Raw genomic sequence first — 71,421 nt, 5'->3', positions numbered from 1 at the left:
TTTTGCTGTAAACCTTAAACTGCTCCAAAAAAAGATAATCTTGTAAAAAACAAAAAGTACAGAAACATTAAGGACAATAACACCTAAGTCTTGATGACACAAAGCCTCTACAGTGCCCCCATGGAAGTAGTTCTGTAGGTCAGTCATAACAACATACCTCAAACCTGGTGACTTCAACAGAAATTTTCACATAGCTCTGGAGGCTACCCGTTCTGGATCAAGATTTGACAGGGTTCATACCTCTCTCCTAGCTCTGGTGGTTGGCTGGTAATCTTTGGTGTTCCTTAGCTTGCAGATGTATCTCCTGTTTCTGCCTTCACAATCACATGCTGTTCTCCGTGTGTCCGTTCAAATTTCCCCTTTTTCTAAACACGCCAGTCATATTGGATTAGGTAGGACCCATCCTAATGATTTCATTTTAATTTACCTCTGTAAAGACCCTATCATTGAATATGGTCACTTTCTGAGGTACTACAAGTTAGGACTGCAACATATCTTTTTTTTCGGAGCCACAGTGCAACCCATAATGCCTGCTGAGGACACAGCCTTGCTCCAACATGTGGCAGCTGGTTGAGTGCTACGTTGCTATGGAGCCATTCAGACAGTGTTTATAACTAGCCCCGGCCAAGCGGATTTTATTCCATCTCAGAGTCTCACAGGTAATTTCACAAGCAGACTGCCACTCACACCTGCTCTCCCATCAGAGCAGCCTGTCAACCTGCAGTGTGGTGAGATGCATTTTCCAGGTGTCACTGGACAGTTCTACACGTGGCAGGTCAGCCTGCATTCAACAAGCACAGACAATTCTCCACCAGAGGGTCTCAGGGAACCTGGGCACTCTCAGAGCTTTTCTCTTTCCCATCTGTCTCTCTTGCACAGAAGCCATGCCAGACATTCCACCAGTGAGAATTTTCTCAAGATCTATTGCCCAAAACACACTTACTGTCTGACACAGTCGTTTTTATATCTTTTAGAGTCCCTTTTCGCACTGCTGACTCCAAGAAAGCTAATTAATTATTTTAGACACCACTATTAAATTGACACAGTGATTAATCTGATTATCCTCTTTATGAAATTACCTCTGAAATGCTAACTTCTCGTCTTCTGAAACTCACTGTGTAAATTACTCTGAAGATTACATTGTACCAGCTTTTGGCTCTGTAAATCTTAATAGCAGTTTTTTGTTTTTTGCCGAAAGCAATAAAAGCTGTCCCGAATTTATCAGGTCAATCAGGAAAGAGGTGGGCAGCAGGAAATTGAAGGTGACTCACGCCACAAGTGGGAGTTTGACTGATGGATTGTTAGAACCTTCTGTTGCTGGTTACCATCAGGGGACTTGGCATCAGTGAGTCAGTGAGCAGTACACAGGCAGCCTCATGAACCAGAGGGACATGTGGAACCCACAGTTGCAGGTGTCAGGGCTCCAGCAGGAGAGAAGAACTAGTGTTCTAAGAGTGGTCGCTCCCCCCACTCTCCTCACCCCCTCCACCGCCTTTCTTGCATTTTCTCTCCGTGCACCCACTGAGTCTCTTGGTGTCCCATTTGGGCTCAAAGCCCACAGAGAGCTGCCTCATGGCTTCCCACCGTGAGCAATCCCCAAAACTCCTAGGCCTGGGGAGGGAGCAGAGAGCACACCTTAGCTACTGGCCTCCACCATGCTTTACTCCACCCAGTGGGCAGGCTCCTGGACTCCAGGCTCCATCAACGCTGCCCCACAGAAGGAATTTTAAAGCCTGCAGAGGCTCTCAGGCCTGGTAAAAATAGCAGTGTCAATCTTCATTTTTCTTAAAAGCTAGTTTTCCTTCTTTTTTGTAGTAAACCCTGAGCATCCCATGTGTGCCTTACCAGGAGAGTGTTAGATGTCACATTGCCAGTCCCTTCTCAGGCTGCATGTAAAACAACTTTTACTTGTTTTGAGAACAGCTGAAAGACAAAACACACTGAACCTGTATCAGGCTTCCCACTTCTTTACCAGTGGCAAAAAATCCACCTGCCAATGCAGGAGACACAAGAGACGCAGGTTCGATCCCTGGGTTGAGAATCCCCTGGAGAAGGGAATGGCAACCCACTCCAGTATTCTTGCCTGGAGAATCCCATGGACAGAGGAGCTTGGCAGGCTACAGTCCATGGGGTCTCAAAAGAGTTGGACACGACTGAGCACGCTGAACCTGTGGCCTCATTTATCCATCCATCAGCCCATCCATCCATCCATCAGTGTATATTGAGCAACCTACTGCATGTAAGGCTCTGCTCTAGGCTGTTGGGGAAAACAGAATGAGAACATGGCAGAGATGATTCCTGCCAGTATCCGTATCCAGAGATGATACCGTTAATAGAGAAGTTGGACAATAAATAAGATAAATACTAAGTAAGATGGTGTTCCATGCTTTCGGAAGAGGATAGGGACTACTAGTGTGGGTGGCAGTCTACAGTTTTAATTAGAAGAGTCAGGGAAGGCTGAGTTGCCTCACTAACCTCACCCTAGCCCTGGTTCTGCCTCATGGAGAAGATGACATTTGAATAAAGAACCGAAGGAGGTGAGAGGCTGAGCCATGTGGAAACTGGAAGGAAGAGCCTTCCAAGCAGAGGGGAACCTTCCAGTGCCAAGGCCCTGACACAGGAGCATGCCTGACTGGTCGAGGAACAGCAAGGAGGTGCTGTGGCTGTAAGAGGGTGGCAGGAGTTGAGTCAGAGAAGTCTGGAATCCACGGGCCATGGAAAGAGCTGAGTAAACTTGCCACTCGGGTGCTTAAAGGAAGAAAGCATCTCTGTCTTGTTCCCGTGGTCCCCTGGGGTTCTGGCCTGCCCTGAAGGTGTCTATCAGCAGGCAGACCAGAGCCCAGGCTAAGAGAAGGGTTTGGGCTGGAGAGCATGGAGGCGGGGGGGGGGGGGGGGGTGGCGGGGGGAAGGGGCAGCGTTTCCTGGGCTCTGAAGCCCCGCTGCCAGGATTCTCCATGTGCCTGAGGAAACTGAGGTTAGAGGGCCTCTCCCTGCGGCTCCCCCTGTAGTGTCACTAGGGCAGGCCTCGCCTCTGAGCAGGTTCCTTCTGCTTCACTGGGGCAGGCAGTTTACCACCTACAAGCTCCCTCTGTCGGGGATTTTTCTCCCATCCCTGCGCACGCAGGTGCGAGATAAGAAAGTCCGTTCCCAGGAGCTGCTGGGCCGACTCCTCTGGTGAAGGCGAAGCGGTTAAGGATGCCCTCACGTTGCTCCTGAGGGCGGAACACTGTGAGGGCGGACTCCGGTCAGCAGCTGGAGCGAGGCACGGTGAAGGCAGTCCCCGTCCTCTGGAGGCCTGAGGGGAGAGGGAGGCACTCCTCTGTGACCCCCACACCCGAAGTCCTGTGTGGAAGTTAGCCTGTTATTTCATTACTCTCACCCCTTCAACAAAAGGATGACTTTTCCAGTCATGACGCCACATTGAGGCATTAAAGCCTTCCCGGGGTCTGAAGGAGGGACAGGAAGAGCCCAGGAAAGCTGAGGGGAGCAGGGCAGGGAACGCAGTGTCCCCCTAGCTCTCCCGCGCAGGCTGTTCGTTTCAGACAAACTCTTGTCTTTGGGCCTGCGATCGCATCTGTGACTGCCCCTCTGCTGAGCTGCCCCACGAAAGGATCTTTCTGGAAAGGGATAGCGAAGTGTGAATCCGGGGAGGCTAGGAGAGCTCTGGCAGCTGTTTCCTGTTCAGCTCTGGGTGTGAGGATGCGTGACAGCGCCATAGCTGTGTGTGTGCCCTGCCCTCTGGCTTATCTGCCTCTTCCCCCCCTAGAGGGCCCAACTCCTGCCTCTTCTCCTCCCCTCCTCCAGGCCCACACCACGTTCCAGAACAATCCCCCCCACCCCAACCGGGTGCGTGGTGGAGCCGGCCTTCCTCCCCTTGGCTTTTCTAGTGAGCCTTTCCTTCCCCCAGAAGTCACGCTCACATACCCGAGAGCGCCATTATCGACGGCCCTCACGGTTGCCATGGAAACAGAGCATTCCTCCCGCCTCCCCTCCTCTCTGTTTACCTTGGTAAGGGACTGCGGCAAAAACCAGCCTGCGGCGGAAGGGGAGGGAGGGCGGAGGGAGGAGAGAAAGCCAGCCTGCTCTAAACCAGATCATTCCGGTTCAGAGTGGTCCCCACCCCCTCTCCCCCGCCCTGTCCAATCCCGGGAGCCGCTCGGCCAGGCCTGGTGGGCTGCATTGGTAAACTCTGGGCCTTCCGGTAGCGTTAGAGGAGAGGGTCCGAGGCTCCTCTCCCCGGCCTCTGATCAGAGCTAGACAGGTGTTCACTACACAGGGGCGCCCTGCTGAGGGTGGGAAGGGAGGAGAATTGAAATCCAGCCCTGACCGGTGTGCCCTGGCCGCCAGAAGCGTCCTCACCCTGCCTGGACCACTGCCGTGACCTCCCAACAAGAGTCCTGCTTCCTTTCGCGCCCTCCCTGGGGCAGCCAGAAGCATCCCCCTGGCTTAAAAGCGTCTCACTTGCTCTTAAATAAAAGCCAAACTATTTGCCCAGCTCTTCTTGATTTGCCTCACCTGGCTCTCCTTTCTCGCATTCCGCACCTCTGCTTCCAGGTTCCCCTTGTTCCTTCCTTCTAGAAGACTCCAGAAGGTGGGTTTTGTCCGTGTCAGGTTCGTTATAACATTTGATACGCTCTGGTCCGTTATAATAACATTCGTCCTCACTGGCGCTTTCTAGCTTCCTGAACATTCAGTAGGTTCCTAGGTTTTATCTAGCTTTTCTATGTAAAAAGTAAAATAGTTCGTATTTACATCAGCCCTATTCCACCCACCCCAGATGGGAAGCTCCCTGAAGGCAGGGCCATAATCCCTGCTGCATGGCTCACCAGGAGGCGATTGCCTCCTCTAGGGGAGCTCCGTTGGCTTCGTTTCTGCTGAGGGGAAGAGGGGGTAATTGGCAGGGGAGCCACCCAGACAGCTCTTCAGGATGCCCGAGTTGAGCACCAGGCCACCTTTAATTTTTTTTGGCAGCAGCATTGGGTTGCAGCGTCTCAATTCCCCAACTTGGGACTGAATCTGTACCCCCTGCATTGGAAGCTCAGAGTCTTAACCATTGGACCACCAGGGAAGTCCCCACCAGGCCATCTTACTGCTGACAGAGTAACACTGCCCAGTGTGTGTGCAGCGGGCATCCCCAACCCTGCCCAATGGGGAAAAGCCAGGATGGCAGGGCGGCTGGAATCTCAGTCCTGGAGTGGAGGGGGCATGTGGGTTATCCTGCATCCTGAGGTGTAACTCCAGTGCCAGGGCTTCACCGCCCCAAACGGCCCACCCCCAGGAGGTGGGGGTGGGGGGAAATGGTTCTCCAGATGCCCTTCCACTAGGATTTTCTTGGTCATGACCTGCTGTCTGCAGCCAGGCCCTGCCTGGTGGATAACAGTTCTTACAGAAAACCTCTCGGAACTGTAGGCAGGGCGCCCTTTTTCTGGGCTTTGCAGGTCTGGGTAACTCTTGTGGCAAATCACAGTAAGTTGGCTTGTCTTGGTTTCACAGTCTGTGAAAGGGGGGTAAGACTTCTCCATCCTTTCAATCATCCAGTCATTTACAAACAGACTTGGCCAGAAGGGACCCAGAGTTACAGTATCTTGAAGAACTAAATTGAAAGAGCTGCACAGGGTTCTGCATTATAAAGAATAAAAAAAACAACACACCACCAAAAACCAAGAACACACACTTAAGGAAACAGCAGCTCCCTCTGCAGCCCATCTTATCTCCCAAACTCTCTTACAGTTGCTAGCTCGTTCGTCTGTTTTTTCCCTCCGTTTCTTCTTTTTTAAAATTTATTTATTTAGGCTGTGCTGGGTCTTGGTTGCTGCACAGCATTTTCTCTAGGTGTGGGGCATAGGGCTTCTCACTGTAGTGGCTTTCTTCTGTGGAGCATGAACTCTAGAGTTCAAGGACTTCAGCAGTTGTGGCTCCCCAGCTCTAGAGCACAGGCTTAGGAGTTGGACATGGGCTTAGTTGCTTTGCAGCATGTAGGATCTTCCCGTGGGATCGAACCCGTGTCTCCTGCATTGGCAGGCATATTCTTTACCACTGAGCCACCAGGGAAGCCCCGTTTCTTCTTTACATTTCTAATATGCTTCCCTGATTATTTTTAGCTTTTCTATGTATTTCCTTCCTGACATGGAAAATGAGGATTTATCTCTCTTCCAACACTCACTCTCTCTACTACCTCAGCTTCCTCTATTTAGTTTCTTTACTGGGTTATCTTTATAATTTTAATAAGTAAAGGGACTTCACCTTTACTTCTTATTCCATCATCTCTAGAGAGTAACCTAATAATGCTTATTATGTGCCGAACATCATTCTGAGCACTTTACACATATGTTTAAGCCACACGGTAATATCAAGAGATGGGTTATAGTTATTAGCCCCATCTTAGGGAAAAGAAAACTAGGACCATTTTACTATTATCACTAGTGGTTTACCAAGAGGGAGAGGAGATAAACGTGGGTGGCCAATCTGCCACCTGTGCACTCAGTTCTGCCAGGGAAAGTTTTCGGAAGCGTTCATTCTGGTCTTTGCTCTAGTTCCTTGTTGGGCAAATAAGTGTGACGGTGGCAAGTAAGGTACAGCAGTCTCCTGGTCATCTCAGCCAGCACCAGGCAGTTAGCTCAGCTGTGGGACAGGGATCCCCAAATGTCACTGATCAGCTAAAATGCAATCAACTAAGGAGTTTGTTAAAGTAACTCACCTACAAAAACAATCTTTGGGATTTGGACCTAGGAATCTCTGTTTTTAACAGTCATGCCTCCTGCTTAGAAACCAGTGGTTTTTCCCTTGAATCATACAGACACTTGTGACTGTACGTAAAGATGCACATTTTTCCTCTGAATTCCCTGTAGCTTCTCCAACCCTTCAAAAGTCTTGGTACATCCATATAAACTTGTCTAGCAGTGATCTGGGGAATATATGGGATGAGACAGTAAAAGGGAATATGATTTGCCCCGCAGTCACTCCCTTGCTGATGTCCTGGAGGGAGCCGAGTCGTGTTGAAGGGACTATGTGTGTCCAGGAGTTCCAGAACAGGAGCAGAGAGAAGGCACACACAGTGCCTGTGGGCATGAAAGGTGGAAGACACACAGATATTACAGAGAAAAGCTGTCCCTGTGGGTGGTAAAGGACGTGGTGGCGGCAGGTGGGACTGATGCTTAGGTCATACAGGTGAGCTCACATTACCATCAGACAATCATATTACCATCAGAGCATCACATTACCATCAGACAATCAAGGTGGCCTTGAACCAAATAGATCTGGATAAGATTTATTGATCAGATTGTTTTAGAAAACCAACAGCAAAACACTGACAAGATACATAAATACAGATTGGACATTTTAGGGTAAATTCACTATATTTCCTACCTGCTCTTAGGAAACCAGGTAAGGTGGAAAAGCTGTCCTGATCACATGGCATGCACACCAGACTGCAAAAGGACTTCCACACTATTTAACAGGACTGTGGCAAATAGCTTTAAGGTAAGGCGAGCATCGTGTGTGGCCTAAGCATACCCTGTACCAAGAGCCAAGCCCAGGCTCGTTCTCAGAGACTGCTGAGTGGGGGGTTCCCTTTTGTCCCACGTCCTTCCACTGAAAGCCTCACTGGCAGGTGCCACTAGAGGGAGATGCCTGGTGCTGTCCCTGCTCAGACTCTGTGTACAAGGAAGTGGCTTTAGAGAAAGTCAGTGTGTTTCTGATGCCTCCTTTGTATTCTAAATGTGCAACTTTACAGCAATTACTACAGCTTGGTGAAACTGCCTCTGACTCACCCTGTACAGTGACTAAGCAGGTCCTTTTCAAAACTTATAAAAAGTAAAGAAGAAAAAAAGATAAAAACATTTAAATTATACTAAAAAGATGGTACCACTTTTTGAAGCACAATTCAAAGCTTTTTTTCTTAACACCAGATGAGGGAAGAAGTCACTTTCCAACGAATCTAATGACCTTAGAAGGGAAACACCACTGCTGGGCATGAGCTGGTGGCGACGCACAGAGGTCACGGAACTCTACCAAACCTACCTCAGGCCCTGCCAAGGCCCTGGAGCCCCAAGGCATTTGGGGAACTTAAGCAATTGAAGCCAGTGGTGACTGGTTTTGGAAGCTTATGATCTTAGGACCATAAACCCTCATCCATCCTGGAGCTCAATGCTAGAACAATGAAGAAGAAGGAAAATGGCTTATTGTGCTACATCAGAGTGCTGGCAGGTAGACAATTCAATAACCTATACCGCCTTCTAAAAACATCTGTAAGACACATAAAAACAAACTGGTTTTAGAGAATTAAGACCAACATAGTCTTAAAGGATAATTTAACCTTCCCTACAAGCCAAGCTGAATGGCTGGAAAAGGTATCTCCTAAGGAAAATGAAGTTTCCTTCAAGAACAGTGGAAAAGCAAGTGTTTGCAAAGAGAGCCAAAGAAATGTATTCAAATGATGGGATTTCTTGTGCATCATACACAGCTTTTTCTTCTAATATGTGCTAAGAGTTCTTTGGTGGTTACAGGAGAGACAGCCTAGAACTCAGGGCAGGAGACTATGCCAAAGCAGAAGAGCAAAGAGTGATATCTAAACTCAGTATTAACAGCTGTCATCTTGTTGACCAATTACAGCTAATCAAGCTGTTTTCATGTTCGCTGGTTTCTAGCCCCTCCGGAATTCCTGCTTTTCCATTTCTAACTACACATTAGCCCCACTCCACTGAAAATGAGGTACTTATGGGAAAGGGGTAGGGAGAAGGAAGAACTATAAATGAATCAATTGTTTGATAGGAAAGTTGAAACACTGATTATCTATGGATTTCAATTATCTGTGCTTTAATCTGGTTACTCTGGGTAACCAAAGGTCACTGTTAATATACCTTTTGCTTAGAAATGTTAATGTTTATTATTATATTTTTAAATTAGTTATGTATTGGACATGAATAGTTTAGAGCAAATTTTTATATCATGTTCCAAGGCCCTGAAAAAAGAAGATTCTGCCAGTAGAAAGGGTTTCAGTTTGGCTCCTGAAAAACAGTTAAAATTTCAATCTATTCTATATTGGTTTATAGATTTTCCAGAATATGGAAAATACTTTATTAAATGAAGAAAGTCATCATTTTCTTCATGTAATAAAGTATTACATTCACAGATAAATTAGTATATACATGGGAGAACTGATGGTATTAAATATTAGGTTTTAATTCTCCATTTAAAAAACTTATTACAGGTAGACTCCCTTGTTCCTGGGCAAGGAAATTTAAGAAGATATGCAAACATGAGATTGAGTACAAAGATGACTGGGGAAAAGTCTCAGTGCTAATAAGACCAAGAAACAATAAATCTCTAATAGTTGGAGTAAGGAGACACTGGACTTGAAATCCAGGTTTGCCAAGAGTTGGCCTAAGTCAGCCAATCACATCTCAAATTTCTGGTATAATTTTAACTCTAATGTAGTAAGCTGGCTTCCCCAAGACAGATACAAAAAAGTAGTCTACCTGCTTTACAGTCACACCCTATATATAATCTGTATATATCCATATGTGTTTCTATATATTGCACTTAAACTCATAGGACTGCAGTAAGATGGCTGGGAGTACCTCAAAGAGGCAGAGAAGCAGCAGGCATAAACTTTCCTAAATCAAGTAACAGTGTCAGGCATTCAGAGTGCTGGTTATGGATATACTAAATGCCTGGTGATCCCCTATATAAAACTCTAGTCATCTACATTTAAGTCATCATACACACAGTCTCATTTGGCATCCAGAACATGTGCACCTGTGTGGTCCTATAGCACTCAGAGCTGATCATACTACATCATTTTCACTAGTGTTATATTAAAAGAAGACACTTTAGACCAAGGGTATGTACTTTTATGAAAATGTCACACACAAGGTCTTGGCTGTCAGGCCCCCGAAGTCCACAACAAAGAAGACTGCCTTCAGAATGCTTTAAAAAGGAGGCTAGCAAGTGTGGATTGAACCAGTCTCTCTTTTAGCTCTCTGGTGTCGCAGAAGTAGAGACCTGCTTATATCCCAAGACTATGGAAGGATAAGCACAGAGGCTGAGCATTCAGTCTTTGGTCCCTATGAATCCATGACAAAGATCTTTCTGCCACCCTGAGTAGTGTGACTTATTTATGGATAGTCTCCCCCCAGCCAAATATCCAGAGACTAGACTGGAATCATGCAACAAAGCTTTGTTTTGAACTAACAGAGCTGCTCAGACTGACTTGGTCTGGAGAGAGCTCCTCACAGGAACAAGCCTACCAGTGGGTGGTAAGAGGTTAAAAGGCCAGACCGGTCATGGCAATGTGGGGGTGAGGCCTCCAGAGGAATCGCTCCTTTCCTCCTCTCCCCTACCCCTTCAACCCTGCAAAGGACCCAAACTCACAGATGAAAGATGATAAGGCCCTTCAGAACACAGGCTCCATGAACTCAATCCCACATGGTTGGGAGATTATAATAAGGCCTAGAAGTTAGGAGTCCAAGTCCAGAGGCCACATTTTTCTCTTTCCCAGAACCAAACAATAGATAGTAACTTTTCAGCTACAACTCAAAGGTGATTTTAAATCCACAGATGAGCCTAAGAGATTCCCTTCTGAGATGAAGGAAAAACAAGAATAATCTTAAAAGCTAAGTGAAAAAGAGGCACTTAAAGGAAAAATATGTCCCCAGTCTGTCTGAGTCTCCTGTTGTGATGTAACCAACGGGATGATCAGCACTGTGCCCGCCTGCACACCTTTAGCACCTTTCATACACATAAGGACCTCCAACTGCTCGTGTCTCAGTAGGTCACTGATGGCAAAGCAAGTGAAAATTTAAGTCATTTCTGTTTTAAAATTAAAATACAATATAAAACAAACCAGAACTAAAACTTCACACCAAAGAAGTGAATGATTCTCAGTTCCTTTTCTTCCGCATGCTAATTTTTAAAATGATACTTAGGTCTTCAGGAAGAATGACTTGTGGCTTTTCCCCAAGACCTTTTATCCAATTAATAGGCAATTACAGCACCATGCACATTAAAGCAGACAGAAAACGAGGCAAAAAGCTAAGAGAAAAATCAAGGGCCGATTGGTTTTCTAGAGATAGAACCCATTGCCTGAGAATATGGTAAGTGCATGGCCCAGAGTGAGAAAAGAAACATTCTAAAAGGAAATGGCCAGCATAACAGCCAAAGCTCACAGCCCAAGAGCAGAAGCCCTCCCTGCCCTGCTCTTTTCTGGCCTCTCATGAACTTTATATGTTTAGGGTCTGCAGTTCCCCATGATGGAGTCAAAAAGATATCTGAAACCATTAACAGGCAGAGGAGAATTTAAAAACTGCCCAGAATGAAGAACTTTGACCACAAGTTTCTTGATTTGAAATGTTCTCATGCCATAATTTCTAAGAGCAACAACAAACAGCACAACCACCACACGCGATGAAGTCTTTAGACAAGTCAACTCTAACCACTGCTGGCACCAGAAGGATGAGAAAAGAAATCACTGATTGAGAGTTGTTGAGCTGCTTAACTTTCCTCTAAAGCAAGTTAAAAGATGGGTTATGAGCTGCTTAACTATCCTCTAAAGTAAGTTAAAGGATATGTTTGGGTATCTAGGCTGCAAGATACCAACCACTGCTGCCATTAGATCCAGCTACTCAATTAGATGTACCTTTGAAAACAGCAGGTTAAACACTGAGCTTTCCCTATAATCTGCAGGATTCTCAAGGTTAGCCTTCTTGTTCTATCCCCAATGCTGCTTCTCATTGTTGCTGGATTTACTTTTTTTTATTTTTGTTTTTATTGACGATGTTGATTTAATTTATAGGGCAATGCCTGACATGGTCATATGCTGAGAGTTCCTTTAACATTTTTTTTATCTTATCTTGATTCATAACGTTATGAAGGTACTTTCAGACTCTCCCTCAACTTCCATCAGGGAAGAGGGAGTATGTGAGTATGCGTGTGTACTGGGGCAGAAGGGAGAAAAGCAAAGAAAAAAGCACAAGGGAAAGTGAGATTCCATAAACTTAAAACAATTTACAGAAAGGCATCTGATGTATTTTCTGAATAAGGCCTTGATCAGGGTAACCAATTCTCTCTGTAGCACATTCTACACTGCCCATAAATAAAGGAGTCTCTTTAAATTAACATTTCCAGTATCAATGAACAGTCCAGTAATCCTCATTTCAAGCGCTCGATGAGTCCCTGTGTGAGTCCAAGGTGCAGAAGCTGTGTTCGGGAGAGGTTTGCTAGGTTGGGGAAGGCCGCAAGCAGCTTCTCCCATGCCAGTTCCAGCAGGCTAGGAACCACCAGCCAGATCTTAAACAATGACCCAGTCCGTTTATTTTCGTGGATGTTCACCACTCCTCCATGAATGTACATGCAACCAGCCTATGAACAAATGGCAGTCAAAAGAGGATAAATGACAGATACTTAAGCTGAAAATTCGGCAAAAAAATTTCATAGCAGGCTGAGCTGAATGAAGTGAAATCAAAAATTTCTCACTGATACCAACACAGTGCAGAGATCAAGAAAGATTTATATAATGAATGAGTTACTAAGGGAAAAACTAGAGATTACTTTTACTTCAACAACTTTGACATCGTTAAACTAAGATTATATTAAGTACCCATCATGCCAAAGATAAAAATACAGAGATTAAAATAAAGCTCTTAGCATTCAAGAAGCTAGGAGAATCTTCAATAACACAGCATTTTGGGGGTAAAATTATTCTGCCCTCCCAGGAAACATCTTTGATACTACTGTCAGGGCCTGAATACCACATGCAGCATTTCTTTTACATTTTATGCAGCTCTTTTAAGCTTGTACACGATGGATTTTCTCCCTTTTTCTCAGAGGAAGAACTAGCTTTGGAAGAAAGGTTTTAAAAGCACATTCTTAATCCAAGCTTTGCTAATATCAGACATCTTTTTTTCTTGCTCTATCCCTAAAAGTATTTCCTTATCATCTGCAACTACATAAAGAAAATAAGAAAATGAAAACTTACTGGTGTAACAGCTGCACAGTGAAAATAAACTGGCTCCGGCATGGTAGCTGGGAGCTTAACCCATTGAAAAGTCTGCAGATTCAGCTTCCAGATATCTCCCAGGATCACTTCTCCATTATAGCCCCCACAAATAAACACATCTATCAGTGGAAGAGAAAACCAAAGTCAGGCAAAGGAAAAGAGCCACGGTGATAGCATGTCCTATCGTAGCTCTCATGGCTAGCTGACATGGGGCCAGTCCAGTTCCCATACCATAGGGGACTTCAGCTGGTGGGCTGCTCATTCTGCTGCCTTGTCCCTCACTAGAATCTGAACTCAGTGTTTGGATTTTTTCTAGGGCTAAGGATGCAAGCCTCTGAGGATGCTTCATGTCCAGGTTCTTAAATTCAAACACCTTCAGGTGCCAGGCATAGGAAGTGAATGAGCAAGAAGGTTCAGGGAAAATAGATAAGCCAGGTAACAAACAGGAGTGTACTTGCTCTAACGGGGAAGATGGTGATGCAGCTCCAGCTGATGGAGCTACACAGGACTTAAGGTCAGTCATGGCCAGACCTTCCAATTTTGTAAGAGAAGTTGGAAATTCAGATTTTTTTTGAAAAACGATACTTCTTGATTTTTAAGTATTGGCCATTAATTCAAAAACTGTAATATACACATGAGCCAAACAAAACACAATTGCAGGCTACCAGTTTGCAAACCCTTCTTTTAAATAATGTCCCTAAAAGGACGGACATTTATCTGCCCATAGAGACAAACATTCTCTATGTAGACAACTAGCCTGCAATGTTCAGTTTGGGGCACAGAGGTTTTTCCAAGCTTTCTTCAGCCCAAAGAGAACAGTCTGAAGCCCATGTTGATCTGTGCTAGTTATTAACGTCAGGAAAAAAACCTTCCCAAAATCAAAAATTTTTTTTTTTAATCGCTGTTTATTTTTCTGTTTGTTTTTGTAAAATCAGTTATAACCAAGTATACAACATGTAACAAAGGCTACGTGAAACTTCAAACTAAATGCTCAGAACTATAGCTGAGTTCAGCTTCTATGGTGCCTGGATTCAAAGAACCAAATGAACCCTTGTCTTAACTCAGGTCTAGATCAAGTTTAAGCCAATACCTAATTAAACTATAAAATACACTAGAAACATTTTTGGCTAGGATTCAAAAAAAAGTATGGTTCCATTTTTAGAGAGGCAAAGCTGAACAATGCCACTATCTATAAATCTTGCCCAAAGAGCAAAAGCATAATAAAAAGCACCTCTGTACTAGAGATGGCAGCATAATCCTAGTAAAATCTGAACTAAGTTGCTAAAAGGATATAGGCTATCAAACTCGTTTATACACACCTTCTTCCTCTCCAAAACTTTAAGGCAGTATAACCAACTATAAAATAAACTGTAAATTAAAAGACAGGAAGGTTGTCCAAAGAGGAGTCATTTATCACACTTAGATAAAGTAGCTGCAGCTGCTTTCTGAAGCCATACAATGCCTGTGTTGTAATATGGCCAAAGAATGAGCTAAGAGTTCTATTTGGCATCAGACAGAGAACAGAATAAACTTTAAGAAATAACACTCTGAAGGAGTTATTACAATGTTAATACAATGTCTACCAAGGTCTCTATTGTATGTCAGGATTATTAGTGTTACTCATAATAACCACAGACATCTGTTAAGGTACAGTGCTGAAAGATTAGGTGGTATAGAAAAGCTTACTTATCGCTTATTTTGGAGTTCTCTGATAAGAAGGAACCTAAGCACATTAGTTTACTTTATGAAAATTCCTAAGAGAAGCATAACTTTATGAATTTCCCTTTAAGTATAAACTACAAGAAATAGACTCTCCCCAAAGGTATGCTATGACTCTTTTAGGGTTATCATTAAGAAATAAGATATTCTCAGAATATACAATTACAAAAATGGAACCAGCATGCTATTTGAAATCCTTACCATTTTTTATTTGAACACAACTGTGACATCTCCGGGCTGCAGGAAAACCTGCCAAACACATAAACATGGAAATTCCATTATTCATAAGATACAGCAAAAGACAAACTATGAATAAGTTATTTAAAACAATCCCTTTGTTGCATTAAGCAAACACTGACTAGTCTTTCCAACCCTCCCTTATTTCACACTCAAATAAAGCCATCAGAAGTTCCATCATAATGATATAATGTTAAGACATCAGCAAAATAAAGTGAGGTGGCAGTGGGCAACGGTTACTAGTGGGTCTCAAGCCCTTTTACCCAAAAAGAGACAGGTACATCTTGATTTAAGTGCCTACTTCTTATCCTACCCAGATTTCCCTCTGCCACAGAATTCAGCAATCCCCATTAAAAGTCTTTGCTCAGCTGCTGAGGAAGAATAATTGGGCTAAGGAATACAAGTAATTTCTTTCTTTCTTTTTCTTAGTTCCCCAACCAGGGATCAAACTCATGTCCCCTGCAGTGAAAACACGAGTCTTAACCACTGAACTGCCAGGGAAGTCCCATAAGTAATCTCTAATACCAGTTCAACAGATATTTTTCTTGTCATATAATGCAATAAAATCACTATTTCACTTTCAGAACCAACTGTAAAGTACATTTATTAAAGATAAATGAATCAATATTTTAAATTTACCTATTTTTTCATGGGGTTTTGTTGCAATTTCCTCCCATGCATTCGTTTCAAGGTTGTATGCATGAATCTTGGAGACAGAAAATAAGAAGACACACAAATAACTTTAGCCCGAAAACTGGATTTTTCACAACAGCCTGTACAAACATATTCCTGGTTGAAAATGCTGCTTCTCCTTTGCTATTCTCTGATCTCTCCTAATTCTAATATAAAGCAAAACATTAGGTGAAGCAGTTGAAAGTTAAGCACACACATAATTTTATTATTTTTAAGTCATAGAAAAAAATGAGGAAGAAAGTTGGAATTCCGCTGCTTCCACATTTTCTGTGATAAACATATATCATTTTTATAACAGGAAAAAGCAACTGTTTGTAAATAAATATGAGAACACAGTTTTGACAAAACTTGGAAAGGACCATTAAGATTCCAAAGCAGACCAGGAGCTCTGAGGCCTATAGACTTCCTCTGGGACATGTGGATTTAGAAATGCCACAGGGATGGATGAACAGAAGCCCTTCAGAGCTCAGCTTTCTAAGGTTAGTGATGTGTCATCCTAAACATGCCTGTTCTTTTTAGATACACAGTACTGACAATGAGAGCAATGTGACATTCTGAGAATCCTGGTTCCAATTCTAATTAGTTGCTCCATTTGAGCTACTGTATCTTTCTTTTAGTATCTTTTCTCATCTAGCGCAAAGGGATAATTCTAATAAAGGATTTTCAGTGTGTGGTTACACAACTGTCAATGGGAAAGCATATTAGGGGCACAGAGTTCAACCTTATATTATAAAGAGCATCCAACACAAATAGGTCTTCATAAACAACCTGCTTGAAAATTAAAATGTCTACCATAACAGGACTGTTACTTATTATGCTCAGTATAACAATGCCTTTCCTCTGGCCCTCTTCCTCTCTCTCTCCTTTTTAATGTACCTTGTTTAAGGAATAAGCTGTCCAAGAAGTACCACCTCCCAAGATGTAAATCCTCTGCCCATCATGTGCAATTTCATGTCTGTACCTGAAAATATACAATAAATACATTTATAATTAAGGGGGAAATGACCTACATAAGAGTTGGCTGCAAGACTTTTACTGCATCATTATTTATAATAATAAATTACTGTAAATGACTCAAGTGTCTAATAATAATGAATTGGTTAAATAAATTATACAATATAAAAAATGGATTAGTATGCAACCAATAAGAATGTAGACACAGAGAATGTTAATATACTGACAACTTCTTTTCATGTCATTGACTGAAAAAAATCAGTTAGATAAGAGCAGATAGGTTATAAGCCTACTAAAAATTTACAGATATACAAATAATGCTCAGAAAAATGACTATAAGGATACATGTAAAATGTTAACCCTAGTTATCCCTGAGTTTAGATTTTATTTTTTTATTTTCTTCATTTTGCTTATTTGTATCTTCTAGATTTTCTATAATCTTTGTGTGGTAACTCTATAAGGGGGGAAAATATTACGGAGTTTTAAAAAGTGATCTGCCTACATTTAATCAGAAAGTCTAGACTATGGGTTTTCAAATTAAGTTGCTTATTTAACAGATACACAGATTATCAGGAAAAATCATGCTACATAAAGCTGTGAATATAATATGAAACATCTACCAGAACTTTTATCCAAATAGTTTAGCTAAAAGCTGAAACAATTTATAATATATCCATAAAATTACTCAAAGAAGGCAACTATGTGAAAATACTTTGAAAACTTAATCTAGTTTCTCCTTTCCTGAAGGCCTTGGTGCTGATAAAATATATTACATCAAAATTATTCCCTGTACCAAGCCACCTCCCACGTCCTCCTGTGGTAGTTCTGCAATGATCAGAGCACTAAGATACTACAACAGAGATAAATCTTCCTTAGCACCCATATGCCATTTTTAAAAAGCCAACAAATAGTCTAACAGTAAATAAAAAATTGTTTACTGTCTTTGCTTTTAAACTAGAGAGGGAAAAAGAAAACCACCTCTTTAAGTTTTCTGGTGAGTTTATTTCTAAGAACAGGCAATTGCTGTTAGGAAAGAAAAATGAAAGTTTATTTAGGACTGCTACTAAAAGGTAACTAAAGAGAATCATGTGATGTCTGAGTGTTTAATAGAGCACTTAAAATACACAATCTTCCCTCCCTTTCTTCCATCCATCCAACCACCCATTCAATCAACATTCACTGAGTACCACATGAGCAAGGCACTGTGTCCTTCCTGGGGATAGGTTATTAAGCAAGGGAGCCAAAGAATCCTAATATGCAAGTTAAGAAGGCAAATCAAAAAGTAACTAGAAAGTAACTGTTGTGCTGATAATATGAAGTTTAGTTACAATTGTTACCACTGGTTTTTTTTTTAAAGGGCTACTACTTTCTTAATGCAGGAAAACTGAAGCATAAAAGGAAATAATGTGAAAAAAATGCTATAGTTCAGAGGGAAACATCATTTCCTCACCAGAAAACCCTTCTTTAATGTTGAACAGGGATCTAATAGCCAGTCAGCTATTTCAACCAGGGCAAAGGGCTTCTTCAAACCATACTGCCAATATTCTAAAAAAAAGTAAAATCTTTGCAAGAAAGAATATGCTTTAATTCTAGAATCTCACCTCTCTTCTGGTAGATCACAGGATAGGTTGTTTGGTTTCAATTGTGTCCACTCTCTGGTATTGAGATCTAATTTGTGCAGGTCTGTGCTGTAAATATAGCCAGTTGTCCCTCCAAATACATAAAGGGAGCCATTGATGATAGCCATAGCCTGGATAATGAGGAGATGTGCACAAGACTGTCTCGTTAACACATGATTAAAGAATGGAAACTTATTAGATACCCCCAAATCAAGTTTTATGAAGTTTTCTTGTACTTTTTAATCTTCTAAAAATCAGACCCTTAAAGGATTAAAGATTTTAGAGAACACAGAGATTGTTTTTAGAAAAATAACTTTTGCTCAACTGGAAAGCAAGTTCTGTCTAGATGGGCAAAGGGCTCCTTAAGGGTCTTAGCTAACCAAAGAATTTACAGATCATGGACATGAGCATTCCCACTGAAAGCTGCTTCACTTTTTAAGCAGTCTAGAGAAAAATGTCTTTAAGAAGAAGGAGCAGATATGAAAATAAGACCCCAGGATCCCTAAAGTAAGAAAGTTCTCAAAACTTCACATGTTCCACCAGACTCTTCTCAACGTAAGTTTGGCTTTTGCTATAGTCATTTCTTAGCGTTTAAACCTGTGGTGGGATACAGTCATCCAGTATGTGCTTCTACACACAGTCCAGAAGCTACGTATCAATATCAATGCCAGCTAGTTGAGAAAGAAGCCATTGCTTTGGCTGTTTTACGCTTAGCCCATTATTCTCAAAGGGTCTCTGATGTATGATGAGTTGCTTCCTACCTTTTTGTATATAACTTTTCAAACCTAAGGTCTGAAGTACTAGAACCTAACTGGAAGCTAATTTCTGTGTAATATGTGTTTTAGCCAAGATCTGTATAAAAGTCTCTTAACCAAGTGCAGGGATCATCTACTCTAAACTTAGGTTAGAAAGCTCTTCAAAGCATCAAATCACTGTAAAGACGATAGGACTTGGACTATATATATAGCCCCATCTCTCACTGAGGGTAAGTGAGGTCCTGACATTTAGGAAACTTCCATATAGGTCTAGATCATTGATCCTAAAAGTTGGAGTAGGGAAAAAAAAAAGAAAAAAGAGGGGGGAAAAGAACGGAAAGAAGAAGGCAAGCAACCAGATTTAAAACTTCACACTGGAACTGAAAAATCGAATAGTAACAATGGATTTATTTTCCGTTTAAAAAGTTGGTGGTAATATGAATATTCTGACGTTGTTCCTGGAACTAAAGAACCTGAACAAACTCATCCACCACGACTGGCCATAGATTGGTACCTGTCCATATATACGACTGGGTTTCTTCCCCCGACAGCTGAGCAAAGCCCATCTCTTATATTTCACGTTGCAGACGTGGACGTCATTGCCATTGCTCTCACCAAATGGGATGCCAGTACCTCCAAACACTAACAGGTTGTTTCCATGCAGCACAACTGGGAAAGAAGAAGCATGAATTTCATTTCCGTACTGGCTACTTGCACGGTACTCCCACATTAACCCAGGATAGCGGAAAAACTAAAAAATGTCTGCTTTAATGCTTTCAGAAAATAGCTCAAATCACTGACATATAACTACTGTAAGTTCTACAGAAAAAGATCTAATTCACACTACATCACATGGCTCACTCTTTGATACGTGACATGTATTCAATGCACAGTTGTGGAATTCATGAAACATTGTATATAACAATACAGAATGATATGAACTACAATCCACCACTGCTGCTTAACACAGTTCAAGTACACAGTAGAGCAGAAGAAAATGAAGGCTCATCTTTGCCTTAGCAAAGACCCAGTGGGACTCAGGATGAAGGGATAAAAGGATCATTCTGTTTTTTTTCCAGGGGAATGATCTCTACATGTTAAATTATAGTTTCTGTCATCTTAATCCTACACCTGATAAAAAGAACATGAATATCCTGCTGGCAACTTTCTGTTCCTGTCATCAAATACACTTGTATATTCTTTCTCTTATGGCAAATATTCTGAAAATACAGCTACTGTATCATTTCAATGATTTTTTTTTTTTAAACCAGTTCTTCAATTGATAGTGTTAGAGTCAACAGCAGGAGCTCTAGAGACAGTGAAAGCTGGGTTTTAAGTCTCATGTGACCTCAGGAAAGTTATTTAATCTTTTTAAATTAATCTTTCCAACAACCCTATGAGGTAGGAACTATTATTCTCTTCTTCATTTTTATAGATGATGAAATAGAAAGTGGTGAAAGGTTTAAATAACTTGTGGAAGGTTTTCTAAAAAGAACCTTGCCAAGCTAGGGTTCAATCCCAGGCAGTCTGGCTCCAGACCCTACACTCACAGCCACTGTCCTCAGGGCCTCTCTAAAGCCTCAATCTTCCCATCTGTACAATGGCAAGAATTCCAGTGTTGGCACCATAAAGATGCTGTGAGGATTAAACAGATACCATGTGTGAAGCACTTTGCTCAACAGCTGTAAACCCCATCTTCTACTACATTTTGCCAAGCTTATATATGATACTTTATGTTGTACCCTCTGAGATATTAATCCCATTTTATGGGTAAGGAACTAGAAGCGAAAGATCATTAGGCAAGTATGTGACATACAGCTAAATTCAAACTCAGGATGATCCAACTCACAATTGATTCTGAATACAATGCTATAGTATTACCATAGTGAGTCTACCCATTAACAGGGCTTAATCATATTACTATTATGATTTAGTATTCTTAAAAATCATTAACGAGAAAAACACCTATCATTGAACCAGACCTCTCGGATATTTCATAAAGCCCAAAGTTCAGAACTGCTTGCACTCACGTGACATAGATGCCAATTCTCGGGGCATGTAGCCATCTGTGCCCATCTGGTGCCATACTCCTGTAGCAAAATGATACCTCCAAAGCTCCCTGAAGAGAGGATAGTCTTCATTATCTGGCCCTCCTGATTCGTCATAATCTGGGTTATAACCTCCAAACACATACAGATTGGTATTATCTGCCACACAACGATGTCCACTTCGTGCTGGTGGAGGTCTGTGGCCTAGGAGAGAAGAAGACAGTTTTCCACAGGTGGCCCAGCAGATTAAAAGCACACACAAAATTTGGTAACAAGCATTTTATCTTTAAAAGGTAATCAGGGAAAATTTATGATGTGGATGCACTTTTTTTAAACTAGGTTATTTTTTATGTTCACACATACTACTTAGGATTTTAAGGAGCTAGTCTCCATTTCTATTTCATAGAACTATTTTCAAATTTTGATAACTGTAAAAGGATTTTTCCCACGGGAGGCAAAACAGCATCATAAACTTGAGAAAATGGCTGGTAACGGAATTTTTCAAGAAAAGGAGGAGGAAGGGTTTAAAAATACAAAAGCTAAAAGGACGAATTTTCTATTTTCTTAGAGGAGGAAAAACATAGGCCAACTAAATTAAACTGAAAGTATTAGAGAACTACATAAATATAATCACAAATGTGAATGAGTCATGTATAAATAAAAATACACATACATAAAACCTGTGATTTTTCTACAATATATAATTATACACTTAAAAAGAAAACTGGCTTTCAAAGAGTTATAGCAAAGTTTAGAATTTAAACACCACTCCAGATATTATGGTAGTTAACAAAGAATATCCCTGTACTTATCTTAAAGAGCATCTTTCATCCTATTAAGAACTTTATTAAGAAAAGCTATTTCAGGGAATTCCCTGGTGGTCCAGTGGTTTGGATTCAGTACTTTCACTGCCGGGGCCCCAGGTTCCATCCCTAACTGGGAAACTAAGATCCCACAAACCATGCAAAAAAAAAAAAAAGCTGTTTCTACAATCTGTATTTGCAAGCTCTCTGAAGTTTAAATTGTCAACTAGTTCACTAGAAGTTACTTCGATTATTTCAGAGTAAAAAAACCCCCAAATTTATATTATTTCTTCTATCCTTACAATTTTTGTACCAGTCTACACAAATCCTTACATAGCTATAGAACCAAAGATGATTAAATATACACTGGAGTAAGGTACTAGGTTGTCTGTTATCCTAAAGACTTATCTACTTTCATATATTACGAATGGATACTAGTATAACATTAGTATTTATGACAATGCTAGACACATAATAAACACTGTTATATAAACATTACCAGCCTAGTACAGGCCTCACATTTTTTTTTTAAATCAAAATCCTACTTCCTATGGTATGCTTTGAAACAAGAACTGAAATGAAACTGCACAGATCTAGAAAAACTAAAAGCCAAATGAACAAACCACGCCATCGAATCACTCAAGTCCAACCAATAGGTCCTGAGAAGTTCTCAAACAGCAATTCAGAGCCTTCCATGCTCCTTCACACTCCTGCCTATTTAAGTCTGCTCTCTGCTTGGAAAGCCGAGTCCTTCCTTTAGCCCTTGACCTGGTCTACCTAGCCTTCAACGTCTGGTGTGGCAAGACCTCAGGGCTCAGTCCATACAGCTCTCTCATCAATAAAACTCTATGGCCCTGGGAGTTCCCTGGTGGCCTAGTGGTTAAGATCCTGGGCTTTCACTGCCATGGCCCAGGTTCAATCCCTGGTCAGGAAACTGAGATACTGCAAGCTGTGTGGCACGGTCAAAAAAAGAAAACTTGTGGCCCTTACTGTTCAGTACCACACCACTCAAATATCAGGATAGACGTGGACAATTAATAAGATGATTACACCATAACTAGGTAAGTACATAATAAATATAATATTACACAAACTATAATCAGTTTGGAGTTTACTCATGAGCTATGATTTATCTCAAGAGCTAAATTTCTATTTCTAAAAATCTTGAAGCAGAAAATGTGGTGTGGAAGGAAGAGCAATAACTTCTATAAATATCTAGATTTGAATCCAGGTTCTAACTACTTCCTTGAGCAAGTCACTGACCCTCACTGAGTCTCAGCCTGCTTTTGTATGAAGGAATATTATTTCCGTACTTCACAGATTATACTTGCTATTTTCTTAAACTATGTTTATTGGTTAATATATGTATCTTCCAAGGAGGCAATCTTTTGCCTGGAAAATCCCATGGATGGAGGAGCCTGGTAGGCTGCAGTCCATGGGGTCGCTAAGAGTCAGATATGACTGAGCGGCTTCACTTTCACTTTTCACTTTCATGCATTGGAGCGGGAAATGGCAACCCACTCCAGAGGAATGGCAACCCACTCCAGAGTTCTTGCCTGAAGAATCCCAGGGACAGGGGAGCCTGTTGGGCTTCTGTCTATGGGGTCGAACAGAGTCAGACACGACTGAAGTGACTTAGCAGCAGCAGCAGCAGCAGCAGGAGGAGGCAATAAACTATTTGAGGGAAACAGAACATATTTGTATTTACCTTTCTATTACCAGGCCTAAGGAACACAGGAACTACTGAACAAATTTACAAATTTTAATTTTTCTCTATTCATTTCATTAATATTTATTTTTCTTTTCCAAATAAAGGGCAAAAATCACATATAGCAATTATTTCTGTATCACCACAACATCTAAAACAGAGATGTATAACAGACACTGGAAGTCTCATTGATATTAACTTCAGGTCAAAGTTAACAGTAACAGGGATGATCAGAACAGCGTACAGCTCTCAGAGGACTTTGATACTTTACTTAGAATGAGATACAATTTAGGGGAGAGGGATTGGATTATGCAATGGTCTTCTTAAAACATAAATGCTTATAAGAATTAGCAAGACAAATTTAATGAAAAAAAACTCAACAGAGTTGCTATGGTCAACAGATAGGAACTCTAAGATTCTCTATAGTATCATTTGCTTGATTACCTGGAACCAACAGAAATTTTTGAAACTGCTTTTGAGCAGATATGAAAAGACATATAGTATATTCCAGGATTTTCTCTAATGCACAGCAGAGAAGTCATTCCATTTTATGTTTACTGCCAATTATTTTTGAGACAAATATAACTTATATGATTAAACGTTGAGAAGTCAATGAAAAGATGACCTTATATTTTTCCATTTATTCATTGAGCCAAAAATATTATTGGGCGCCTGCTATATGGCAGGTACTGCGCTAGGTGCTAAGGATACAATGGTAAGATCATTCCTCTTTCTGTCCTCTGGGCTCAGAGTTAGCCCTGTGCTGTCCAACACGGTGCCCACTAGCCACATACGACTGCCAAGCATCTGAAATGAGGCTAGTCCAGACTGAGTTATGTTTTAACTGTAAAATACTCCCTGGATTTAACAGACTTAGCATCCAAAAATGAATGTAAACTTACTAATTTTTATATCTGAATATAGGTTGTGATATTTTTGATCTCCTGATCAAATAAAAATTAAGATTAATGTCACCTGTTTTTTACTTTTTTCATAAGGCTACTAGAAAATTTAAAATTTTGTGGCTCACATAATATTTATACCAAAAGCACTGGTCTAGTTCAATTGCTGGCTTCTGTAAATAATGCCATTATCTATGCAAATTAAGCTGCTGAGTTAGGAGCATCTGATCAATGTTTGATAAACATTAAACATCCCGTCAAGAAGTCCTAGGGCTGCGAGTGAAGAGCTAACTATTCTTTCTCTCTAGTCAGTAACTAAAGATTTCTTTGGGTCTGGGGTCAAAGGAACTATACACAAAGTTGTCACAGATGCAACAGGGTTACAACTGAGCTATATTGCTTTTCAAGAAGACTGAAACAATGTATACACCCAGCAATAGTGTATAGAAGTGCCTATTTCTTCATGCCCTCTTCAACCTTTTTAGTTTGTGCCAATCTGATGGGTGAAAGTGAAGTCGCCCAGTCGGTTCCGACTCTTTGAGACCCCATGGACTGCAGCCTCCCAGGCTCCTCCATCCATGGGATTTTCCAGGCAAGAGTACTGGAGTGGGGTGCCATTTCCTTCTCCAGGGGATCCTCCCGACTCAGGGATTGAACCCGTGTCTCCCGCATTGCGGGCAGACACTTTACCCTCTAAGCCACCAGGGAAGCCCAATCTGATGGGTATCAGACCAATTTGCATTTCCCTGATTATCAGCCCATTTGTACTTCTCCTTTGGGGAACTGCCTGATCATATATCCTTTGTCCACTTTCTTATCTACTGTATTGTCTTCTCACAGATTTGCAGAAATTATTTATTCTATTTCCTTCTTTCAGCCTACTCTGGTCTTTTGTTTATGGTATTTTTTAACATATGGAAGTTTTTGTACAATTGAATCTCTCAATCTTTTAAGGCTCCTCCTTTGCAACAACAGCAACAAAAGGCTCATTTGCTTTACATCTTACATTATAAGATTCCTCATGCCCTTGTGCTCCTGTCGAGTCACATCTGACTGTTTACGATCCCATGGACTGTAGCCCACCAGGCTCCTCTGTCCGTGGAATTTTCCAGGCAAGAATACTGGAGTGGGTTGCCATTTCCTACTCCAGGGATCTTCTTGAGCCAGGGATTAAACCTGCATCTCTTGCACTGGCAGGCAGGATTCTTTTACTACTGTGCTACCTGGAAAGCGTAATTTAAGATTACTATTTTCATTTCTAATAATTTTTTACTTTTGGTTTTTCATATTCAGAACCTGAATACATTCAAAACATATTTTTGTATATTTTATGAGGTAGGGCACTAATATTTCTCACAAAATGGATAGGCTGTTGTCCCTGAACCCTTTATGGAAAGCTATCCCTCCAACACTGAACTGAAAAGCTGTCTTTGAAGCTAGAGTAGTGTGTGCATGCCAAGTCACTTCAGTCATGTCCAACTGTACCATTACCCTTAATCTTTATTGAATACTACACTGACAAGTTCTAGAGTAGAATTAGGAAAATCTCAATATCCAGGTCTAATCACCATGGACACAAAATCTATTGCTCTTTAAGAATGCATACAATCAACATAAAGACTCCACACACTCTTAAATGCAAAAACTTGTAAACAGAATATAATATTTTAGCTTAATAAGCCTATCACTTACAAGATGAAGCCACCTCTTGATGTGCTATGAAACATTTGTGGTAAGGTCATTGAAAAAAAAAATTAAGACCTTTACTTCTAAAAGCATTAACTAGTTATAAATATATAGCTTAAAGGATGAATTCAGTTTAACTGGTTGCAGTTGTGTTCAGTCATGTCCAACTCTTCGCAACATCATGGACTGCAGCACACCAGGCTTCCCTGTCCTTCACCATCTCCCAGAGCTTGCTCAAACTCAAGTCCATTGAGTCCGTGATGACATCCAACCAATTTAACTAGCTACTTCTTTCCAAATATAAAGCCTACCATTACCTTTACCTGAGAAGACAGGTCTTCTGTTGTACACTTGGAAGCCTGGACTGTGCCAGCTGGCTCCCACCCCTGACTGGTAGGCAGGCCTTTTTACTACTCCCAGAGTCCAAGCTGCTCAGGCAAAGGCCATCCATTAACAGCAGCACACAGTATTCTTGGTTATGTAAGTGTCTCGTACTGCAGGGCTTCCATACCCTGTGTAAGACTTATATAAGATCTGGCCTCTAAGAGCAGAGTAATCTTAAGTCTAAATTGGCAGCAATAAAAAACCTGGTCTGATAGACACTGGTGCTGCCATGAGTTCGTTTCAAGTGCTGAGCAAAGCGTACTTGTGATAGCTGTCACTACATACTGGCCTGGGTTTCTGGGCTGTTCAGTCCTGCTATTTATTAATACCTGTACCATTACTACACTGTTTTAATTACGACAACTCTGAAGTATCTTAACATCTAATGGGACAAATTCCCTGCTGTTACTCTTTTTCAAAACTTCTCAGCTACTTTTCTCCATATACTCTTACACTGGGTTTTAGAATCAGTATGTTAAAATCTATGAGGCCCCTTGGGCAGATACCATCGTATCCAGGTGACCAAAGTTCACATCACCAGTAATGGGATAAATTAACACCACATGCAATGAAATGAACACAATATTACTTCAGTTGGTATTTCAGCCCAAAATGTATAAGCTGAATGTAATCATGAAAAAACACGAGAGAAACCCAAACTGAAGGACATACTACAATATGACTAGTCTGTACTGTTCAAGAATATCAATGTTAAGGCTAAAGATACATGAGAACTGAATGCAACACATGATCGGGGATTTTATTTTACTATAAAGGACATTTTGGAAGAACTGACAAAATCCAAAATGAGGTCTGTAAATCTGATAATAGTGTTAATTCAGCCCATTATTTATAGTGTTAATTTCTGTTTTAATACTTGTTCTGCAATTACATAAGAGAGTATCTGTTTTCCAGGAACAGACACCAAAATATTTAGGGGTAAAGGAGTATTGTGTCTGCAGCTCAATCTCAAATGATTCAAACAGAAAAACAGTATGTATATACATAGGTATTACAGACAGAGAGGGGAGAAGGGAGAAGAAAAAGAAAAGAGAGGGAGCAGGATAAAGCAAATGTGATCAAATGTTAACATCTGTGGGATCCAGGTAAAGAATACAGGAAAATTTTATCATTCTTTTAACTGTTCTGTAAGTCTGAAATTATATAAAAATAATATAATCTCTAGCCATTTATCCTCATCTTTTTGTATCATCAGTATGCTTTCATTGTTTTCTTGTTTTCTTTGCTATGTATGTTAAAATTTTCTGTACAACTGTAAATAGACATCTTCTATTTTTTAATTCAGTTCAGTTGTTCAGTCATGTCCGACTCTGCAACCTCAAGAACTGCAGCACGCCAGGCTTCTCTGTCCATCACCAACTCCGGGAGCTTGCTCAAACTCATGTCCATTGAGGCGGTGATGCCATCCAACCATCTCATCCTCTGTCATCCCCTTCTCCCCCTGCTTCAATCTTGCCCAGCATCAAGGTCTTTTCCAGTGAGTTCTTCACATCAGGTGGCCAAAGTATTAGAGCTTCAGCTTCAGCATCAGTCCTTCCAATGAGTATTCAGGACTGATTGCCTTTAGGATTGACTGGTTTGATTTTTTAATTGGTTAATATATGGTCTGTAGCCCACCAGGCTCCTCTGTCCATGGGATTTCCCAGGCAAGAATACTGGAGTGGGTTGCTATTTCCTTCTCCAGGGGATCTTCCCAATCCAGGGATAGAACCCAGGTCTCCCACATTTCAGGTGGATTCTTTACTGTCTGAGCCACCAGGAAAGCCCTCAGGCAATTGTTAATATACAAGAAAGTAATTCATCTTTAAAGTTTAAATTTTATCTAACTAATTTTCTAAATTCTAGTATTAGTTATCATTAGTTAATTATCTTGAATTTTATAGTAGATAATCATCCTGTTATTAATGGCAATTTGCAGCTCTTTCTAATATACATACCTTTTTTTCCTCCATCTTTTATTGTATTGGCTGAAACCTTCAGAATAAGGTTGAATGGTGGAGATGACAATGGGCACTTCTGTCTTGGTTTTCACTTTTTCAGAGGATACTGGTAATGTTTCACCATTATATATGAAATTTGCAATTGGTTTCTTATATAGTCTATCAATAAAACAAACTTTCTTTTATTCCTGGATGTCTACAAATTTTTTTGATTTAAAAGTCTTATTAAAATCTATATATAGAAAAGGGCAGATATCATAACCAGGAATGAGTATGATTTAAAATAGTCATTATTAAAATGTATATATAGAAAAGGGCAGATATCATAAGAGTATAGTTTGATGGATTTTAATAAAATGAATACAGAGTATCAAATTTTATTAAATGTGTTGATAACAGAAAAATCAAATTGTTTCTTTTAACCTTTTAAAGTACTATGTTCCACAGATAAACCCAATTTGATCTTGATTTTCTTTATATTACCCCTGCCATCTTATATACATATATACATACATATATATATATATATATATATACAGTTTTTTAAAAATCTGTCATTCTTTCTTATTGTTCCATTTTCCCACTTACCTAATCTTACTGAAATAATCAAGGTTTCTTTTTTCCTCAGTTGAGCTACCTACTATTACCCCGTAATATTCTTTAAAAACCCATAAGTTTGTATTTCTATAACAATACTAAGAGTAAACGAGGCCTGGAAAGAAACTTGGCTATTAACGGTGGTTACTTCTGGGAAGGGGAATAAGGTGAGGAGTAAAGATGTGAAATGGCATCTTGCTTTTTTAAGTTCTTTTATTGAGAAATATAAGACATGTATAGACATGTCAAATATAAGACATACATAATTATAAATGTATAGTTTAACAAATTTATCAGAAAGGTTAACATGGAACCATCATCTAGGTCCAAAAATAGAATATTGCCAGCACACAGATTCCCCCCCTTACCTGCCCCTTTTGATTACAACTCTCTCCATCCCATTGGCTTCACTTTTAGAGAAAATCTATTTCCTAACATTTTATAGCAATCATAAAACTTGCTTTAACAGCCTGATTATACCTAAGTATGAACCTCTAAACAGTCCTGTTTATTTTGGCCTAGTTTTAAAGTGTATTTGTATAAAATAATACAGTATGTTTTCTTTCTGGGATCTTTCATTCACTATTGTGTTTCTGAGATACATCCATGTTGCTGGGCTTAGAGGTGGTCTGTTCATTTCCACTGCCAAATAGTGTATGTCTTTGTATGAATACATACCACAATTTACCCAGTCTATGTTGTGTGAATGGACATTTGGCTTGTTCAAATCAGTGGTTCTTAATGTTGCTATAAACACTTTCATACATGTTTTCAGGTGTATAGAGATCTATATTTGTTGGCTGTAAATGTAGAAATGGAATTTCTGAAGTCATAAGCTATGAAAATCTTTACTAGATAAGGCCTGTTTACAAATTACTTAGTATTAATGTCTTCTGTCTTTTAAATTTAGCATTCTTGTAGACCTAATTCACCATGGTTTTAATATGCATTTACCTCATTACTAATGAGGTAGAGCAACTTTTCTTGTTTACTGGCCAACTGGATTAATCCTTTCAGGAAGTGCCTGCTCCAGCCTTTTATACATTCTTGTACTGAGATGTCTTTTTCTGATTGATTTGTACAAATTTGTTATATATGCTTGAGATACAGACATTCATTTTTCACCCTATATATTTCCATATTAAATTTTAATAAGCATACATTATACCTATAAATCCTAAAACAAAAAATTATAAGATCTTTAGTACAGTTTTACTTTCTCCCTAGTTTATTTAAATTATCTGAAATGTTAGAGAATATTTCATATATATATATACACACACACACACATACATACATACACATGCATATATATTTTTTATTATTCTGTATATTTAGAAATCTTTTGTTATCAATTATACCAGGTTTCACAGTCCCTGTATTTCAATGTAACTCTAAAGTTTTACTGTGTTTTTTGCACATCATCACTTCTTGCGCCCAAATCTTCCCCTTTCTTGAATTTGTTTTCCATTTTACTGGGAATACCTCTTCAAGTAATTTTCTCAAAAACGGTGTTTCCCATACTTTCAGAGTATTTTGACCCCTATTTAAACATTCAAATATTAGTGAGGCTGGGTACAGTTCTGTGTTCAAAATAATTTTCCCTCAGAACACTGAAGGCACTTATTTTCTAGAAAACTATATTATATCCCAAACCAGTCTGATTCTTAATCTTAAGTCTTTCTATGTAGTCTGTTTTCCATCTTTGGAATCATAAGTAGTTCAGTAATGTACAGATAGATGCTTTTTGCTTTTACATTTCTCTAGCTTGTTCCCTGGTAGGCTCTTTATACTTGAAAATTCAGTCTTTCTTCAGCATAGGAAAATATTCTTTAATTCTTTATATTTTCTCTTTCACTGTCTTTCCATATGTACCTCTATAAAATGAATACTGGATCACTTAAATCTATCCTAATAGCATAATTTTCCTAATGTACTTTCTCTTTTTGTCCTGTTGCTTTATGGTCTGTAAATTTCCCCTACTTTAGTTTTGTAAAAATTGGTCTTAAGTCTGTGTACTATTTGAGTTGGACACAACTGAACGACCTCACTTTCACTTTGCAGTTTCATGCATTGGAGAAGGAAATGGCAACCCACTCCAGTGTTCTTGCCTGGAGAATCCCAGGGACAGGGGAGCCTGGTGGGCTGCCGTCTATGGGGTCACACAGAGTCAGACACAACTGAAGTGACTTAGCAGCAGCAGCAGCTGTGTACTATTTAACTAACTGGATTTTATTTCAGCAATCAAATTTCAATTGGAACTAATTCTTTAACCACTCCTTTTTTTCTGCACAGCAGTTATATTTTTATTTGTAAACCCAATTTTCTCTTGATTTTGAGGGAACCTGCTGTGATCAGAACTTCCTCAAGTTCCATTCTGTTTCCTTGGTATCTCTATTTCCATAGTCAGCTGTTTCATTTATTCAGCTTACTAATCTTTTTTCAGGTTTTGTTGTTGTCCAGTCTCTCAGTAGTGTCTGACTCTTTGTGACCCAACTGAGCATCCCAGGTTCAGCAGCACTCCAGGTTCCTCTGCCCTCTACTATTTCCCAGAGTTTGCTCAAATTCATGTTCATTGAGTTGGTGATGCTATCTACCCATCTCATCCTCTGCCACCCCCTTCTCCTTTTGCCTTCTACATCTTTCTCAGCATCAGGGTCTTTTCCAATGAGTCTGCTCTTCAAAATTACAGATTTCTTCTACAGTTGTATTACTCTGTCTCCAAACTTCCAAATGGGAGATATGTTTGACTGTGGGTCTCTGCAGGTATGTGGTATACTCACAGACAGGTTTCTCTTTAGAAGTGGAGAAAAAAAAACAGTTTTTCCAAAATATTTTGATGGTACAGTCATTTAACATACCTCAGTCTTCAGTGGTGCTCACTTTCTTCTCCCACATTCCGTCCACCTCATCCAATCCATTGTGGAAACCCACTACCTAAAACTCTGCTTTGCGTTCACACTCTCCAATCCCAGGTCCACTGTCTGCTCAATCCCCCCTCCAACAAATCCCCTACTTTGCTTGAAGAACTGTCCTCAGAGCAAAAGCCACTGCTCTTCCTCGCTGGCTCAATGGTAAAGAATCTGCTTGCCAATGCAGGAGGTGCCGGTTTGATCCCAGGGTGGGGAAGGTCCCCTGGAAAAGGAAATGGCAACCCACTCCAGTATTTTTTTCTTGGGAAATCCCATGGACAGAAGAACCTGGCAGGCTATAGTCCACGGGGTGGCAAAGAGTTATGTTTAGTTATGTGACTAAACAACAACAATAACAAAGCCATTGCCAGGGAGGGAGAGAAGAAGTAGAGGAAATAAAAGTTTTGAAGGCAGTCTCTTAATTATTTGCCCTGATGTTCCATTTTCCCCCAACCTTCTCCTTTCTCCTACACCTGCTGGTTCTAGGCTTAGAGTTCCAGGAAAGAAGTTCCATTAAGAAATTCTCTTTCAGCATGCAGCAGGAGTACCTACTTGGGGTTGCATTTTATTCTGTTCTGGTTTCTCAATCATTATAATTCCAACTGTTTTCTATTACCCTGAAATTCCACCAATTTTCTGGTATTATAACAATAGCAAGAATGACAGCAGCTACCATTAAGTCAATACTGGCTGAACGTAAAAGCTCTTGAGTGCTTTGCACATATTACCTCTCTTGATACTCACAGCAACCCTAGGAAGCTGGTATCATTATCATTATCCTAATTTTGCAGATGAGGAAATTGAGGTTAAAAAAAAAAAGAATAAGCAACTTGCCCAAAGTCACACAGTTGGTAAAAGTCAGAGCCTGGATTCAGACAAGAGTAATCTGGCTTCAAAGCCTCCCTTTACTGTTTTTCAATACAATTATGATTCATTCTTTTTTATATGTCTGTTTTGTAATTTTCAGTAATATATGAGAAGTATGGGAGAGGAAATGGGTATAATCAGACCATCATTTTCCAATGAAAACACAGTCTTCACTACACTGATATTGTTTTCAAACTACTTTTTACATGGGTAGAAACTATCTTTTAGAAAAGATACATGATCTAGTGAAGGAATCTAGTGACAGAAAATGAGTACCATGAAACTGTTTCATCAGAATCAAAAGAGGTAATGTGTAGGAGTCCCAAAATGAGAGGCTTAAAAGTGGCAATTTCAAGAGTATAGATAACTTAAAAAAAAAAAAAAAACCTAAGGAAACACTAAACTGCATTTTCATATTCTCAGCAACTCATTAGTTTGCTGTCACTATCACCAGAAGGAAGTCAAAAATGTACTAAAATTTTAGTCCCATCCTATTCTCTTGACAGCAGCTTTAAAAATAACAAATTCAACTCAAATACATATGATACACCTACCACATGCACTGTGCTACAAACTGAAGATAAAGAAATGAAAGGCAGTGTTCCACTGTCCCTGCCCTTACAGAGCTTACAGTCTACGGCAGGCACAAAACAAGTAAACACATGACTATAACTCAGTGTGATCAGTATTATGATACAGGCAGCTACACAGAGGGTGCAATCAAAACAAAGAGGCAGGCTTCCAAAGAGGTTTCCCTAGAAATAACTCTTAGACTGAGTGTCCAAGGACATGCTTTTATTGGTTTGGGAAGTTTAAACTGAATTTATTATCTTTTCCCTCAGCCTGCCCTTCCATCCATCTAATAACACCACCTGGTAAAGAGAAAATGGTCCACACAGAAAGCTGAAGCTTTCTTGGCTTTTCCCTCCTCCTCTTCAAGTGGTCACTGAGTCTAATTCCACTTCGTTACATTTTAAATCCATTACCTACTCTCTAGTCCTACTATATATAACTACCTTAGTTGAAATCTCCATCATTTCTCACCTTGATAACTCTAGCAACCTTGTAACTGGTCTTCCAATTAAATCTCTTTGCTAATTAAATAAAATGATCCTAAAAACTCCTCAGGGACGGTGCCCAACTTGATCTGGACCCTCTCCAGCTTCTATCTGCACTCTTTCCCACTCTGCTCAACTTCCTACAGTTCCTCTGAAAGACCGTACTCTGTTCTGCCTAACTGCCTCTACTCAAGCTGCTTGGTCCCCATGAGGTGAGATGTTCCAACCCTGCCCTGTTAACACCTACTCAGACTGCTCATGTATCTCTTCTGAAAAGGCATCCTGATGACTTCCCTTCCTCTGTCCTTCCCACATGTTGAGTCAGGTACCTCTTCTTGCTCTCCCACACCATACTACCTCATCAGGACATTTACCACAAAGAATTACACGTTGAAATTATTCTGTAATTATTCCTCTACCTGATTCTCTAGTATCTAGATGACTGAGATAGCACAGAGCCTGTTACCCAGGAGGCAATCAAACAATACTGAAAGAATGAAAGCATGAATGAACGAACAAGGTTAGTTAAGTCTGTGAAATCTGATGAGATAACAGAAGGAGATAATGGAGAGGACAGAATGTTGGAGTAATACCCATCTTTAGTGAGCAGGAAGAGAAGAAGCTAGTATAGGAAACGGAATGAACAATCAAAGAGGTTGGAAGAAAACATCTCAGATTGTACATCAAAGTATAACCCAAAAAGAGAGAAAAATTTAAGAAGGTGCAGGTGGTCAACAGATCAAACACTACAAACAGGTCAAAGGTGAGAAATAAGACAAGGCCCTGCATCAGGGGCGGCCACTGGGGGGTCCTGATGTTGCTGGTGCTGAGTTTAGTCCCCTCACTCTTCTCAGCACAGTCAGTCCATCTTCCTCAGCCATTTTTTGAGGCAATTTAGGGCTTACAAAAATAACCAAAGGTATGAAACTTACCTGTACTAATCTCTTTTTTCTGTGATTAAAACATTGGAAAAGAGAGAATATACGAAAGAAAATAAAATCCCACCAACCAGACAAAATGTTATTTCACCATTTCCTCTTTTTTTTATGTTTATATTTGTACAAAATTAATATCATATTGAATTTTATATCCTAATTACACAATTGCTTAATTATACTTAAGTTTAGTCAGCCCAAGTTAGCTTTCTCATTATAAATCAATAAATTAGCATTTTAATCTTTTAAATAGGAAAAAGAAAAATTATGTTATAGAATTAGATGTACTGCTTGACCACATGTACACAATGGCTTTTTGTGTTTTTTGGGGGGTCACATAACACTAAAATTACCTCTTAGTTTCTATTAATACAATTATTTTTGCTAGAAGATAGCATAGCAGGAATTCCCTGGTGGTCCGGTGGTTATGACTAGGTGCCTTCACTTCCATGGCCCAGGTTCAATCCCTGGTCGGGGAACTAAAATCCCACAAGCCATGCAGTGCAGCCAAAAAACAAAAGAAAAGAAAAAGAGAATTCTTAAAAAAGGTAGCATAGCACCCTCCGTATCTTATCTTGACCTATTTATTTTTTCATGATCTGGAGCTTGGCTGCTAAAAATAGATTAGGCACTAGAAACAAGAAACATCTTTAGCTGCTGCAGGACTTTTTCTAGACTTTTTTTAAAAATAATTTCTTTAGTCAAAATTAGATAAATTGGCTTTTAAATAAGGTCTAAATTATAATATTAAGAATGTTTGTCTGAGAATTTTGTTATATCTAGAAAAATAGTGTGAACCAGAGTTTACAACCCTCTTCTGAGATTTTCTTTTTTTCAGTAGGAATATGTTTTATTGAAAAAAAAAAAAAAACAGAAAGAATGAAACCTAAAAGTAAGGTTACTAGGTCAAAGGATGTGAACATTTTTAAGGCTTTTGATACATACTGCCAAATTAAATCCAGAAAGGCGGTGTTAAATTTGTACTTCTTTCAGTATATGAGTTTGGATTTCCCCATACCATTGCAACACTGAGTACTTTTATTTTTAGTCTTCGCTGACCTAATAGGCAAAAAATCTTATTATTTCAGTTATGTTTAAAACAATAGTGAAACATCTGCTCATATTTGAGCTTTTTATTATTTTTTTATTAATTGTTCACGTTCTTTTGCCTATTTTTCCAATGGGTATTTGTTTTTAAACTATTGATTTGTAAGAGCTCTTTATATATTCATGATACTAACCATCTGTTACAAATATTTCCCCCTTTTATCTTTTTATTAATGGCTTCTGACATACAAATTAACAGTCATATAAATTGTATTTCTTCCTTAAAATCATATTTAGAAAAGCATTTCCCATACCCATATTTTATAAATTATTCAAAGTTCTTTTTAATATATTTACAGGGGACTAACACTGATATCAGTGAAATGATTTTATTTCTACCATCTAATACACATGAAGTGATTCTAACTTCCCAAAACTTATAATTACAATTCCAACAGTGCTCAATATGAAATACAGGTTTAAAATTAAAATTCTAGACTTTCCTTAATCCAATTTTAGCTGTTCAGACAATTTTTAAAAACCAGAGTTTTGAGTTTAAAAAATTCAAAGCTCCCTTTAACCCATACGAAGCACATATCTCTTGCTAGTTATCACCCACCTCTCAAAAACCTGTTAGGGATCCTTATGATGGGACAGGACTGAATGAAGCGCCTCCTAACTGGGTCCCATCGTATTTTCTTCTTACCTGTTACCACAATTATCAGCAATAAGTCAGACACATACAACACATGGCAAATAATACATAGCAACTGTAGTTATAAAGACAGAAAAACAGGAAACAAAACAATACTTGAATACAGAAAGAAATGATGTAAAGTAGCATTTAACCCTGTTTTGGAAGTCAAAACAAAATCAAATTAATATATAAGCAGTGATGAAGGTTTTCAATTCATCCCCAAAAGAATATGAACAATTATGTGCACCATTTTTCAAAAGTCTGGTTCAATAGAACATGCATTCAATAATCACCAATGCCATCTTGTGGCAAAAATTTACCAGGAGCTTTATAAACAGATCAGAAACGATGACATTTTTAAAAGTCAGTGAATGTTAAAAAGGGAGCTCTTACTAAAACTAATTTGACATAACGTAGGCTCCTGTTCTTTTCTGGGTTTGGTAATTCTTTTATCAGTTTTATGGTTAACAGGATAAAGCAATGGGCATCATTCTTTAAATATGAAATAAGCTGAACTCGCTAAATTAAAATTTTATGATAGCAAACGAATAAAACAAACATTTAACATTTGACAATTCCACTATGGGGGGAGAAAAATAAGGAAAATTTTCTATCTTCACAGGAAGCAAATTAACTGCACATTAATCCCGATTAAAACTTGTTTTCTTATAATATAGAAGAAAATGCAGTGTTAATGGGATAATTTTGTCTCTTCTCAAAGTTTTGATAGGTCCCAAAGACAGCTCTTATAGGCAATAAAAACAATTAACATTAGTATTGAATTTAAAGTTTACAAAGAGCTTCTATACATGTTATCTCATTTGATCCCCACAATAAGCCTGTACGGATTCAACAGTCATTTCATTAAGCACCTGCTCTGCTGTGAGCCCCAGGCTAGGCTCCACAGTAGCCAGAGAAGGCTATGACTCCTAGCCTCAAGAACTCATGGTCTTCTGAGGAAGGCAGATGCCTAAACAAATAATTACATTACAGTGAGGTAACTGCTATAACAGGGGCAATAAAAACACTTCAAGGTAGATATTATCATTTTAATTTATAAGTAAGGAAGCTAAAAAAAAAAAACATTAAGTGACTTAATGCCAAAGCCAGGAGTCAAGCCTGGGCAGTCTGACTCTTAATACATGCCTTCTTTCTACTACATCACACTTAACCTGTCTCAAATTCCTTAGAAAGCATATAGTTTTTTATTTTGGCAGCTGGAAATATCTTAGATGTAGCACTTGTATGTAGAGATACACAAATTCTGCGTAATGAAATGGCATTACCTGTACATGTATACTTAATATTGTGGAGGAAACACATGTGGGCAAAGGAAATAATTATTTATTTTGCATAGAGTTTATCTGTTAATCCTCTAAGTCTTTTAAATCAGTAGTCCCCAAATGTTGGCCTATGGACCACTGCTGGGCTAAGGTAAAGATTTACCAGAACAACACAAAATAAGAAAAATATGGACAAGGCAGTGAGTTTTTTAAATGCTAAAATGTTCCATTTAAAAATCTATCCTTTTTTCAGAAATTAGCAACTTCTGTTATTAAATATTCTTTTGTGAGATGAAGGTGATAAAAAAATGGTAGCTGATTTTGTTTTTTAATATTCTTTCTTGGAAAAACAGAAATTTTGCAAGCCTGTTTGTATCCCCAAATAGATACATATTTTTAAATTTATAGGTTTATGGCATCCAAAGATTGGAGAACCACAGCTTTAAATCAATACAATACTTGTCGATCACTCATAAGTCCAACATTGTAAAACCACACTATCAAAGGATACATAAGATGCATAAGAAACTTCCCTTGCCCTCAAGGAGCTTATATTCTAATTAGGGAGACAAGACAAACACATAAAACAATTAGATAGCAATACGAGACAAAATATAACAAGTGATTAGCTTAAAATTTGACATCTTTATGTATCAAAAGCATTGAAATGTACATACCCTTTGACCCAGCTATTCCACTTCTAGGAATTTATTCCTAAAGAAACAATTATAGATGCATGGAAAGATGTATGGACAAAGATACCATGGTATTATTTATAATGGTAAAAAATCTGAAACACTTTCAGATTCCAATCATAGGGAGATGGTTAAGTAAGTATGCTAAGTAAACATACTTAAATATATTCACATTCTACGCACCACTAAAAAATACATACAAGAGTATTTACTAACATGAGAAGACATTCACAATATATTGCAAATGAAAGGTACAGGTACAAAATAGCAGTAGCGTATTATACCATATTAACAAAGAAAAAAAGTATATATAGTCATGAAAAATTCAGGCAGGATATACATCAGATTTTAATTGTGGTTATCTTTGGGCAGTTATTAAGAGCAATTTTGTTTTCTTTTCCTAGTGTTGTCTCTATTTTCCAAGCTTTCTCATTGAGTAGGTATTACTTTTGGACTAGAAGAAAAACAATACCATATTACTAATTTTTTCTGAAGCAATGGTAAGAAAATACCATAAAGAAACATATCAAAGTGCTAACAGTGGTTATGATTCAGGTTGAGGATTATCACTCCTTTTATATTATCCCAAACTTCTAAGACATACATTATTTTATAGTGGAAAAATATAAAACAAATTTAGATAACAGTGAGGGAGTAATACTGAAAATTACTGAACCAAAGTTGTAATCAAAAATTCTTTTTGATGTTTTTTCAGAATTTGTCATACATCTTTGGCGTGCTTCTCTGTCAGCAACCAACATAAGTCTGTCAAAGGCACAGGCTAATATTGACTCTGCAGAGGGTTATTCAGGCGAAGTAAGCACTAACTTCAGAAGCCTTGTTTTCTTCCTTTAGCCAAAGAGCAGATAAAATGAGAAGTCAGCAACATACCAAATATATCTTTCTGATTTCAAGTAAACATATTCCTGAAATTTTGTTCATTGAAACTTTAATTTTTATATATTTGAGTGTCAATCTTCATTTGTGATTGCTTCTACTCTTCAAAACAAAAACCATAATTTTCCAATCATTTCATCAAGATTTTATTTTTGGCTAGCTTTTAAGTTTTTCCTGTTTATTTACTGTACAATAAATATGATGCAGTCATCAATAATCAAGACAGTAGGCTGAGCACATTGCAAGCAACTCCCCTCTCCCCAAAACCTCACAAATAACACAAAAGCCATTTTAAAAAATATATAATCAAAAAAGAACAAGAAATGGTCTTAGTCAATCACTGAAAAATGAAAAGGTGATAGAATCAGCTTAAAGGAGATTTATCACAGTCCTACACACCCAGAGTAGAGGGCTATTGCAAGTGATCTGAACAGCCCTCAGAGTTAACTAAATAAGCCCAAAGGTGAAAGCAGAAAGAACAGAAATAATTTACAGAATTTCAGCATAACTGGTTAGGAGTCGTTGCTTCCAGATAAGAACAATGGCATCAAACTAGAAAGGTGTCACTCCCCAGGTAGGAACAATGAGTATGCAAACACTTGGATCAAAAAGACAGGACAGAGCTCTGGGTAGATATCAAATTCTAGGAAAAAGGGGACAGACATTGGAGAAGACTGGCAATTGCGTATTCCATCTCTACCCACAGTCAGTGGAGACTCACTGCAGTAAACAGATGTAACATTCACAGGAAGGCTAACAAGGACTCTCAAAGAAAGACGAGTGAGCACAAAACCAAGACCCAAACATGAAAAAGGTATTAATGTTACAAAAAGAACTCACACCCAAAGAAAGAGAGCTAACAAATTAAACAGAGTAAGACCTTAGATTAGGTACAATTACTATCCTGAGATATATCAGACAGCAATATATTTACTTAAGAAGAGATAAATTGGAACTTTTAGAAATTAAATTTTGATCATTTAACTAACAAAAAAATTAATTAAGGATGAAAAAAAAGAACAAGTTAAGTTACTAGTTTAAAAGATGGAGCCAAAGAAATTCACCTGAATACAGTATAGAAGGAAAAAGAGGTGGGAAGCATTTTAATAAGATATAAAAGGAAATTGAGCAATTATTATAAAAATTCCACCTGCTTTTTTTTGCAGAAACAGACAAGCTAATATGAAACTTCATATGGAAACACAAGGAACTCATAAAACCAAAACAATCTTGAAAAAGAAATGAACTGGAAGACATACTTCCTGGAGACAAAGCTTACTGCAAAGACATAGTATTCAAAACTGTAGTACTGGCATAAGGATAGACATGTGTATTAATGGGACAGAATTAAAAGAGTCTACAGGTAAATCCATATACATCTGGTCAATTGACTTGACAAGGGTGACAAGATTACTCAATGAGAAAAGCATGATCTTTTCAACAAATGGTCCTGGGACAACTAGATATACTTTCAAAACTAGAAATCTGTATCAACTCAAACTCTCACTCAATTGTGAGAGTGAAATTAAGACATTCTTAAAATTTTTTATTATTTTTTTTGGCTGTACCGCGTATCTTGTGGGATCTTAGTTCCCCAACCAGGGATCAAACCCATAACACATGCAGGGGAAACATGGAGGTTTAAGGACCACCAAGGAAGTCCCTCCCAAGACATTTTTGAATGCACAGAGACACAAAATTTTTGCTTCTCTCAAGAGTTCTAGTGAAAGAATTACTCAAAGATATATATCTAGAATTTTTTAAAAATTCAGTAATAATCATCAAAGTAAAAGAAAAGAGTAACCAGAGAAGTGCTGACTTACTAAGTAAGTGTTTTAGTAAAACAAAAGCTTACTAACATTCAAAAGTATACTCTCAGGTGATACTGACAGAAATAATTGTAAGGGTAAAAAGAAGGGTTGGGAGAAGGGTAAGTTCACGAATGGTTAAAAAAAAAAGATACAGAGGGTGACTAATATAGATATTGATGAAAAATATAAACTTAAGTATTATACAAAAATTTAAAGATGGCTTCATTCCAAACATTTAAGGCAGACACAAATGCTTATAGAGAATATAGAATCTCATTTATGAGACTAGTAGAACCCTCATATCAAAGTCTGATAAAGATATTAAGAATCATTAAGGTCAACATCTTTTAGAAACACAGGCACAAAAATTCTAAACAAAATATTATCAAATCAAAATTACATACAGAGGATAACACATCATGACTAAGTGAAATTTGTCCCCAAAATGTGAGACTGATAAAAAATTCAAAAATCAGTATAATTTACCACAAAAACAGAATAAAGAGGAAAAACTATACAATCATCTCAATAAATGCAGAAAAAGCATTTGATAAAATTAAACACCAAGCAAACTGGGAGAAAAAAAATAACTTACGCTTACACAAAAACTTGTCCATAAATGTTCACAGACCAAAACCTGACCAACTTTCCAATGAATCAGAATGGGTAAACAAACTGTGGTTCTGTCTATACCATGGCAGACTACTCAGTACCAATCAACTATTGATGGGGGCAACAACTTGGATGGCTCTCAAGGGAATTATGCTGAATAAAAAAAGCCAGCGTCAAAAGGATACATGGGGAAAAAAAAGGTTACATGATTCCACTTATATAACATAACTGAAATGATGAAACTATACAGAGATGGAGGACAGACTAGTGGGTGCCAGAGGTTTGCCAGGGGAGGTGGCTGTGCCTGTACGAGGGGCCCTTGTAAATGGATCTGTGCCGTATCTTGACTAGGTGGCCATGAAAATCCACACATGTGACAAAATTACACAGAACTCAAAGCACGTGCATAGACACACACATGAATTAGTGCATATAAAACTAAGGAAATCTGAGTGAAGTAAGTTGATGGTATTAATGTCAATTTCCTGGTTGTGTTACTATGTGATAGCAACAAGATATTATCATCTGGGAAACTGGATGAAGGGCATATGGATCTCTCTGAATTATTCCTTACAACTGCATGCAAATTTACAATATTCCAAGGTAAAAAGTATGAAAAATAAAAACCAGAATGAAGAAGAAAAACCTAACTATGTTGATATGGAGCAGACTGCATTCAAAATGACATATCAGAAACAAGAATGAATATTTTAACAATCAGAACTATTGACAGAGAACTCGATCTAAGAATTCTAGTTTAGATGATATGGTCCTACTTTCTTATACAATTCAATATTCATAACGAATTTCAAAAGAGAAGCAAATTAATACAGTATTCAGAATCACTGCATGGTTGTGCAGACTGCTTACTGCATGAGAACTCCATGCCAAGTGGACAAATGGGAGCTGAAGTTCAGCCTGCACTCTACTCCTAAGGTACTCACAGAACCATGTCTACCTGTGCCGTGGTACACTTTGGGCTGACAGTGACCAACTTGTTAAGTAAATTACTTCCTTTTAAACATAAGAGAAATGACATTTACTGAGTATACACTCTATTCCCAGCATGTACATACATTCATTTTTAAACATCTGTCTTTGCCTTTCAAAATAAGATCTGAACCTGTATCGATTCTGCTGTGCTGCCTGGGTACAGAGTATTTCTTAGGAGGCTTTGGTTCTGCCTCAAATCCTTTTTGAAACAAAGCAGTGTATAAACTAATACAAACCAAAATATGAGTTACAGTGCTATACTGTGCTGTGTTCCGGTTTAGTCATGCATTATGTGTATGTATATATGTCTATATGTGTGTGTGTGAAAACAACTGTATTCCTTAATAAAAATACTCTTCCAAGAACTCATTTAGTCCTTACCACAACTCAAAGACAGATAAAAATTATGATCCCAAATTTACAGATGAGGAAACTTAGACACAGAGAGATTAAGTAATTTGCCCAAGGTCACTTAGCTAAGTAAGTAAGTAAAAACTCTGGGATTCAAACCCATGCAGTCAATAATGCTCATAACCTCAATTCAATTTGGCACCTGAAAAAAGTATGTGTAATAGAGGCACTTGATAAATACTTGTTAAATGAATGAATGAATACTGAGGCAGTAATTCTCAACCAAAGGTACACTCTCCCAACTCCTTAAACAAGTTACTCTCCTCTCCCAAGATTCTCCATTATACAGTCATTCCTCAATATCAACTGGGGATTGGTTCCAGGACCCCTTACAGATACCAAAATCCAAGTATGTTCAACTCCCTTATTCTATAAAATGGTTAAGGCTTAAGTAGGCATACAACCTACTCACACATCTTCCTGTATACTTCAAATCCTCTCTAGATTGATAATACCTAATACAATGTAAATGCTATGTAAGTAGTTGTAAATACAATGTAAATTATCTGTAAATAGTTGCCGGAGTGAAGCAGATTCAGTGTTTGCTATTTCGAACTTTTTATTTTCCCCAAATATTTTTGATCCGAGGTTGGCTGAATCCATGGATGTGGAACTCGTGGACAGAGAAAGCTAACTGCATCATTATACTGCCACTTAATTAAGAATAAAACCACAGCAAGCCATTCCTAACCACTGGAGTAACTGTTAATACTTTCCATCCGTTAGGTTTTGGGAGTCAAACACTGCGAGGAGCAACTGTGCTGGCAACTTGCAGCTCACTCTGACTCTTTTCGGGCCTTCAAGCAGCATGCAAGCAGCTGTTGACTGCTTGCTGGTTTCTAGTGAACTTCCCAGATACAGGCAAAGGAAATGTATCTTTAGGGAGCTAACAATATTGAGGCAAAAGCATCTATTTGTTCCCCCAGACATCAGATGTTATATCTGCCGTTTTTTAACCACATTCCTTATTTATTTTAAATGCTCCCATTTTCACATGTATCTGTTTATAAGCCAACTCTATAAATAAATGGTAAATAAATGAAAATTGCTGGTTCTCACCTTTTTGTTGCTTGCCATTTCTATTGGTCATTAAAACACACTCATTTCCCTTGCCATGCTTCATTTTTCTGTTTGCTTTCACTTTAGTCTCTTTGCTCTTCTGACATTACCCCTCTAACACATGTAGCAAAAGGTAAGCCCATCATAGATTTCTTTTATTCTATAAAAATAATCACAGCACACTGAGAGAAATCTTCAAATCTTAAGCTATTCTTTGTCATTTCAGTTTATATTATTAGTTATTCAAGTACTACTTTACTGAAAAAAATTGGGCTCGTTGGATGAGTAGTTTTGTCTTCAGAGGAGGGAGGGAGCACAGGGGGAGCTATAACTAAACTGTTCCAAAAGGTAGCCGTGAAACCAGTGTTCATAAATGATACTATCCTTCCTTAGAAATAGTAAAAATAAAAGTGGCTAAAATTTTTACAGACTAAAAATTAATCAAAAAGTACCATAATTCATAAACTTCTGTTAGATTGAAATACTATATCCGGATCTAACAAACAAAAAATCTAGGAACACTTCTAATTTAAAATAACATCATCACAGGCTCCCAAGACTTTGAAATAAAGTTTTAAATAAAAACCCACCCTTTTGGACCAGTTTAATCTTTTGATAGGAAAGATATAACTATAAGCACATCACCAACTATATGTATACTAGATGATCTCCAAAGCTCTAAAAATTCTACCATTTTCAACAGAATCAGAAAGGCTTTAATCTTAGAACTTACCCAGTGCAATGGTTCCTGAGATGCTGGACTAGACGGTTCATTGCAAGCTTATTAAAAAATATAAAAACAAAAAGCAGATTACCAGGTCCATTCCAGTAGGTCTGGTACATTAACTTTGGTAGGGAATTGGGTTCCACTGAGACTAATAAAAATTATGGCTCTTCCCAGGAAAATGCACATATATGTTCACAACTTTACATATGATATAATCCTCTGAAGACTATCCACAGACTTGTGGATGTATAGACCCCCCAAGTTAAAAAATTAAAAAGAATTTAGACCCAGAAAGTTACAATTGTTTTCAAAGGGTAGTTAAATGAAAAAGGAATGGATTTATTCCATATTCTACCAGAAGATACAACTGAAAAACTTTAGACCCAGAATATTATAACTGTCTTCAAAGGGTAGTATTCTACCAGAAAACACAACTGGGAGAAACTCAAAGTTGCAGCTGAATTTAAGGCAAATCTCTGTAACAATTAAAGACAACATATAATCTGACAGCTCTCTCTGCAAATAGGCAACCCATTAACTGAAGAGATCAAAATAAGCAGATCTCTTTAAATAGAGATTTTTTTAAAAAAAAATTAGAGCTATTGTGAAAAGGTTTCCACACTGGATAGAAGATAAAGCAAGATGACTTCCAAGGTCTTTTTCAATTTTAATATTTTATGATTCTAAGGCGTTTTAGACTAGGGGAAAAGGGAAAAATTAAAAGTCATTTTAAAACTTTTTTTTACTCCTTATCTGTGTTAATGTGGCTTTTTTTTTTAAATTGAAGTATAGTTGATTTACAATGTCGTGTTGATGTGTGCCTGTCTATAGCAAAAGGATCTGTATCAAGCACATCAAATATTTTTCTACAACCCTAAAAAATAATCTGATTAGTTTCTTTGCTAACAACTATATATCAGAATCCTAATTATACTGAAATGAAAATTTATAGTAATAATTCACCCAAGAGCTAGACTACACTGTTTGGTCTTTACTTGCTCCTGGATTTCTTGTACTCTGTAACTTGAATTTACAGAGAATAACCTCTTTCCCTAAAAACATTTCTGAGAGAGAGAGAGAAAAAAGACTACGCACTCTATGAGTATAGATGTTAGCAGACTAAATATGAAAAACAGATTTTTAAATCAAATCATTTTGACAAAGCCTGCTGACCTAAACTTTTGCAACCTCCCTCCTTTAAGGAACACTGAAGACGGGTAGCTCCTTACAGACACAGAATCCATGCTATTTCTCAAGTGAAGCTGAGGAACTCCTAAGGAGAAGGAAATCCAAAAATTCCAACAGTCAAACAAGTGTACCCAGAAATGCCATTTGTTATTTTTGCTATTCATTGTTTCTTGATTAAAACTAGAAAAGTAATCAGTTTTGAAAGTGAAGACACACTGTTTTCTATGAATTAACTTTGCTTTCTCTCAAGTCACCATTTTCTGTTGGTAAATGCAGTGTCTTCCAAGAAAAGATCTAGAGTGACCAATGGCAATGAGAGCTTGTGGTGGACTAAATCTGGCCAAAAGCAACAAAATATTCATTAAATAATTAATTTTTTAACACTGGATTTTTAAAAAACTTAAAATTTGATATTTAGAAACAAACTATCTGAAAAATTGGTAATAATCCTGTTATATAATAAGCAGAGAGCCAATATCTTAAATGCAAAACTAAAAAAATACCAGATATGAATATCGCCAAAGTACATGATTTCTAGTAAGATATTTGCATGAAGCATTAATATTCAGAAATAGATATCCTTTTCTTAGAAACAAAAATTACAAAAAGTGACATTTCACAAGAACACTTGCACTGAAGTATTCTTTCTAAAAATGCACAGATAAATTTTGGACTTAAAATCAAAACTGAATAGAAAAGATTTTGTTACAGCTTTGAGAAGTTATTTTTCTCCCTGAATGCTTTCCTCAATGTTTTCCTTTGTATATGCATAGTATTTAAAGCTAAAGACATTACCTCTTTCTAAGGCACCCCAATTCACATTCAGTTCAGTCACTCAGTCATATCCAATTCCTTGCGACCCCATGGACTGCAGCAGACCAGGCTTCCTGTCCATCACCAACTCTCAAAGCTTGCTCAAACTCATGTCCACTGAGTGGGAGATGCCATTCAACCATCTCATCCTCTGTTGTCCCCTTCTCCTCCTGCCTTCAGTCTTTCCCAGCATCAGGGTCTTCTCCAATGAGTCAGTTCTTTGCATCAGGTGGCTAAAGTACTGGAGTTTCAGCTTAAGCATCAGTCCTTCCAATGAATATTCAGGACTGATTTCCTTTAGGATGGACTGGTTGGATCTCCTTGCAGTCCAAGGGACTCTCAAGAGTCTTCTCCAACACCACAATTCAAAAGCATCAATTCATCAGTGCTCAGCTTTCTTTATAGTCCAACTCTCACATCCATACATGACCACTGGAAAAACCATAGCTTTGACTAGACAGACGGCAAAGTAATGTCTCCGCTTTTTAACATGCTGTCTAGGTCGGTCATAGCTTTTCTTCCAAGGAGCAAGCATCTTTTAATTTCATGGCTGCAGTCACCATCTGCAGTGATTTTGGAGACCAAAACAGTGAGGCTCTCTCACTGTTTCCATTGTTTCCCCATCTATTTGCCATGAAGTGATGGGACTGGATGCCATGATCTTCATTTTCTGAATGTTGAGTTTTAAGCCAGCTTTTTCACTCTCCTCTTTCACTCTCATCAAGAGGCTCTTTAATTCTTCTTAGCTTTCTGCCATAAGGGTGGTGTCATCTGCATATCTGAGATAATTGATATTTCTCCCAGCAATCCTGATTCCAGCTTGTGCTTCATCCAGCCCGGCATGTCGCGTGATATATTCTGCATATAAGTTAAATAAGCAGGGTGACAATATTCAGCCTTGATGTACTCCTTTCCCGATTTGGAACCAGTCTGTTGTTCCATGTTCAGTTCTAACTTGCTTCTTGACCTGCATACAGATTTCTCAGGAGGCAAGTCAGGTGGTCTGGTATACCCATCTGTTGAAGAATTTTCCACAGTTTGTTGTGATCCACACAGTCAAAGGCTTTGGAAGTAGCCAATAAGGCAGAAGTAGATGTTTTGCTGGAACTCTCTTGCTTTTTCAATGATCCAATGGATGTTAGCAATTTGATCTCTGGTGTCCCTGCCTTTTCTAAATCCAGCTTGAACATCTGGAAGTTCATGGTTTACATACTGTTGAAGCCTGGCTTGGAGAATTAGGGCATTACTTTGCTAGTGTGTGAGATGAGTGCAACTGTGTGGTAGTTTGAACATTCTTTGACATTGCCTTTTTCTGTGATTGGAATGAAAACTGACCTTTTCCAGTCCTGTGGCCACTGCTGAGTTTTCCAAATTTGCTGGCATATTGAGTGCAGCACTTTCACAGCATCATCTTTTAGGATTTGAAATAGCTCAACAGGAATTCCATCACCTCCACTAGCTTTGTGTGTAGTGATGCTTCCTAAGGCCCACTTGTCTTGGCATTCCAGGATGTCTGGCTCTAGGTAGGTAATCCCACCATTGTGGTTATCTGGGTCATGAAGATCTTTTTTGTACTGTTCTTCTGTGTATTCTTGCCACCTCTTCTTAATATCTTCTGCTTCTGTTAGGTCCATACCATTTCTGTCCTTTATTGTGCCCATCTTTGTATGAAATGTTGCCTTGGTATATCTAATTTCCTTGAAGAGATCTCTAGTCTTTCCCATTCTATTGTTTTCCTCTATGTCTTTGCACTGTTCACTGAGGAAGGCTTTCTTATCTCTCCCTGCTATTCTTTGGAACTCTGGTATATCTTTCCTTTTCTCCTTTGCCTTTCACTTCTCTTCTTTTCACAGCTATTTGTAAGGCCTCCTTAGACAACCACTTGACCTTTTTGAATTTCTTTTTCTTGGGGATGGTCTTGATCACTGCCTCCTGTACAATGTCATGAACCTCTGTCCACAGTTCTTCAGGCACTCTGTCTATCAGATCTAATCTCTTGAGTCTATTTGTCACTTGCACTATATAATTGTAAGGGATTTGATTTAGGTCATACCTGGATGGTCTAGTAGTTTTCCCTACTTTCTTCAATTTAAGTCTGAATTTTGTAATAAGGAGTTCATTATCTGAGCCACAGTCAAGTCCTAGTCTTGTTTTTGCTAACTGTATAGAGCTTCTCCATCTTTGGCTGCAAAGAACATAATCAATCTGATTTCAGCGCTGACCATCTGGTGATGTCCATGTGTAGGATCTTCTCTTGTGTTGTTGGAAGAGGGTGTTTGCTATGACCGGTGCGTTCTCGGCAAAACTCTGTTAGCCTTCGCCCTGCTTCATTTTGTACTCCAAGGCCAAATTTGCCTGTTATTCCCGGTATCTCTTGACTTCCTACTTTTGCATTCCAGTCCCCTCTGATGAAAAGGACATCTTTTTTGGGTGTTAGTTCTAGAAGGTCTTGTAGGTCTTTACAGAATTGTTCAACTTCAGCTTCTTCAGCATTACTGGTTGGGGCACAGACTTGGATTATTGTGATAATGAATGGTTTGCCTTGGAAACGAACAGAGATCACTCTGTCATTTTTGAGATTGCATCCAAGTACTGCATTTTGGACTTTTGTTGACTATTAAGGCTACTCCATTTCTTCTAAGGGATTCTTGCCCACAGTAGCAGATATAAAGGTCATCTGAGTTAAATTCATCCATTCCAGTCCATTTTAGTTCACTGATTCCTAAAATGTCAATGTTTACTCTTGCCGTCTCCTATTTGACCACTTCCAATTTACCTTGATTCCAGGTTTGTATGCAATATTGTTCTTTACAGCAGCAGACTTTACTTCCATCACCAGTCCCATCTACAACTGGGTGTTGTTTTTGCTTTGGCTCCATCTCTTCATTCTTTCTGGAGTTATTTCTCCATTTTTCTCCCGCAGCATACTGGGCACCTACCCACCTGGGGAGTTCATCTTTCAGTGTCATATTTTTTGCCCTTTCATACTGTTCACGGGGTTCTCGAGGCAAGAATACTGAAGTGGTTTGCCATTCCCTTCTTTGGTGGACCACATTTTGTCAGAACTCTCCACCATGACCTGTCCATCTTGGGTGGCACTACACAGCATGGCTCATTGTTTCATTGAGTTAGACAGGGCTGTGGTCCACGTGAACAGTTCAATTAGTTTTCTGTGATTGTGGTTTTCATTCTGTCTGCCCTCTGATGGATAAGGATAAGAAGCTTATGGAAGCTTCCTGTTGGGAGAGACTGTGGGGGAAACTGGGTCTTGTTCTGATGGGTGGGGCCATTCTCAGTAAATGTTTAATCCAATTTTCTGTTGATGGGCAGGGCTGTGTTTCCTAACTGTTGTCTGACCTGAGACCAAACTATGGTGGAGATAATGAAGATAATAGTGACCTCCTCCAAAAGGTCCCATGCATGCACTGCCACACTCAACCTTGCAGCAGGCCTCCAACACTGCAGGAGGCCACCGCAGACCAACGCCTCCGAGGGAGACTCCTAGACACTTACAGGAAAGTCCGGGTCAGTCTCTTATGGGGTCACTACTCCTTTCTCCCAGGTCCTGGTGCACACAAGGTTCTGTTTGTGCCCTCCAAGAGTCTGTTTCCCCAGTCCTGCGTAAGTTCTGGTGGCTCTATGATGGGGTTAATGGCGCCCTCACCCAAGAGGGCTCCTGCCACACCCAGGTCTGGTGCACTCAGCATCCCTGCCCCTGTGGCAGGCCACTGCTGACCCATACCTCCACAGGAGACACTCAAACACTCACAGGCAGCTCTGGCTCAGGCTCTGTGGGGTCTCCTTGTGTGCACCAGGTTTGGTTAGAGCCCTCTGAGAGTCTCTGGTGGGTCTGGGGTTTGATTCCAAACACAATTTCGCCCCTCCTACCATCTTGCTGGGGCTTCTCCTTTGTCCTTTTCAATTCACATTAGAAAATTCACATTCCTGTATCAAGTTTGCATACTTCCGTGTGTTTTAAGGAAATTATTTTATGTGACACCAAGATATTTGCAGCTAAGCTTTGGTTTGATCAATTACACATCTGATTCAAATTAACTGGGTTGATAGTTTGCTGAAGAAACCATATGGCAAGAGACAATGAGTAAAAAGGGAAACAACTTTTCTAAAAAAGCACCATTCAACTCCAATGACTGTTTACCTCATCTTTTTTTTTTTTTTTTTGGCTTAATTACTTCTAATTTCATTGGCGTCTTTAGATAACTCAACGATCACACCTTAGATAAAGCTTGGAGCAAACTGACTGACAGTATAGCACATATGAAAAAGAAGAGCATGAGCTAGAGCTGAATTTTAAATGCAGCAGGAAGCTACTAAGGATTTTGATCTGGGAAGCAATAATCAAAGTTACGCTTTGGGGAGATTAATCTTGTTTCAGTATATAGAATGAAATAGAAAAGGAAGACCGAGAGTGACAAAAACATTACAGGTTTCCCCTGTTATCCTAAAGTAGAGTGTTCCCAATGAAACCTTTCCTAAGCAAAATGGTGTTATGTGAAGAAGCAATTACCTTAATTACCTTTGTGCTAACTGATGTACAAAATAAATCCTGATAAAACCCAGATGCTCACAGACACAGTGCAAAGCTATGGTGTCTTGATGCTGAGATGCCGAGTGTAGTTTCCAGGGAAGGAGCCTGGAAGGGCCACTCACACTGCTTGGGGTGTGTGCTGCCTCTGTACCAGCTCACTGCAAAACAAATGGTGAACCCATATTTTTGCTTTATCATAAAAGTGACAATCCTCTTCCAATTTCTTTCAGTTAGTGAAAACAGACACTAACATAGGACTTTCTTAAAAGTGGTATAAAGTAAACTTGGAAAAGTGGGGAATACCTATATTTGTTTTGTCTATTTGTTTTCTTAGTTGCTAAGTTGTGTCCAACTCTTTAGCGACCCCAGAGACTGCAGCCTACCAGGCTCCTCTGTCCATATTTCCCAAGCAAGAACACTGGAGTGGGTTGCCATTTCCTTCTCCAGGAGATCTTCTCAACACATAGACTGTACCTGCATCTCCTGCTTGGCAGGCAGATTCTTTACCACTGAGCCACTGGCGAAGCCTTTCCCTGTCTTAATAAAGTCACATTTGAGGCAATCAACAACTGAATTATGCCACTACTGGGAAAGACAGGCAACAGAGACAAGGACAGCCCAGTAGTTAAAAACATGGACACTGGAACCACACTGCCTGTGTCCAAACCATAAGGGTTCTGTCCCTTGTGAATTATATGGCCTTAGAAAAGGTGTTACCCTCTGGGCCTCAGTTTCTTTCTCTATGCAAAGGGAACAATAACAGTACCTATTCCTCATTAGGTTATGAGTAAATGTTTATAAAAATTCTTAGCTAATAATAGTTACTATATGTGGATAAAACACAAGGGCTTAAAGACTAGCTGGATGGGAAAGTTGAGTAAGGTAAAGAGGTAACTATCAGTGTGAGTTTTAAAATTCTATAACTTAAAAGAAAACTTTAAAAACACAGATAGTGAAGGGCAAGTCAGCAATATTTACCACATGCATTACACAATCTTTTTAAAGAGTAAAAGACCAGAAAAATGTAAATATCTATCAATTGTGTGGCTGGCACTTTGCTGTATACCTTGAAACTAACACAACATTGAAAATCAACTATACTCCAGTAAATTTTCTTTAAAAAAAACTGTGTAGCTGGTAAATTACCATACATCCATACAATGCAATACTTTCAGCCATGAAGAAGAATCAGATCAATCTAAATATGCTAATATAGAACAATTCCTACAACATATTTTTAGTAAAAATTTAAAAAGACAGGTGCAGAAAGAATATGTACTCCAGGTATTCTTTATGTATTGACTCTAATTTGTCCAAAAATAAAGATAACATGTCTATATGTGAAGTGAAAGTGAAAGTTACTCAGCCATGTCCGACTCTTTGCAACCTCATGGACTATACACTGCATGGAATTCTCCAGGCCAGAATACTGGAGTGGGTAGCCTTTTCCTTCTCCAGGGGATCTTCCCAACCCAGGGATCGAACCCAGGTCTCCCGCATTGCAAGCAGATTCTTTACCAGCTGAGCTACAAGGGAAGCCCAAGAATATTACAGTAGGGAGCTTATCCCTTGCCCAGCGGATCTTCCCGACCCAGGAATGGAACCAGGGTCTCCTGATTGCAGGTGCATTCTTTATCTACTGAGCTATCAGGGAAACCCCATACCTATATGTATACATATGTAAATTTTAATTCTGGAAAGATACACTAAAAACTAACAGATGTGATACCTCTGGGGAGAAGCTGGAGAATTAGTGATTTAAGGAGAAGAGAGATTTGGTCTCCCTTGTATACTATTTTATCAGGCTTATAGAGTGTTTTCCAGTTTAACAAAAATAATTTTTTAAAAATGACAGGCAGGTAAGGTTGAGTTCAATAATAAGAAATCATATTTACATATGTAAGTGAGCATAACTTTTTTATGTGTTCTACAAGTTTGCCCAGTATAGATACTGGTAACAGTCTAATGATCTGGGTGTTCAAAAACACTAAAGACTGTTTTTTTGTGTGTTTTTTTTTTAAAAAAAGATCTTAAAAAAGCTCAAGGTCAATATACAAACTGAACCTTCAACCGCATCTGTTGTTTGGTCGCTAACTCATGTCTAACTCCCTGCGACTCACGGACTGCGGCATGCCAGGCTTCCCTATCCTTCACTATCTCCCGGAGTTTGCTCAAATTCATGTCCACTGAGTAGGTAATGTCATCCAACCATCTCATCCTCTGTTGCCCCCTTCTCCTCCTGCCTTCAGTCTTTCCCAGCATCAGGGTCTTTTCTAATGAGTCAGCTCTTAGCTTCACGTGGCTAAAGTGTTGGAGCCAATGAATATTCAGGACTGATTTCCTTTAGGAATGACTGGTTTGATTTCCTTGCTGTCCAAGGGACTCTCAATGGTCTTCTCCAGCACCACAATTCAAAAGCTAATTCTTTAATGCTCAGCCTTCTTTATGGTCCAGCTCTCACATCTGTATATGACTACTGGAAAAACCACAGCTTTGGGTGTACAGATCTTTGTTAGCAAAGTGATGTCTCTGCTTTTTAATGCACTGTCTAGGTTTGTCATAGCTTTTCTTCAAAGGAACAAGAGTTTTTAATTTCTCAAGGCTGCAGTCATTGTTCAGTGATTTTGGAGCCCAAGTAAATAAAATCTGTCACTGTTTCCATTGTTTTCTCCATCTATTTGCCATGAAGTGATGTGACCAGATGCCATGATCTTAATTTTTTGAATGTTGAGTTTTAAGCCAGCTTTTTTACTCTCCTGTTTCACCTTCATCAAGAGACTCTTTAGTTTCTCTTCACTGTCTGCCACTGAAGTGGTATCACTTGCATATCTTGCATATCTGAGGTTGTCGATATTTCTCCTGGTAATCTTGATTCCAGCTTATGCTTCATCCCGCCTGGCATTTTGCATGATGTACTCTGCAAATAAGTTAAATAAGCAGGGTGACAATATACAGCCTTGACATACTCCATTTCCAATTTTGAACAAGTCCATTGTTCCATGTCCGGTTCTAACTGTTGCATACAGGTTTCTCAGAAGAGAGGTAAGGTGGTCTGGTATTCCCATCTCTTTTAGAATTTTCCACAGTGACTGTACCATCTGCATGCTAATAATTCCAAAATTTATATCCTGAGCCTCTACCTCTCCCTTGATTTGATTAAATATGGGGATTGTTTACCTTATATCCTCTACTTTGATGTCAAATAGGCATGTCAAGCTTAACACAGCCAAAAGAGAACTCTTGACTGACTTCCACAGTCCTTCTTGTCTCAGTCTGCTCCATCACATGTAATGACACCATCATCCATCCAGTTGCTTAAGACAAAAACTTTGAAGTCATCCTGATTCTTCTCTTTCCTTCATATCTCACAATAAATCCTGTTCATACTATTTTCAAAATATATCTCATACTTAATTATTCTCACCACTTATACAACTATATCTTGCTCCAAGCCACTACCATCTTTTTAGGAGACTATTGCAGTATTTTTCTAAATAGCCTTTATGCTTCACTTTTACCATTTCCCACAATCCATTCTCCACCTGACAGTTACAGGAAGCTTTAAAAAATGTAAATCACACGTACACAAAAAATTGTAAATCACATCACATACTCCCTTGCTTAAAACTGTCCAATAGTTCCCCTGCTTAGAATAAAGAAACGTCACAAATTCCGTTTTAGACATGCTGAACTTGAAGGGTAAATGCCATGTAAGTGGAGACATGACGAAGGCAAGTATTTGGCCCTCAAGAGTGATTTAGGCAGAATTACAAAGTGGCCTGATTTCTTCATATATAACTGAAAAATGAACACCATGGATTTGGGGAAAAAAATACCTAAAATAATTTGAAAAAAGAAGGGCAGAGGCATGGGACCAAGACTTGAGAACTCCAATTCCTTAAAGGCCTGGTAGAAGAAGGATCAACAATAAGACTTTAGTATGAGAGGCCGGACACAAAAAGAAAACCAGAGCTGATGCCAGAGAAGCAAAGGAAAAAGGATGTTTCAAAATGAAGAGAGATCAGGTAAGGTGGAAACTGAAAAACACCACTTGATTGACAACACATAAGTCACCTGTGACTTTAACAAGAGCTACTTCAAAGAAAAGAGGGGCAGATGTGGCAATGAAGACCTCAACTCTAGTCAATATTTTCATGAACTTGGCTCTGAAGAAAAGGGGACGACCAGAAAGATAAAACTTCAGTAAGGTCTGGAGAAGGAAATGGCAACCCACTCCAGTATTCTTGCCTGCAGAATCCCACGGACAGAGGAGCCTGGTGGGCTACGGTCCATGGGGTCACAGGACTGAGCATGTGTGCATGAGGGTGGAGGGTGACAGGTTGGTAGCGATAAACTGGTAGAACTAAAAAAAAAAAAAAAAAACTTGAGAAAGGTCAAATGTTAAAGGGATGACTTGATCAACAGAAAGGGTCAGAAGACAGATAAGCGGTAAAAATGTAAATATACTGAAAAGTCTGAAAAGGCAGGAAGGGGTGGAATCAAGGAAAAGACAGAAGGATACAACAACCACTGATAAGATTAGACATAAAACTGTACTTGGAAAAGCCATACAAAAAGTGTATGTGCTAAATTCCTAGGTTAAAAAAGTTTATTTAGCCTTATGTAATGTAAAATAACCTTAACTCAACTCTCTGCCTGAGTAACTATAGATATTGACAATTACTAATTCATTCAATAAATATTTATGAAAAGTCTGCTATAAATGGGGCAGTGTTCTCATCCTGTGGAAGGTGACAGAGAATAAGACATTATTTTTCCCTTTAAGAAGCCCATAGTTACACAGGGAGCTCAGTCCCCGGTGCTTTGTGACAACATAGAGGGGTAGGATGAGGAGGGGGTGGCAAGGAGGCTCAAGAGGGAGGAGATATATGTATGTATACTAACAGCTGATCCACATTGTAAGGCAGAAGCTAATACAATATTGCAAAGCAACTGTCTTCCAATTTTTTAGAAAAAAGCCCATAGTTAGATAAGTTCGAAAACAAATATTTGCAAAGTAATTCAATATAAGTACTGTGATCCTTTGTATAAACAAAAGAAGGTGATGGCACAAAGAAGAGGCACAACAGCATGGACTCTGAGTCTAAGAGACGGTCTGAACCCTACCTCTGACATTTATTAGCTATATGCATTTCGTGCAGGTTCTGCAGCTTCTCTATAAGCCTCAGTGCTTCATCACAGAAGGGAATGAGAAAGTTATGAGGATTAAATGAATTAATATTTGTAAAACACCCTGAACAGAGGCAGACACACAGTAACTACCCAGTATATAAGTAATCTATTTGTATTAAAAGAGCGAACAGAAAAAAAGCTATGTAACGTATACTTGGGTGGATCTTAGAAGGGATTTAGGAAATGACAGTCTAAGAAAAAAATGGTTATGTGCAGAATCATGACACAGTGTGGTACTGCAAGAAATTGCAACTTAAAAAATTTCTCCCTCCCAACCTAACTTCTAAGAATTTAAAGCAACTAACTGCAAATAGTTCTATTGCTGAAATATAAAATGAAAGACATAAGTGGTGAGGCTGTAGTGGTAGAAAAGGTCAGAAAAATTATTAAAGAGGAAAAATTGGTAAGACTTTGTGACCAACTGTACAAGGGGTGAGCAAAAGAAAGGAATCTAATGTGATTCTCAGATATCTGGCTTGATTCACTAAATTGATGAGGTATCCATTAAATTAATCAGAATAAGGAACATAGAAGCAAGAACAGGTTTGGCAGGAAAGATAATGAAATTGTTTTCAGACAAGCTGAATTTAAGGCACTCATTAGTCACCTGAGTGGCACTGTCTAGTAGCCACTGGCAAACAGGCCAGGAAAAGAGCTCTGGTCTAGAGATAGATTTGTATGTTGTCAGGATATTAATGACATCACCCAGGGGAAAATATAAGAATGAGGAGGGAAACAAACAGATATACTCTTGGATATCAGTATTAAGCACTAGATAAAGAAAAACTAATGAGAAATTCAAGCGATAAAAAGGGTAACTAAGAGCTCTTTAGGAATACAGACTGTGTCTAGTTATATATTCCCAGGCTTTAGTAAAGGGGCTAGTCAAAATCAAAATCTAGAGCAACTGGGTAGGATGAAGACTAAGAGATAGCTAATGAATTTGGTGGTTAATAAGTTATTACCTTAGGAAGAAAACTTGAGTAGAACAATGGGGGCAGAAGTGAGACGTGCAATAGGCTGAAGAGGAAAAAAGGAAACAACTGAGTCTATTCTTCCAAAACCTTGGCTGTGAAGAAAAGAAGTAAAATAGTACATCAGCTAGAAAAAAATCTAAACAGTTATTTGTATGATCAATTGAGGAGAAACAGAGTCTACTTGGTAAAATAAGAGAAAACATTTAAATACAGAACAGGTTTAAGAGAATCCCAAGTTGCCACTAGTAGTATGTAATGATTTACACAGTATTAAATAAAACACAATTCACTGATAAAGAACTAAAAAAGCAAAATATCAAAATGCTGACACAAGTATCAAATGGAATTACTATAGATTATTTTCTCCTTGTTTCAAGTTTTCAATATTTTCCAACTTTTAATAATGAGCTGTATTCCTTTTTTAAAAATTGAAGTATAGCTGATATACAGTATTATGTATTTTACAGATGTACAATATAGTGATCTACAATTTTAAAGATTATATTTCATTTACAGTTTGTTATATTCCATAGGTTGTATAATATATCCTTGCAGCTTATTTTCTACCTAATATTTTGTGCCTCTTAGTCTCCTATCCCTGTGTTGCCCCTCCCTACTCCTTCACCCCACGGGTAACTACCAGCTTGTTCTCTATATCTGTGAGCTTGCTTCTTTTTTTTTGCTCTATTCACTAGATTGTTGTGTTTTTAGATTCTGCATATAAGTAACATCATACAGTATTTGTCTTTTCTGACTTATTTCACCTAGCAAAGTGCCTTCCAAGTCCACCCATGTCGCTGCAAATAGCCAAACCTCATTCTTTTTCATGACTGAATAGTATTCCATTGTATATATACACCACATCTTCTTTATTTATTAATCTGTTGATGGACACTTAAGCTGTTTCCATATACTGGCTTTTATAATAATGCCACTATGAGAGCTTGTATTCCTTTTACAGTGGTGGTAGGAAATAGAAGACAATAAGCTTTACCAAAATTAATGCTGCCTCAGGGGCAGAAAAGACAAGTAATTCTAACTTGAAGAAGACAAGATAACAGAGACAAAATATCAGCAGGCAGAGAACAGAAAAGAAATGGAAGGAACAAAAATGAAACCAATGCAGAAATGAACTCTTCCCTGTAACTAATACAGAGGAGCACAGACCCTGCTGAAAGCGGAGTGAAGCACCGGACCGCACTTCCTTGCTTGAGAAAGGCAAGCGAGACATCAATATAAACAAACTCTGGAAACCGCAACACATTGTTGAAGGAATTAAAGGAGATCCAAATAAATGGAAAAATATCCCATGTTCAGGGATTAGAAGACAACATTAAAAGATGATGACATCTTCAAACTGATGTGCAGATGGCAATCCCTATGAGAACCCCAGCTGAGTTCTTCCTACAAATTGACAAGTTGATTCTCAAATTTATATGGAATTGCAGGGACCCAAAATAGCCAAAACAAACCTGAAAAAAAATAAAGCAGGAGAACTCACATTTTCTGATTTCAAAACTAGGTCCAAAGCAGCAGTAATTGAGGCATTATGGCACTGGCACACGGACAGACACATAGATTAATGGAATAGAATTAAAAGTCCATAAATAAGCCTATACATGTTTAAGGTTGACTGGTTTTCAACAAGAATGCCAAGACTATTCAATGGCGGAAAGCACAGTCTTTTCAACAGGACAGTCAATTAAGATAACCTTTACCACATGCATTAATGTTAGAGCAAAACTATAAAATTCTTAGAAAAAACACAGGTCTTCACAACCCTGGATTTGGTAAAAGATTCTTAGACATGACAACAAAAGCAAAAGCAAATAAATAAATAACAACAGTAAGATAAACAGGTCTTCACCAAAATTTAAAACTTTTATGCTTCAAAGAGCATAATTAAGAAACTGATAAGACAACCACAGAACAGGGAAAATATTTGCAGATCATATATCTGACAAAGGACTTGAAATACATAAAATATAAAATGTAGAGAGAGGCTGTGGTACATATACACAATGGAGTATTACTCAGCCATTAAAAAGAATACATATGAATCAGTTCTAATGAGGTGGATGAAACTGGAGCCTATTATCAGAGGGAAGTAAGCCAGAAAGAAAAACACCAATACAGGATACTAATGCATATATACGGAATTTAGAAAGATGGTAAGGATAACCCTGTATGCAAGACAGCAAAAGAGACACAATGTATAGAACAGTCTTTTGGACTCTGTGGGAGAGGGCGAGGGTGGGATGATTTGGGAGAATGGCATTGAAACATGTATAATATATGTGAAACGAATTGTCAGTCCAGGTTTGACACATGATACAGGATCCTCGGGGCTGGTGCACCGGGATGACCCAAAGGGATGGTATGGGGAGGGAGGTGGGAGGGGGGTTCAGGATAGGGAACACATGTACACCCATGGCAGATTCATGTTGATGTATGGCAAAACCAATACAATATTGTAAAGTAAAAATAAATAAATAAATAAAGGAACTTTGAGATTATGTTAGGCCTACCTGGCGGGGCGGGGGGGGTGTGGAATGTAGAGAGAGCTAAAATGTATAAGGAGTTCTTACCATTCAATAATAAAGACAATCCAATTAAAAATTGAGCAAAGGATCTAACAGACATTTCTCCAAAGAAGACATACAATTAGTCAACAAGTATATGAAAAGATAAACAATGTCAATCATACCTTAAAAGAAAAAAAACTAGAAAGAAGGAGAGAAAAGGGAAAAACAAGGAAAGATGCTTGACATCATTAGTCCTGACGGAAATGCAAGTCAAAAAGTACAATGAGATGCCACTTCATACCCACTGCTGCTGCTGCTGCTAAGTCGCTTCAGTCGTGTCCGACTCTGTGCGACCCCATAGAAGGCAGCCCACCAGGCTCCCACGTCCCTGGGATTCTCCAGGCAAGAACACTGGAGTGGGTTGCCATTTCCTTCTCCAATGCATGAAAGTGAAAAGTGAAAGTGAAGCCACTCAGTCGTGTCCGACTCTTCGAGACCCCATGGACTGCAGCCCACCAGGCTCCTCCGCCCATGGGATTTTCCAGGCGAGAGCACTGGAATAGGGTGCCATCGCCTTCTCCCTTTATCACTGCACCACCAGGGACATCCTACTTAGGCATGTACCTAAGAGAAATGCAAACATATGTCCACACAGAGATCTACACACAAATGTTTGTTTACAACAGCCAAAAAGTGAAAAACAATCTATATGTCAATTAATGGATAAACAAAATGTGATCTAGTCATACAGTGGAATACTATTTAGCCATAAAAAGGAATGAAGTGCTGCTATCTGCATCAAACTAATAAACTTAAAACAGTATGGAAAGTGAAAGATGGCAGTCAAAAAGACTATGGTTCCACTCATAGGAAGAAGTCCGTAACAGGGAAATATACAGAGAAAGAAAGTAGATTATGGTTACTTAGTGAGTGGGGGAGAAGAGGAGCAGGAAGATGAGGGAGGGACGACTTAAGGGACATAGGGCTTCTTCTTGAGGGGATGAAAATGTTCTAAAATTGACTGTGGTAATAATTCCACAAGTCTGAGTATACTAAAAATCACTGAATTGCACACTTTAAATAGTGAACTGTACAGTATGTGAATTAAATCCCAATAACACTACTAAAGCCACATAAATGGATATGTTAACGTTTAAGAGGATTAACTACTCTTGTGCTAAAGAAAATAAATCAAAAATTGAACTACAAAAATATTCAGAAAGTAAACACAAGAAACCTATAACTTACAAGACACATCTCAAGTACTGTTCAGAAGAAAACTCAAAATTTAACACCCAGGTGGTGCAGTGGTAAAGAATCTGCCTGCCAATGCAGGAGATGAAGGTTCAATCCCTGGGTCAGGGAGATTCCCCTGGGGAAGGAAATGGCAACCCACTCCAGTATTCTTGCCTGGAAAATCCTGGATTCTCTGTGGACAGAGAATCCTGGTGGGCTACAGTCTACGGGGTCACAAAGAGTCAGATATGACTAAGCCCGCACACAAACATACGCAACACAAGAATGAAAAGAACATTAAGGATTCCACAGAAGAAGACAGGAAAACAGCCACAAAATAAACATAACAAAAACTAAAGGAAAGATTTAAAACAGTGAAAGAAAAATATAAGTAAGAAAAGAGAAAATAATAGAACTAATTTTTTAAAAAATCCAAGACTTGGTTGCAAACAACAAAAGGGCAAGGCCTCACATATACTAAATAAGAAGTGATAATGAGTAAAATGACAGTGTAGTTACAGACACAGGAAATTTTTTTTTAATCATAAAAGAGTACCTTGCTCATGTTACCCAAATAATTTTGAAAAAGTGGGTGAATCAGATTGTTTTGTAGGATAATACATACTGGCAAAGCTTCCTCACAAAGATATAAATGATAAGCAGTCAAATTATCATAGAAGTAAAGAGAGAATTGTCAAAGAGCTAGTCTCCTCCCAAAATACTCAAGGTCCAATAATCTCACAGGCAATTCAACCAAACATTTAACTCGAAGGCCATTTAACCAGAGAGGAGAAAAAAGCCTAGAAAAATAAAAGTTTGAAATTATTTTTATGAAAGTGGCATAATCCAATAAAGATAAAATACATAAAAGAAAACTACAAAGCAATTTAGCTTAAGAGGAGTGATGCAAAATTTCTAAATAAAGTTTAGGAAATAGAACCCAATAGCACATATAAAATAATACACAATAACAAAGTGAATTGATTTAGGAAAGCAAGGATGGTCCAGTCACAGTAAATCTATTAGGACAACTCACCACAATAGTAAACAAAGGAGAAAAATCACATAATTCCCACAGAGGCTAAACTTTCAACTTCCATATTTTAAAAAATCTTTGTAAAATGGTAAGAGCTGACTACTTTAACATAGTATGTACACTTTAACCTAAAGTCAGGCTTAATAGAAAAGCATGAAAAAACTAGCATTTAAGTCAGGAAGACAAAAATCCACAACTATTTTACTGTTTAATATTCTTGGAAAGTACTAACCAAATTGATTTGCCAAAAGAAAGAAAGAAGTATAAAAACTGGAAAAGAGCAGATAAAGTTATCTTTATTTGCTAACAATATTGTGTGCAGTCACTCAGTCATGTCTGACTCTGTGTGACCCCGTGGATGGTAGCCCGCCAAGTTCCTCTGCCCATGGAATTTTCCAGGCAAGAATACTGGAGTGGGTTGCCATTTCCTCTTCCCGGGGATCTTCCCAACCTAGAGATCTAACCTGCGTCTCCTGCATTGGCAGGTGGATTCTTTACCTCTGAGCCACCTGGGAAGCCCAATGATATTACTTAACTGCAAAACCTTAGAAAAACAACTGGGGAACCATAATAGATAGTACTGGGATTACAAAGGTGGCCAAGTACAAAATTAATACTCAGAAATTAATAGCACTACCATGTTCAAAGAGCAAGATAAAAGTATAACAGCAATAAAAGCCCCATTTACAATAGCAACAAAAAAAGGTAAAATACCAGGAATACATACAAAAGAAATGTAAAAGGTCTGCATGAAAAAAACTTTAAATTGTTGTCAAGGGATACAAAAACAAATTTGAAAAACAAGAAATGAATGTACACCCTCTTCCTGAACAGGAGACTGAACCTCAAAAAGAAGTCAGTCATCTCTAACTCAATCTTCAAATATAATGCAGGATCAACAAAAATACCAAAAGATGTGGGGAGGGAGCTCAATAAACTAAGTTTTATACAGAACAAACAAAGAGTATGCAGGAAAACTCCAAGAAGTAGAATGAAAGAATTATAATCAAAGAATGATGTCATTAGGTGTAAATAGGTAATCTGATCAATGAAATAGAATAAAAGTCTAGTAAAAATACCAAATTATATATACAAACTAAGCACACCTATAGATAATATTTCAATACTGTGATAACTGGGTAGCCACCTAGAAGAAAAGTGAAGTTAAATCCTACCTAAATACTTTACCTAACTAAATTTTGTACCAATAAGTGCATTTAACTTAAAAATAAATTATAAAGTTACCAAGAAAAAAAAACAAGAATTTTACTTTTAATTGGAAATATCAATAATATTGAAATAGGAAAGGCCTTTCTTATGATCCAAAAAACCTAAAATCAAAAAAAGATTAATAATTAAACTACACAAATATTTTAATTTCTGCTGAAAAATATATTGTAAACAAAGTCAAAAGCTAAATGAAACTGTGACAAGCATCTGCAACACATAACTGAGACAAGGAACAAATTTCTGTAAAACAGAGCTCCTACGAACAATATTCAACATTCCAACAGAGAAAAAAATATAACCAGGTAAATAGGAAATATAAGCAGATGTTATAAATAAAGGAAACAAATATGGCTGTATGGTTTTTATACCTATTGAAAAGATGAACAAAAATATACCTTTTTAAATTTGCAACATAAAAAGTTTAATAACCCACTCTGTTATTAAAAGCTACGGGAAGCCAGAACTCCAACACCAATGAACACAATCTGGCACAACCTCTATGAAAGGCAATTGACAATATCTATCAAAATTTAAATAGCACATATCCTTTGACCCAGCAATTGTACTTCTAGGAATTTATTCTAAAGACAGACTCACTAATGTGCAAAATTATATACATACAAAAATATTAACCGTATCATCCTTTGTGTTAGTAAGACTGTAAACATCTTAAATGCCCATCCAAACAAAGAAATGCTACCATTTTTATTCCCTCCAACACACACACTCACACACTTTTCTGGAAAAGATACACACAAAATCAGTTGCTTCAAGAGAAAGAAGCCAATTATTGGTCAAAGGAAGAAGGAAAATTTGCCTTTTACCATTTGTGCCTTATATCATAAACATATATCACAAGAAAAATTCTCAGTTAATATTTTCGGTATTATTTTTACCCAGCTTTACCAATTGTTACATTTTTCCTCCTTTTTCTTTGTCAGTTTTCCAGTCCCCATATTAGCAACATCGTTTAACTGTTTCCCTAGGTAACACATGGCATTCACTCAAATTTACACACTTAAATCACAATAATAACGTGGGTTCCACTGTCCCCATGATCTCCATGCCCCTGAGCTCTATGACTGCGAGAGTACTGCCCCTGTTCTTTACTGCACACATGGAAAGATTATGAGTAGGGAGAAACCCAGGTCTAAGAAGCTATGAATTTCTTGGCCTATGGGGCAAATGTATAACCACTACTGTATTTAGGAGACAGAAAAAAGGCGAGAAGCTGCTCAAACAAGGTTTCACAAAACATTATTTGTGCCGCCACCACAGATGCAAAGTCTAGTCCACTATCTTTATGTTCAAGAAACTGATTGTATCCATTTGTCCAGAGTCAATGGGGCAATATGGAACTGAACCACACTAATTAATCACATTCACAAGAATTTAACTGTTTACACATAATGCCAATGTATTAATTTAGAGTTTTAAAATACATATGTGTGTCTGTATATGAATACACGTATATACACATATATATTTGATGTATGTGTGTGTAAATATATGTAAAAAGTAGCAAATCATGCATATCAAAGAATTACATACAAATGGAACCACATGGGGCTACTAGTGTGTATGGAGAAAACAAATAAAAGGTCAGAGATGACTTTTCTGAAAAACAGTGTGATCAAGCTGAGATCCAACGGGAGAGAAGTTTAAAAAGAGAGAGAGAGAACAGAATGAGGATTAAGAGGGTTGCTAGATGACGGAATAGCAAGTACAATGGTCCTGTGGCAGAAGGGAGCACAATCTAAAGATCGTGGGAAAAGATCAAAGAACAAGACAACATGATGCAGGGTTATCTGGAGAGCTAGAGAGGGGCCAGACAACTCAGTGGCTTTTAGGCCATGTTGAGGATTTCTGCCTTATTTTAAGAGGAATGAAAAGCTAGTAAGGGGTTGTAAGCTGAGATGAAAACAGACTTGTGCTTGCAAAAGATTAGTGTGCTGTACAAACTGGAGGGCAAGAGTATAAGCAGGAACACTGCTTAGAAAGCTAGTGTAGGAGACCTACGGCAGGGATGATGGCTGCATCGACTGGCACAAATAAAATAAATAGGACTTGGTGACTGATTACACCAGAAATGCAAGGAAGAGGAAACCGTTAAGGAGGACGCCCAAGTTTCAGGCTTGCATAACTGCAGGGATAAAGATGCTATTGGTGAAAGAGAGACAACCCCAAGACCGGATAGCTCTGTTTTTGTTTCATTGGTGGATGGAGGAGGGTGTATTGTGTGCATGCTCAGTCGAGTACGATTCTTTGACCCTATGGAATTGGAGCCCGCCAAGCTCCTTTGTTCATGGCATTTTTCAGGCAAGAACACTGGAGTGGGTTGCTATTTCCTCCTCCAGGGGATCTTCCTGACCCAGGGATTGAACCCTCATCTCCTGCATTGGCAGGTAGATTCTTTACTTCTGAGCCACCAGAGCTCCCTGGATAGAGAGTAGATATGCAAAAAAGTAAGAAGGGTTGCTCAGTGCCCGGTACCTGAAAATCTTGGTAGAGCAGGAGGAAAAATGTTAAATGGGATTAGAAATCAAAAGTGGGGGAAAGTTACCTACAAAGATGTATTATTACTATTATTTTTTAATCTCCAGGGTCAGCCATAAAAAAGCCTAGATATTTCTACCCCTCCCTTTCACTTAATATCTTGTTGAATATCTCAAAATAAAACCTTTCAATCAAGGGGAGAGGTAAGGCTTAAAATGAAATGCTTGGGGAGAAAAAAAAATAATTGGTGTGAAAGAATTTCAAAGTATATATTGAAATATCAGATGTTTCCAATTTTTGAGAGTCAAGAGAAGACTGAGGCTTTCTGCTTGGGGAAGAAAGAATGAAACGCCAGTCAAGGGGGAAAGAAAGCAGAAAAAAGAGCTGATGGCCCCATTGCATGAATTTTCACAGTTTAAACACGTTTATCTTTACCTCTGGACAAATGGCTGTTACTGGTCTTGTGTGCAAAGAGAATGCAGAAATAGCTCCACACTGAAGCCCCTTTTCAGAAACCAAGGCTTCCACTGCCATCAAGTGGTGGCAGTGAGGAAGTGCACCAACCAGTTTCCTGGAGCCTGGGAATGCCAATATGAAGACTATGGTATAATTAATCTAAGCTCAAAGATTTAAGATTGCAGTAATAGAGAACAAACTAGTTACAGTCTTTGGTATCTTCTAACCTGTCAATATACAAAAATGAAAGTTTTTGCTATTACTTTGGGGTTAAAAAAAAAGATTTCTCCTTTTTCCTTTTTGATGTTAAAGAGTACATATTTAGCAGTTTTAGAATACCCAGTCTGATACGATCATCTCAAACCCAACTCCTGGTGTATTATATATTTGACTAAAACTGCTTCACAGTTAATTTTAATGGTGCATATAAACGGATTAATGTGCATTTCTAGCATAAATCAATAACCTTATCACAACCATAAGCAAGTGTCGCACTCAGTATGCAAAATCCCCTTTCTCTTCAAATTAATCAAATAATTTTTTTTATTACTTAGTACAAGGCATGGTAGTAAACACCCTCATTCTCAAAACTCATCAGCTAAACAAATACAAAATCACTGGTAAAACCAACTTCAATCTTATTCACAAAAAAAACATAGTGAATGATTAACACACATTCTTGATAGTTCTCTTCATGGTAAAAATAAGCTTGCCCAACATAATATTTGACATTCTGGGCAGTACACCTTCATTCTCTATACTGAATATTCACCTACAAATGTAGCTCTTTAAAATTTGCTGCACACACACATCGATTTGATTTGTCTTTCAAGGTATCGGAACACAGGGATAGTAAATTTACACAAAAACGTTAAATATTCACACTGGGTACATTTTCCAGTTCTCAATAAGCTGTTTTCATATGGGGGTGTGTGTTTAGTCGCCAAGTAGGGTCCGACTCTTTCACGACCCCCTGGACTGTAGCCTGCCAGGTTCCTCTGTCCATGGAATTTCATATGGTAGACACAGCATAATTTTGTCATTAACGATATTCTTGATTTTCATTTTTTCCCGTTAAAATCCATACACGCTATCCATTCTATTTATATTCCAAAATATTAATAATTCAACTAGTTTTCCCTAATTCTCTTGGTTCTGTTTCCTACCCACCTCCCTCCCACCCCCTTCTTCCTCCTTTCTTGCTTCAGAATGCCTAAATCTTACACACTCGAGGTGGTTTTTACAAAAATCATTCCTTGGAATGCTCTTCCCTCTTTCTTTCTTTAAAAATAATTTCCCACAGCTAGGCGCCAATGTCTTTCTTTTACAAGATCAAACTGCGGAAGAGGACGAGACTGGGAACCGAGTAAGCGAAACATTTGGGAATGTCAATGAGACGACGGCCTCTCCTTTGAAAAGAAAACACAACAACTTTCAGCACAGAGCTTTCAATAGATCAAAAATACTTTTTTTTTCCGCCGTGCTCCTGTTCCCTCCCTGACCTCAAAGACACCTTTCTTTTTCTCTAAGCCCCCCATCGTTCTGCTGTGCGTGGGGCCTGCCTTTGCTCCTCCCAAGGAAAAGAAAGGCAGGGAGAAAAGAAAAGGGAGCAGTCACCTTCCCACCCCGCCTGCGAGCTGTCAGGACCGTGCCCCACCACTCACCTGGCAGGTGCGGCCGCCCGGAGAGTTGCACGAAGCGGTTGAGCTGACCAGTCCCCCGACCCCCGTTGCCCCCACTGCCCCCGCCGGCCCCGCTACCTCCGCCGCCACCGCCGGCTGCGCCTCCTCCCCTCCGGCGGTTCCTGTCCCAGCCCTGGGCGGCCGACATGACCGGCTAACGACTGCCGCAGCCTGGTCACGGCAGCCCGTGGCCCGGCGGCACTAGCGGAGCCTCCTTCCTGGGCTCCTCAAGAGACCCGGGAGACCGGGGAAGGGGGAGCGCCCAGTCTCATCAGCAGCCAATGACTGAGTAACTTGGTGACAGATAGCCAATGGCCAGTCGTCTTCTTGGTAGGTGGAGGGAGGCGGGGAGAGACGTGGTAACCATAGCTATGGCTTAAAAAAAAGAAAAAAGTTGGGGGGGGGGTTGGAGAAAGGCAGAAGCAGCCACTCATCACTCGAATCCACCACGCTAAGCAAACCCGCGGCGCGGTGACTCCTGAGGGGTCAGGCGGGCCAATCGAAGGCCGAGTGAGAGAGGCCACACCTGCAGAAAGAGTCCCGACGATAGCCGGGAATCCAGGCGTGTTCAGGACTCAGGAGCTCTTCCCCCATAGGCACTGAAGCCAGAAACAGGACGCTGACGAAATACACATATTTTGAGGCAATACAGTGTTCTGCAGAGAGCTCTCTTCGACCGGGGGGAGGTGGGGGGAGCCGCGGGGAAAAGAGGCAGAGTCAAAGCTTAAATGTAAGAATGAGATCTCATTTGTCCTGTCTTTCAGTCCACTGGCGAATTCCTCCCTAATTCAGTACAAGCCACGTTTCACGCAAACGAACAATTTTAAACCTGGTTAACAAATGTGGGAAGATGTTCGAGCTCACCAATAACTGTAGAAATACATATTGAGATCCCAGTGAGAAACCATTTCAAGCTTATTACGTTAGATTTCTTAAATAACATCCAGCAGAGAATTAGAGTGCCAAGAAAAAGGTTGTTTCGTAGATGACTGACGGCACTGTAAATGTTTTTCTCAAACTCCTTTTTGCTGGTAGAAAATTCGAACCAGCTGGAAGACAGGAACAGTTACAGAGGATGAAGATCAAAGAAAAATGTAGATGCAAAGATCAGGAATTCTACTGTTCCAAAATTAAATGGAAATTTTTACTTTGAACTTAACTGGGTACAGTGCAAAGTAGGAAAATAGATTGTTCACTGATGTTTATGAATGGTAAGAGAAAACCATATGAATTCCTCAAGAGAAACAAAACTTTTCAAGATTTTTAGATCAGGTGACTTTTTTTTTCATACAGGAGAACCTTACGTGATGCGGAGAAAAAAGAAAATCTGCTGGAGCTGAGGATGTGTATCCTCTTGGTGCATGTTGGGAGTTTCACTGTCCCCGCCTCCTTTTGTCATTTTCATGCCCCGTGGACAGATAATTTTTCCCATGAAGCATTAGATAGCACTACTTATGAAAATGTTTGAGATCTGAGGGGAAAAAGTCTATGGCTCTAAAATATTAAAATTAACAAAATGTTAATATTTATAAAGAATCTGTACCACTGAGTAACCAAGTAGCAGAAGAAGAAAATTTTCTTTTTATAGGAGTATTCCAAGAAATAAATGATGAGTGATAAGACTATCACCATTTTGTAACTTCTAATGAACTGAGAGATCAAGCCATTGAGCATCAACTACATTATCACAAAAAGCTGAGACATATGCCTCTAGAATGGAAACATGACTGTACTCTTGTAGAAAAAAAAATGAACTGGAATCCCATCAGACATCTATATCTAACTACCAATTTATAAGAAATATGGAGGCCAGAGAAACATTAAAAAAAATACTATAGGGATGCAAAAAGCAAAATCTAGACTATGAATATTCTACAGGATAAAAAAGCAATTTCTTCAACAAAAATTACAAAGGAAAAAGATTTGGAGATTCCCCTGGTAATCTGTGGTTAAGAATCCGCCTTCCAATGCACCAGACCTGGTTCAGTCCCTACTCTGTAAGATTCCACATGCCTCTGGGCAACTAAGCCCAATTGCCCTACCAAACCCACACCCTGCAACTGCTGAAGCCCCGGTACCTAGAGCCTGTCCTCGCACCACAACTAGAGAGTAGCTCTCACACAGCAGCAAAGACCCAATGCAGCCAAAAATTAAATACATAAAATTTTTTAAAGAAAGCAATAAAGAGAGATATGCAGGGAAAAATATCTATAGACTAAAAAGAGATTTGTGATTGTTATAAAACTCTGTAATATATTAGAAATCACTGACTGATATTGGCTGCACAACTTTGTGAATATATTAAAAACCACTGAACTGTACACTTGAAAAGAGTGAGTTTTCTGGTATGTGAGTTTTATCTCATTAAAAAAATTTAATAATACAACAAGGGAGAAGTGGATGGGGAGCTGGCCCATCTTTGTATATATTAAAATTCTTCATAATAAAAAGGAAAAAAAGAATCTTCAAAAATAACGTGATATTAACCAATCAACTGAAAACCATCTCATATAGTCACATAAATAATCAATTTAAAATTCCAGTAACAAAATGAAAATTTTATTCTGAACTAAATTTAAAATTATTAAATTGATTTAAAAGTCTTTAAAAATGGTTATGGTTTAATTTTTTAATGTAGAATATGGATACACTGATGAATACAGACATGATTTGGAGAGGGGCCTTCAAAATAAGTGCATCTAAATAATATGTACCTGCTCAAATGATGTACTATGAAGTACACAAAATCACTTATGAAGTAATCATGCCAAAAACATTAACTTGAATTAATGAAGATTTAACTGCTACTATGGGCAGGAGAAGAAAGGGACGACAGAGGATGAGATGGCTGGATGGCATCACCGACTTGATGGATGTGAGTCTGAGTGAACTCTGGGAGTTAGTGATGGACAGGGAGGCCTGGCATGCTGCGATTCATGGGGTCGCAAAGAGTCAGACACAACTGAGTGACTGAAC

General features: G+C 38.7%; 1 protein-coding gene across 1 annotated transcript; it reads right to left on the bottom strand.

Annotated features, from left to right (window-relative positions):
* Positions 1-11,907: 11,907 nt before the first annotated feature.
* On the bottom strand, positions 11,908-68,593 carry KLHDC10 (kelch domain containing 10). The gene is made up of 10 exons (XM_068973167.1): positions 68,428-68,593; positions 36,499-36,585; positions 21,002-21,223; positions 19,486-19,640; positions 18,199-18,347; positions 16,520-16,604; positions 15,590-15,656; positions 14,915-14,962; positions 12,974-13,113; positions 11,908-12,357 (listed from the first exon to the last, which is right to left on the bottom strand). Exons 1-10 carry the CDS (start codon positions 68,591-68,593, stop codon positions 12,148-12,150), a joined length of 1,329 nt encoding a protein of 442 aa, XP_068829268.1. The 3' UTR covers positions 11,908-12,147.
* Between the last annotated feature and the right edge of the window lie 2,828 nt (positions 68,594-71,421).

Source organism: Capricornis sumatraensis, chromosome 5 (genome assembly GCF_032405125.1).
Source record: "Capricornis sumatraensis isolate serow.1 chromosome 5, serow.2, whole genome shotgun sequence".
NCBI classification, from domain to species: domain Eukaryota; kingdom Metazoa; phylum Chordata; class Mammalia; order Artiodactyla; family Bovidae; genus Capricornis; species Capricornis sumatraensis.
This window is presented reverse-complemented; position numbering and strand designations above follow the sequence as displayed.

Bases quoted from the DNA above. Each gene is read 5' to 3' on its own strand.
- KLHDC10 (XM_068973167.1), bottom strand. From the start codon at position 68,593: ATGTCGGCCGCCCAGGGCTGGGACAGGAACCGCCGGAGGGGAGGAGGC. The intron at 36,586-68,427 runs GTGAGTGGTGGG...TTGTGGTAACAG, and splicing joins CGGGCGGCCGCACCTGCCAG to GTAAGAAGAAAATACGATGG. The intron at 15,657-16,519 runs GTACATTAAAAA...TCTGTCTCCAAG, and splicing joins CAGCTTATTCCTTAAACAAG to ATTCATGCATACAACCTTGA.